The sequence below is a fragment of the Falco cherrug genome, chromosome 2 (genome assembly GCF_023634085.1).
Source record: "Falco cherrug isolate bFalChe1 chromosome 2, bFalChe1.pri, whole genome shotgun sequence".
NCBI classification, from domain to species: Eukaryota; Metazoa; Chordata; class Aves; order Falconiformes; family Falconidae; genus Falco; species Falco cherrug.
The window spans coordinates 31324126-31395190 of NC_073698.1; the positions used below are offsets into that span (position 1 = coordinate 31324126).

Consider the following 71065-nt stretch of genomic DNA (forward strand, 5'->3'; position numbering starts at 1 on the left):
TTATAGAGAACTGTATTTCCTCTTTAATTCATGTTAATTCCAATATGCCTGCCCTGTCTCAATCATCCTAGTTAACCTTGGCTACCCCTGTTCTAGTTCACATTGTTTTTTCTTAAACATGTGCAATCAGAATCATACACAATATTGCAAAATGCAGTTAATGCTTTTTACTGTGGGATTAGTATTTTCTTCCCTAAATGCCCCTCTCAACACATCTTAGCACACAGCCACAGCTCGCTAGTCTCTTTCGTCTTCTCATTTATAAGGATGTTCTTTTCTTGGAATGAAATACAAATGGAGATAATTAATTAAGAGTCATGGAAAGTGTAATGTACAGTCTAGCCAAAACTCTTGCATGGCTGTATCATGTGATACACTAACTGAAATATAGTGGAGGTGAGTGATGGTTTCCAGACATAAGTAACAGTGAACAGAAGCAATGACCAGTTCTTTTTCTGGATTGTTTGTTAGTCTATTAATGGGACCAATGCATTACATAAGATGTTGTCTCTGCCTGCTGTTCTCTTAGCAGAAAATCAGATGCTAGGTGCAAGATGCACCCTAATCAGTTTCTTTGTATCAGTGCTCCAAACTATATGCTGTTCAGGAGTATTTTTCTCAATGCTGGATAACTATAATGCCATTTTAAATGAATTCTATTAAAAGCAGTTTAACAAATGACAAATTTTTAATTGCGTGTTCTGTTAGTGGCTTAGATCTGTTAAATAGGAAAATCTATTATATACACAAGTACTAAAATCAAAGTAAATGTAACATTGAGTTGAAAGGACTGTCTTAGCAGCCAAGAACTACAGAGAATCAAATTTTTGGGTGGGGAGAGGAAGTATAAATGCATGACACATACAGAACAAGTTATTTAATTTAGGGATTGCTGACAGCTGATTGCAGTAATGCACTGTAATCATCAAGAGTCCACTCAGAAAGCACACAGAAACCCTGACATATGGAGATACTGTTTGTGTCCTCATTTCAGTAACTACTTGTGTATTTACAACAGACAGAACAACTAAAACCATTAATGGAAACCAAGAATTTAGTGCACGACAAACCATTTTACAGTGACCCATGTTTTCCCATCATGAGCTAGATGCTTTCTAAAATCTAAAATTGCATTAAAATATTTTAATGGTTTTTTTCGTTACTATTTGGAACAGACGGGCAGGACATTTGTCAACTCTTCCTACAGCCTCTTTGTTGACAGCTGAATGGAATAACTTTCTGTACATAAAGTTGCTTTCAGGAAGAAAATCTCCACTTTTGAATAGAAAAAATAAGCTTTTTACAAAGATACAGTAGTAAAAGAATTTTCAGTGATGGTTCCCATTTCAAAGCTGCTTTATAGCGTTATCATCTTTCTTCGCTTCAGAGAAAGAGTATCTGTCCTAAGGGAAATTGTGTGTAGTTAATACTTCAAATTCTAAACAGGAGGCTTGCTATCATCAGTACCATCCTTCTAACTCGCTTCACTCTGCTTCTCAGCAAATAAAAGCCATCTCCATTTAAGAAAATGTATGTGCCAAGTAAAGAAGAGCTTTAAATTCTTCAAGCTCATTTCTTTGAAGAACTGACAATTCAATTCATAATTTCAGACAATTTTAATCTTTCAATATTGTGCTTATGTTTTATTCAAAAGAAATTTAAGTTCTCTCAGAATATTTTGTTCAATGGGTATATCTAGATGAAACAGGCAAAACCTGTGTTTTAGAAGAACTCTGAAGAGGGGAAAAAAAGAGCCAATTGGTGGTTTTTTAAAAGCCACATCGTAAAATTAATTGATGTCCTAATGACTACATCTGGATAAGAATCAAATTTGGTTACAGATTCTAGAAAAATTGAAACCCCCCCCAACTCATTGGTTTTGTATGTATCTTTGTGTGTACCATGATTTCATTCGCTACCAATTCAATCATTTAGTCACCTGACAATGCTATCCAATCCCAGTAGCCATACAGAATTACACCCGTCTGTGCTGTTTTAATACTGGCAGCCCTCTTCAGCCAAAAAGTACACCTGTGCCATAGAGCTACACCTATACATGAGGTTAGTTTGTACAATGCTATTTGTGTCAGCCTAGTAGAACACTATAGGCACCTTTCCATTAAACTATTACAAGTTCAGTAACACGATCAGGCATTCAGATCAACTGCAGAGATCTGAAACACTTCTGTAGATAAATCTGAATGTAACTGTGGCAGCAGAGAGAACTTTGCTATGAAAGGGGGTGGCAGGAATGGTTCAGGATTTTTCATTCCTTGCAACAAGCCACCACAAGCTTTTCATGTTTACCATGCCCTGATTTTCAAGTATATACTACTGTCTGCAGGAGAATGAGGTGTTTGTAAAATGTGACTTTTGTTCATGACAGTGCCTTAACTGAAGCTATGAGTCAAGGCTAAGTTTAAAACTTGGCCCAGGATTTATAATTACAGAAAAGCAGCATGGTATACAAAGTAGTTTTACACAGAAAGCAAGACAGTAGTTTAAGGAAATCAAGTTTCTCTTGGGCTTGGTGCTGGAACTGTTTCCAAGTGAGTAAGCTTCTCTGAGTAGTTCTGACATCCGAAGGGCTATTCATCCATGTAAAGGTTAACCAGATAAAACACTATGAGTTTTCTATAAAAGAAAACATCAACTGTTAACCACTAGAGCTAGAAATAGCTGTGGAATGAGAGACAACTGTCATGTGAAACACAGTAAGAGCACTGAAACATTTTGGCTTTGGGAAGGGTAACATTTTCACATGGGCAAAGTGAGCACAGTACATGCTTTCCTCATTCACTCAAAAAAGCAGGTCTGTCCTTGGGTTTGTTACGTCAGTTGGTGACTTCCAGTGTACCCCTTCAGATGATCGAGCTCTTCCGAAAAGGGATTGTAACCTTGCTCCCTCAGACAGCGCAGGGCCCAGAAGAGCTGATCCGCTGGAGGAAATTCATCCCATTTAACCCATTCCCAACCTGTAAGGTAAAAAAACCCAACCAAACAAAAGATAAAGCCCGAGCATAAGATTAATCACGTCACAATCCTGCCTCTGCAAGTCTGGGTGGATCGTGCATAAGCTACCAACGCGAATTCACATTCTCTGGGGCACACGCAGTTGTTTTCTAATGTTTCTTTCCTCCCCTTAGTCCCGACCCTGCGGGACACGCGCGTTCCCTCAGACCCGCGGCCACCCCTCACCTCGTTACCTCAAAGCCCGCGCAGGCAGAGGCCGATATAAAATAAATTAAGCTATAGACGTGCTCAAGCCACCGTTCAGACGCGCCCCCTCACCCTCGTTCTTCTCGGGCTCGCGGTTGCGCGGCTCCGCCCCCGGCTCCGCCTCGCCCTTCATGAGGACAGTGACGTAGTGGTAGCGCGCGGCGGCGCACACCGAGTTGACGGCGGAGGCGAAGCGCACGTTGCGCAGCCGCAGCGCCGCCTCCTCCAGCGTCTCCCGCGCGGCGCACTCGGCCAGGCTCTCCCTGCGGGCGGGGCAAGGCGGGGCCGCCTCAGGGGAGGGGGCGGGCAGACGGCTCTCCGCGGCGCCGGCCTGCGCGGCCCCGGGGCCCGCGGCCAGGGGGAGGGTCGGGGGTCCTACCCGAACTCCAGGTGGCCTCCGGGGAGCTGGTAGGTGCCGGCCCCCACCGCGCCCTTCCTCTTGCCCAGGAGGACGCAGTTGGGGTGCGCGGGGCTGGTGACCACGACCCCTACGCCGATCCCGGGCCGCGGGGGCTGCGCCGTCTCACCCATGACAGCCGCGGGCGCTACGGAAGGCTCCTCCCGGCTCGGCTCGGCCCGGCCCGGCCCGGCCCGGCCCGGCAGGGCGGCAGCGGGCGGGGGCGGCTGGGCTAGCGGGGCCGCGGCCTGGGTTCGGGAGGCCGCTGCCCGGGGGGCGGGGAGGGTGCTAGGGCGCGCGAGGTACGCACGCGCGCCGCCGGCGGGTGGGGCGGGGCGCGGGGGCGGGCGGCGGCGGGGGCGCTGTTCGGGCCTGGCCGGGGCACTCGGCGCTGAAAAGGCGTTTGTGCGAGCGCGGCGCGCCTGACGCGGAGCCGGTGGGGCGCAGTCCCTTGGCCGCGGTGCCCGCCTGTCTCTGCCTGCAGGTTTGTTTGGCACTTAGGAGCGGCCCGTAGGTGAGCCCGCGGTGCCAGCGGGGGCGGCCCGGCTCTGGAGAGGCACTTGGGAATTATTAAAAAGAAACTACAAACTTGGCGAAGCAGAGCCCCACTGGCAGAATGGCAGCTCCTGACTGATAAAGGAACACATCAACATTCCTGCTAGTAAACATTCATTTTCATTTTCACTTTTTTTAATTACAGATATACGATTATATAGAACATAAGGTACAAAAATTCATGTTCCTTTTAAACAACTGTAAAGTTTGTTAGATTTTTCCCTTCCCTAGCCTATTAATCACAACACAGATACAAACTATTATTCCTTTGCAAGATTTTGAAACCTTACAAAATATTTGGCTACAGATGTTTTTATTTACTTGTGAAGGTCATAGGGCCAAATTGTGTGAAGATTAATCACTGCTTTTTATGTGATAGTTTTCTGAGGTTTAATTGCCTGAACTTGTGCAGTGTCAGATGAGTCCCAGTGGCATGAAGGCAACATCAGGAGTGTGTGGCTGGGCGTGCTGGAAGCAATGCTGCCCTTTGCTGGTAGTTGGCTGTGCTGTGTAGCTGTAATGTCAGCCCACACCCTGAATTACTGACATTAGTAAACAAAAAAATAGAGTCTTGGACATACTGCCCAGCTACCTGACTTCCTGTAAACCAAGCTTATTCATGTGTATCTGCCCTCCAGTACAGCTGGAGTAACCTAATCTCCACATTAAACAGCAGTCAGTTATGTCACTTCTGTATTTACAATTTAATATGACAGTGATCTTACAGAAGTCTTATCAAAGACTCGTCCTCACCCACTAAGCTCATTCTGGTACAATATATTAAAACACCACAAGGCTGTTTATCTGAACAATGAAAAATTCTGCTTTCTGTGTACACCATTTTCCTGTACCTTATACCAAACAGCATTTACAAACAAGTCTGAGGGTGAGGGTGGCCCACTTTATTTTAATATTTATACAGTTGTTATGTTGTTAGAATGGTAGCAGGATACAATTTCTTACATTATATGAAGTTAATTACGTAGCATATAATTTTTTCTCGTATTTTTCATAATCATCTGTAATACTTGTCAGTAGGCTAAGATTTACCCTTTTTCGCTACCATCCTATTTCATACAAGGATGCAAAGTATTATTCCTTTTCAGGAATTTAAAATAATTTTTGTTGTATCTTTTGATATCTGCTTGTTTTGAAATCTGCTTTTATTCTGATGTATTGGTTCAATTTTTTCATCTTACATTTGCAGTCATTAACAAAGAATACTGTGTGAAAATAAACCATACTTTGTTGGCTGAATCTGTTCTCATCAGTTTTGCTTTAGGATTTATTTAGGACATGGGTGTGCAGTTGGATTTTGCACAGGTTATGAAGTAAATGTAGGCCACTATTTCTGAGTTTGATAGTGAACAGACATCCGCTGAAGATGAGAGTAAGCCAAGAATGAGAAGGTAAAAATGCATCTTCTACTATGGTAGTATGTTGAAAAGCTTGCAAGGTTATGCTTTATGTGCTCTTATAAACTTGTTTATTAATACTTCATCTGACAAAGTATTTTTGTGAAATAAGCGGCTAAAACAGTGTGTTTGAACCAGCATGCATCCAGGCTGCTATTGAAAGAGAGGCAAGCACTTTTCAGGCCCAAGCACTTGTTCATTTTGCTGGCACTGTTATTCAAGTGGCTGTGCAGTGAACTGGATGAGCAAACGGCTCTGCCGCAAAAAAAATTATTTTTAATGAGATCTTTTCCTAGTGTGCTGTGGGCAGCACAGGGAGAGGATGGGACAGATTTAGATCAGATTAGACATAGCATGAAGCCAAACCTAACTGCAAACTGGGAGGAAAGATGATTTTTTCAGCAGGATTGGTTTCCCTGCTACGATTTACAGCTCAGGTACACAAGCTATTGAATTGGCACAAGGGAGGCAGCAAGTATGAGCAGCTGGGATCAAGAATGATGGGACTAACCGTGTTAGTGACAGGCCAGATTTATGTCAGATTGAAATGACTACACAGCCATTCCACAGCCTACACAGAGAGAAGGCAGGTCAGAAAAGCACACAGTGTACAGAAGCTGCTTGAAAAGCAGCTACACAGCCAGAAAACATCTTTCTGAGAATCTCATGCATGCAGTTCCCTGGCTGTGGAATTTACTACATATTCACATTTGCTTAGCAGAAGTATGAGCTGGAAGATGTAAGGATTATGTTAAATCTTTCACATATCAAAGCTGGCATTCAGAAGCTGAGTAGAATGTGACAGCAGTGCATGGCTTCAAAGTCCTGCCAGCAGGCTGAGTGAAATGTGAGCTTGGAAGATATATGGTTTTTCCCTTGCTTACATTCAAGCAGCTGGTAGTTATCCTGAACCCTAATACTGAAAAAATAAAATTCAACATTGTTAACTGTTTCCTCACATGAATTTTAGCAGAAATATTTCTGTGACACCTCATGCTTCCATTAAATCAATTTTTATTGCACTTTAACGGGAGGGAGAGGATGCAACTTGGACGGTAATTGCTCTCCTGGGCTATGTTTTTGATTCATACTCCAGCTGCTGGGTCATAAGAAGCGGTTGGAATTGCAGAACAGGTCGAGGGATTCCCAAGGGAGATGTCAGCTCTACCTTTCCATCAGATGAGGGACTGAACGGGGCACTTGAGGGAGCTATTCACCTTCCTGTAAAAGCAGTGAGGAGAAAAAAATCTCCACCAGCCTCTAGGAAAAGGAACTGAACGAAAAGAATAAACTTGGGCAGAAGTGACAGTCATTTGTTTTAAGGAAGACCAATGCTATTATGACTCTGCAAATAGAAGCATTTGAAAAGCTCAACATGACCCGGCCATGTGCCCTTGCAGCCCAGAAAGCCAACCGAACCCTGGGCTGCGTCAAAAGAAGCGTGGCCAGCGGGCCGAGGGAGGTGATTCTCCCCCTCTGCTCCACTCTGGTGAGACCCCACCTGGAGAACTGTGTCCAGCTCTGGGGTCCTCAACATAAGAAGAACATGGACCTGTTGGAGCGAGCCCAGAGGAGGGCCATAAAGATGATCAGAGGGTTGGAGCACCTCTCCGGTGAAGACAGAGGCAGGGTGAAAATCCTGCCTTTTTACTACAGTAGGATGCTGTATGGCAGGAGCTCTTGTCCCCTTTCTCTGCTGGGCTGTTTTAATGATACTCGGCTTTAGTTTAGTCATGTCTCAGAGCCTTTTGCATGAGGATGGCCACCCTGCTTTATGCAGCTGTGGTTCTGCACTGACTAGGTAAATATAGCGAAGCACCACTCCAGCTAGCTATGCCACTTCTAACATTAGGAAAGGTGGTAATTAGGAGAGGCTGGTAATCTACTGCTTCCTCCTATGGGACAGTATGATTGATATTTTTCCTTTTTTTCTCTTCAGGCTTGCTATCTTAGAAACATATGAAGTGGCACTAGAGAGACACATAATAATAAGGATATAAAGCTTTACACTTGAAAGTGCTAATGCAAATCTTACCTACACATTTAATTTGTTGGTTTTTTTCTATATGGTGTCTGAATGTGTAGAGTAGCTGCTTTAGACAAAACAGGAGAGAAACCAAATGCAATTTTTTGGGGCTGTCTTTTCCATTTAGATTCCATCACTAAATTGTCCTGATTCAGCAGGAATAAATGCTGCCACATTTATAAGCGGAGTCTTGCATGAAGTTGGTAGATCTATCTTCTACTAGGGTATTGTGCAATAAGTGCTTTCGAGATTTTAGATAAAACAGGATTCTCCAGTAGAGTCTGGTTCTACAACAGTAAAATGGACTTTGCTCTTTGCTCTCACATAACTTAAGATAACTCAGATTTTTGCAAGATATGTCTGAATATTTTATATATTCCTTGTGTAAAACATCACAGAGTAGCCGACAGGAGTTATTTTCTATTCAGTAGCTTGTCATGCAATTTCTTAAGCCAAGATACACTACCCCATGTAAAAATGTGTTGTCTTTTGATCCCTAAATCCATGCTTTTTTGCCCTCTTCTATATGTGGCAAACAACTCTTGTGATCTCTAGATTTTTGACAATACATCTATTCTGCTTTAGTTTGCCTTCTTATATTTGAGATCTTTTCACTTAATTTCCTTGATATTAGTTTTTTGCAATTGCAAATATGCTTTCATACTCATAATTTAGATTAATTGCTTGTCAAATAATTTTTGTTTTCCCTTCAGTTTATAAAAGATTTGAAATCTTGTAAGTCTCCATCTGGAATTTCCTGAAATCCACAAAATTCATTTTAATAGTAATAAAGAAAAATGAAAGAAGATGGGGGAGAAAACAGGTTTTGCTCAACTCTTTTCAAAAAAGACCCCGAAACCATAAGAAGTAATACCTTTTGGTTTTAGAACTTGTGCAGGTCTTCTGTAGTAATGTCTTGCACTGATTCTTACCTACAAATAGACAGTTTACTTTAGCGTGAACAGTAAGCTGTTGAATGTTGACCCTGAGCTATGTACCTCAGATCTGAGTTTTCAGAACTTAGATGGGATTCAGACCTAAAGACGTAGTCAGTGCATTATGATGCTAAAGACCAGCTTCATGGTTCAGTGCTGCAATGCTTATCCAAGTTTCACTGCAGGAGGAGAAATTAATTTGATCTGCCTGCCTGAACTTATTGGGAAGTGGAGGAAAAGAAAGATGGGTTGATGTGGTGAGGTCACTGGTTAGGTCCCATGTGGCCTGACTTCCTTTCCAGGCTTTGCCTCTAAACTTGGTCTTGTTTTTCCCACAGCTGTCAAATAGTATACTGCTGGAAAGCATCTTCATTAGGAAATCTGTGGATAAAATGTAGGCAAGGGTTCACATTACTCCCAGTGTGCCACTGGCCTGTCTGTCAAGGTAATTAGTGGTTTGATGGAGTGACCAACAACAAAGCTATGGAGAATACTTATATGGAGAATATGAGTAAGGAAAAGAAATAAAGACTGCTCACCCACAGCTGAAATACTGGAATTTCCACAAATGATCCTTCTACTTAAGAAAAGAGTTTTCAAATAACAGAAAGGAAATTTTGAAGAAGTTAGCCTACTTTACCTTTGCATATGCCCTGACCCTACCTTGATTATAAATTTATGGTCTGCATCATTCTCCACCATCCTGGCTTCACATTGAACTCCAAACAATTTTTTTTCACTACCTTTTCATATCAGAATTTGAGACCTGTGAGTTTTTCTACATTATGTAGTTTCTTACCATAGAACAGAAAACCCTTGCTTTTAATATCATACTTCAGAAAAGGCCTGGCTGAGGAAAAAAAACCAAAACGTTGATTCCTGTAACTTTCACTGACTATCATAAACTCCTGTAGTTTTTTAATACCCGAATATTCTTTTGTATTTCAGTGATGGAATTATCATTCATATCTGGTTCCATTAAGAGTACTGTTTGTCATCAGGATGTGCTGTCAGCCCAAAAGTGGTCACTGTCTTCACAACACTTCATAGAGAATAATGGTGAGCATATGCAAGAGCAGTAGGACAAATTTGAGCTGTACTGTGTTGAGAGTTCTACTGTCTTCATTGCTTGTTAATTATTTCTTTGCTCTGCTGTGTACAGACAAGACTGAGTCATCAGAATGAGTGTAGGTGGTGAGACATTTCTGTTTTATTTGTAGCTCTGCCATTAATATTTTATGTGACCTTGGGCAATTCATAGGCTGCCAAAGATGTATTATGCTCCAGCTTCTATGAAACTTCTGGGTGTGTTCAATCCCAGCACAGACCGAGACAGAAGAATATAAAAGTATCCATTAGCTCAGGACAAAAATCAGTACTTGGTGATCCAGAGTGGATGTCTGGAATATAATCAGCAAGAAATCATGGCAGGGCTTTCAACTACTCTTCTACAGCCATCTGTGGCTCAGTGACTTCTCAAGGCAGAGGTGGCTTCTGTGTATTTACTAACCCTCTTCTCATTTCTCTTCTTTTTTAAACCTACCAAGACTCCTCTTGAGCCCATGTAAACTTCCACCATTTGCAGCATCTATGGCAAGGTGCTCCACAGCTTAGCTATGTGAAAAATGACTTTTGCAAACAAAATCCTTTTGTGTACGTTGGACCTTTCACCTGCCAGCCTTCCCTCGTGTTTCCCACTTCTTGTATTAAAAGAGATGGTGAGCTGGTGCTTAATGTTCGTACTGTCCCCTGCAGAAAACTGCAGCCATCCAGACCTGGCAGCGTGTACATTAAATGCCTGTTGCAAGGACAGGTGAAGATGTCAGAGTCCTTGAAGGAGGGACACTGGAGCACCTTCAGGCAAGGACCCTGGATTGCCTTTTCTGTATGACAGTCATCAGGACAGATGGAATAACCTGCTCATATTGAAAATGGGTGCAGTGAATAGTTTCATGTTATTAGGTGCTCCGGAGTGTTTGCTTAGCAGCCTGCAGTTTGTCCAGAGTTAATCACAATGGTACTTCTGCAGACAAGCAATGCAGAGAGAATTCACTGGCTGCAAGACATGCTATGTAAAGCAATGTAGACACCACTGAAGGATTATTCTTACTTTGCTTCAAGTCAGATTCTTTGCTCTGACCTTGGCTGGTCCAGCAGTTGAACCGGTTTACTCACCTACCATACTGAAACAGTGAGCTCCTCCCTCCTGTCTTCAACTAAAAGTGTTCTAGAAAGCTCAGTGAAGTTTTCCTCACAGGTACTGGGATGCTTTTTAAGCACCTGCTAAATCTCTTCTTTTTTTCTTGAATTTTTTCTGCCCTCTAAACTCATGACCTTGGCAGAGGCTTTGGCTTTCTCTGCTCAGATGTCCTTCTTGGCAAGACTCTCTGTCCTAATGTTTTTCGACTTAAACAGCAACCAGTGGAGCTTACAAGGGCTGGGAAACAAATTGGGTTGTACCATTGTCACTAGGTAGATGTGGTAACTATGTAATAAAGCAAATTCATATCTATTTTACAATGCTTGAGCCTTCTGGGATGCTTTATTTGGCCTCAAACAGCTATCTGTCTGTTAAAACATCTTTGCTCCTTCTACCTCATTTGCAATGTACCTTTTTCCTCCTTCTTTATAGCTTTAAGTACAGCTTCAGAGAGGGCCTTGATCCTTGTTAAAAAGCTTACTCTGACTTCAGCAAGAAATCTCACTGTTTTAAACTTCGAATAGGAAGGAACCTGTATCTAGAATTTTCTGGAGATTAAGCAAAATATCTGGATATCTATCAGAATGCTACGGCGCATTCCCCTTTCCTTGCAGTCTCCCCTAGTGTAGGTCAGGGATTGAGCTAGGCTGAGAGTATGCAAACCTGAGTTAGTTTAACCGGGCCCACTAGGAATTTGCCTGGGTTTAGCTGAGATTGTTGTCTTTTCCTTTTTCTCTAAGAAAGCAAAAACAGGTGAATGTGTCATTTCCAAGAACTGATGTTTTTTCAGGTTTGTGTTGCATTAACTGCCGACTGTACTGACAGTCTGAGCCAGATGGTGGCACTGGTGATCAGACAGACAGAAATCCGTGCGTTTTTACAGCGCATCACAGCTGGATGAATTCTCACAGCCGAGAAGGAAATGGGAGAACGCAACATCCAAACAATTAAAGCTCTCCGTATAGCTGTGTATCAGACTAGAGACAATGGCAGCAGCTGCCAATATTGCAAGGCCATTTGTAATATGTCTTGTATATGTAACATTTCTTCTTTTGATGTATAAGGTAAAAACCTGCATCTTCAAACGGGAAGGAGAAGTCATGTGTAGTGAGAAGAAAATACAATAGTAGTTGTACTCTGAATGTCTTACAGCTCTTTGCCACGGCAAGGATGAATTATAAGCTCAGAGAGATTTGTCCATCTTTCTTGCAGTAGTGAGCAACTGAGTCAGGATGTAAGTTCCTTCCTGACTCGCAGCCAGTACTTGTTTCTGAATAGTAGCTTAGGGCTTTTAAGCTTAAGGTTCTAAGTTCTGCCAAGCTTCCTTACATCGTCTTTGTAAACTTTGTTGCATGCCCTTTTTTGCCCCTTTCCAGGGGGGAGGTCATTTTGGAGAGTCTCTCAAGAGTTACAGTAGCATTTCCTGAAGTTTGTGTAAGTGTGTACAAGTACTGTCCTGGGACAGAGCTGCAGGCAGGGTGAGTAGCGCAGAGCCAGTGTGCATGCGTAGGAGAGGAAGAGCACAAAGTGTAAGTGCCTTTTTTTGTTTTCTTTCCCATTGGCAGAAGGAAGCCTTTCTGTCACCTGTGGTGGAAAAATTTGGATGGACTATCAAAATTTTGCAGCTGCTTACAGGTTCGGTGACATGTACTCCTGCATTGCATGTCTGGATGTAAGAGGTGCAGAGGGAAGTGCACTGCTGAGCTCGCTGCAGTGCTCACAGGTGACAATAACACTAGGACAGCAGAGGACCAGAAGCAAAATAACTGAACCATGGCTAGTTACTCTCTCTTTTGCAATATTCACCCAAGGAGAAGCTATGCAGTATCATAGCTGTAAGTGCACTTTCCGTTTCAGAACACAAAAAATGCAGCTTATCTGGTTATTAATTATGCAGTAATTTGTTACAAAACTCAGGAGGGTAACAGCTCTAGCATGGCTTTCCTTCAAATCAGATCTAGCTGTGATGTTCATGGTATGTGGAAATAACTGCATTTTTCCTCATTATGGGTAGAGGACATTTCCCGTTCTGTTTTCCCAGGCCACTAATCTTTTCCTAATTACTGTCTCCTTTGAAAGGAAAAAGCTTCACCTGCTTGTGAGTCACAAGGCCCGTTCACTGGTTTCTGCAGAGATGTCTGTCCCCTGGTTCGTTAGTGACGTGATGCAAGGCCACCACGGTAAATGCACAGGTACTAAAGCACAAAGGCGGAGGCGCAGTTCTGGGCTGTGAGGCCCAAGGGCTCTCCTGTCATGGCGGGGGGAGCCTGCTTGGGGGCGGTGAAGGGGGGCTGCAAAACGGGTGCCTAGAAATACAGGGTCTTCAGTTTGATAACGGACATGTTTGAGTTGTTGCACGGAGACACCCCGAAATACGAAAAAAAAAAAAAATTCCTCACAGTAAAGATATTCGCAATTTTTCCATTTTGAAGCAGCACTGGGCTGAGGGGGGCGGCGGGAGGGAGCTGGGGCCTGCTCCTCGTGCCTGACGCACACGGCGCCAGCCGAGGCCGGCCTGTGTGGGACGGCAGCGAGTGGGTTACGGCCATTTTTAGGGTCCCTGCAGAAAACAAACGTTGTTTTATTTAGAACAAAATAGTTGAAAACCGAGAGGCTGGGAAGGCGGTCAGCTCCAGCGCCGCCGATGGGCGCGTTGGGCGGGGCCCTGGGAGACCATAGAGCCGCCCCTCCCCCCGTCCCGCGGGCGCCAGTCGCTGAGGGAGAGGAGTCGCGCGAGCGCTTCCTGCCCCGCCCCGTCCCCTCTGCCCCGCCCGCCCCGGCTCGGTGGCGGCGCCTGCGCGCTGGGAGGGGCGGCGGAGGGCGAAGGGGCTCAGCCATGGCGGCCTCCATGATCTGCAGCCGAGCGTCGGCCGGGCTGAGGGGCAACGGCATCCGCGCCGCGCTGGGCACCGCCACGGCGAAGGTAGCGGCAGCTCGGGAGCGGAGCGGGGCGGGCCGGAGCGGGCAGGGCCGTGCCGTGCCGGCTGGCGTCGGGGTCGCTCCTTGCGAAGCGGCGGCGGAGGAGCGGCTGTCCCCTGCCGGCCCGCCGCCGTCCTGCCCTGCCCTGTCGCGGCGGCGGGGCGGGCAGCCGGGTGCTCGCCTGTGGTGTACAGTTTCCGCCCCCCGCCCCCCCCCCCCCGCCCCGCTGCTGCTCTTGCTTGTCTTCCCGGCGTGGTCCTCTTTTCCTTCCTTTTCACACCCCCCTCCCCTGACTTGCTTGGAAATCCCAGCGCTCCCATCTCCGCCGTCACCTCACTCGTACGGGGGGTCGGGCCGTGCCGGTCAGCTCATCTCCCAGCCTCCGCTCCTGTTTTCCCTGAACGCCTTTTCGGCGTGCGGGCTTGTTTTCGGTTGCAGACCCCCCGGAAAGCGGTACAGGCAGCAGAGCCGGGGAGCCTGGAGGTGCAGGCCCTCCGTGCGCCTTGCCTCTCCTTCCACGCCCGGGGGAAGGTCGCGGTCGCCGCCGTCCCCCTCTCGTGTTACCCTGCCGGGCCCGGCCGTCAGGGTGCCAGGAGCCGCAGCCGTCAGCGCGGCTCGCTGGGGTTTCATGCCAAGGAGGGGGGCCTCCTGCTTGCAGAAGGAATCCCTTGGAGGTTAAATAGGTTCTCTCAGTTAGCTTGAAGTGCCCTGGTAAAGCTCTTGTGTCATCTGCGTTCTGACTTGATTTTAAATGAAACAAAACCTTAAAAATCCTGTCTGTGTGAAACTTCCAGATGCAGACTGATTTTTGTGGTACTTGTGCCCATGGTACATGCTGAAAAAGTAAAAATAAATGCAGAGTTTTGCCTGTATCTAAGTTTGGTTTGTAGTCTTTTTGCTTTGAATTTCTCAGTGCTAGTTTATGTTCATGGATTGGCTGAATTCAGTAGGTTTGCTGTTCCGTATGTGTATAAAATTAAGGTCTTGTTCCTATATCATGAAATGTGAAAACTGCAGCAAATATTTTTTACGTATGTTAATAGTTTTCTTGTTATGAAATACAGTTACTTTACAAGGTACCCTTTGGAAGTCTGTCTTGTCTTAAAGTCCATGAGTATATGTTCTTTTTAAAAAGTCATTACTCCTGTAGTAGTACTACTGGTGTTTTATAATCAAAATCAGTTTTTCTCTTTATACAAAATACATATCAGAAATTTGTGGAGTTCTGTATGTCAGTTCGGCAGGTGAAATTAAGACTCATTCCACACTGGAACTTCTTGTATCGGATATTAGGCATGTTATATTTTACTTGGCATTTGAAATGTTATTTTGCACATTTGGCAACCCTCTGATTCAGTGTAGATGTTTGAAACAAGTCATAGCTAGTTTTCTTCTGTTTCATGATAGTCATATGAAGACTAAGTAGTCTGTTCTGTAGCAAATTAAATTCACCAGGTACAGCCAGTGAAGGTGGTCTAACTCTGCTACCCCTCCTCCCCAGGTCTTAGTTTTTTAGTTTGATAGACAGAGGCAATCTACCAAAACTTTTGAAGAAACCTATTCTGTGAGCTTTTCTCTGTCTCTTGTGCTTCCAAATGTCCTCAAGGTTCTTTTCCCTACAGATACATTCCTTAAAGTACTTAAATGCTAACCAAATACTCAAGGGTGTTTTAACCCTGCCAGCCCTTGTCAGTGCTAGCAGCTTCACCAGCAATTTCCTGCTGCCCCAATAAAACCTCACAAAACCCCATTCTAGACCTGACACGAGTAACTAATGTGGAAAGGTAATGCACAAGTGTAGGATTATGTGTTCAGTGTTTGGATTGGTACACTAAACTGTATTTGTTTAATAGGTAGGCTTTTTTTTTTTTTAACCTAAACAGAGAAGGTATTTTTTCACATCACAGTCACGTTCTTTGTTCTTTTTATTTTCTGTTCTTTTCCTTCAGGTACTTGGTGGAAGTCCAGGAATACTCAATAATCATGGATTCCAGGTGCAAAAACAGCAGCAGAGGAGGCTGTCACTACATGAATACATGAGTATGGGACTGTTGCAGGAGGCTGGCATTTCTGTTCCACACGGACTGGTTGCCAGGACACCAGACGAAGCTTACAAAATAGCAAAAGAAATAGGTATAATATTAAAGAAAACATATACAATATAAGCATGGGATTGATACAAGGTGTAACTACTTGTTCTGTCTTTCCTGGTAAGACATTTATTGGTGTTCTGAACATACCTGCTCTTTAAGAGAGCCTTTCCTGTGATGCAACTTTCTTGCAGATTTGAGTGTTTACTTTTTCTCAATGTGAAGTTTTCTAATGCTTAAGGTTACCCAGTGCACAAGCACGCGGTGAAATCAGTGAAGTGACCTAATTTTAAAGACACTCTTGGTTGTGTGTTGAGACTTGTTTGTGAAACTAAACTGTGTCCTTGAAATTCCTTTAACATAGGATCAAGCCCTTCCCCACTGGATGTGAAGGTATATTTCAAGCATCGTCATCCCTGTATCCCAGATATTGCAGATACTTTTCCTGTAACTTGTGAGTCTGGGTTAGAAGGAAAGGGACAGGTATAAATTGTATTAGCCCAGACTAATACAACTACCTGAACTTCTTTGAGATGAGTAATAGACTCTACTCTGCGCATATTCTGGATTTCTTTTTGCTCGAAAGCAAGGTTAGAGGAAATCTTGTATGAACAGCTTCAGTGTTGGTGGCAGGTAAAGCTTCTGTAGTCAAAGATTTCATATAGAACAGAAGATACAAATGCAGGAGGGGGGAACTTTGCCTTGTAGTTATATGCTAAATTCCTGGCTTGTTGATGAAAAAGCAACCAATCTCCTTTGCCTGGTGCTTAAACACTTTGCTCAGAGGGGAGTCCTATAGCAAAGTAGGTATGTCTGCTGGTTTATAGCAGTTTATATAGCTGTCATACGTATGCCTTTTATTTGGACCATGTAACCCTGTGCAATTTCTCGGGGGTCAGAAAAATGAAGTTGTGAAATGTGTGAGTCAGCAACCTTTAGTAAGCTAGAATAAAAGAATTTGGGGCTTCTGGCTGTCAGACATGTACTCTGTTGAAGCTGGTGTGCATCTGATGCTGTGGCTTTCTTTGGTACTTCAGAAGTCTTCCCTTTCTCATCTCAAAAGGAGAATGCACTAAAGGAGCTTGAGTTCTTGAGACATTGCTCGAACGTTGTTCAGAACTCATTCTGAATGGTGGCATATTATCCTTTGCTCCAGTGTTTTGGATTTTTTTGTTATTGTAGCAGTTTCTCCTCTATAGTTTTCATTTAGTATGTACTTCAATCCAAACCAAACAAGCCAAATCTCTAGCAGAATGAAAAAGGTCTCACTTTTTTTGTCCACCTGTTCATTGTTTATTTTTGTTGTGTAAGAGCTGCTGCCAGTAGATACCAGTTTATCCTTTGCTTCCTTTTATGTGTTAAACTGGTTTTTCAAATGTTTGTCTAAACCGCTACAGAGATAGTTGGAAATACTGCTTGCTCTGTCTCCCTAGTGCTGATTCACATACTCCTGATAACCTTTAGTCAGAAACCTGCTCTCTGTAAACTTGAGTTTGGCATTGGAATTCTTTCCTTTTGCAAATACCTAATTTCATTTAGGAATGGGTAACTTTTTATCTCAATGTATAACAAATACAACCTTCTCATTAACAGAGATTATCATAATTTAGCTGTGGCTGTAGCTAAATCAGTGTAACCCTGTTATATGAACAAAGCCAAAGCTTAACCATACTGAGGATTGTTATCACTGCTAGGTAACTAGTGTGTGGTAAAATCAAGGTGAGGCATATGAATGTTGCAGTTTGTCATGGAGCCTGTTTAGAACAGTGCACTAAATATTCTTTAAATAACAAAATAATGAAATTTGTTAGAATTTCGTTTGTAGTTATGCTTATCTTGAGGTCTAAAGTTAGATGAGGTCTGGAAGCTAGAAAGGTTGCTTCCCCTTCCCCCAGTCTTTCTTGTACTAAGTACTTTTTCTTTTAAAGGCTGAAGTGTTACAAAAAGCGCATATTGTTTACCCCATGTGAAGTACAGTATTTGAGCTTGCATTGTTTTCTTCCCTATTACATTTATCTGGACTCTTAAGGAAAAAAAAAACTGAATTTTTTTTTTTAAATGTGATTTCTGCTGCAGCTATCAGATTTCTTAAAGTGCTGTTTTCAACTCAGATTTCTGTTCAGGCTGGATTCTGCAAGTGATTATTGTTTTGCTTCTGCTTTTTAAAGTCTCTTCTGTTGTGCCATGGGAAGTTGGCTGTTGTAATTATTACAACATCGGTTTGCCTATAGCTTTTTCTTTTCATGTTTGTCTGCCTGTTAAGTAATAAATCCCCATGACTATTCTCATCACAAGCAACTTTTCCCTATAAAGAACCCTCCATCTCATTTCAAGTAAATTGTTACTACATACTGGTTCATGAAACTATTATGCTTTTAACATAACTCCTACAGTGATTTAGTCCCTGGGAGTATGTTTAGACCTCATGTAAGTGTCACTGCTTGCTTGCTTTTCCTCCAGTAGTTCACTGCCTCCATTCAAGACCTCTAGTTCTCACTTTTGCTACTCGGAGCTGAGAAGACTTGCATCTGATGAAGTCTTTAAAGACTTCACTGATTTAAAAAAAAAAAAGTCTTTTCAGATATTTGTGGGCTTTGCAATCTGTGGCTTTTCATATTTTACGTGAGCATTTCACTTAAACTTTGAACAAGTGAGCTGAGTAATTCTGTTTCACAGCATTGGTAAGAGGCAGCAGGATCTCTTGGTTGCCTCTAAGTTTATGGTTTACTCTTAGCCTATGTGTACATTCCAGTTAGCACTGTGACTGGTGCTGATTGAGAGGTTGATATTTGTTATCAAGAACATGACTAATGAACCTAAAGACTGTTTCTTGAAGAACAGATGCTTCATCAATATGATAGCAGATAGCTTAGCAGAATACACTCTTTGAAATGTATAGTATTGCTGTTTGTTGAGACAGCACCTATGAAAGTGTATGTATTGCTGTAACTGCAGTTTCGAAGCTTCCTGACACTTCCTTCTGTTAGTTGTGTGGAAGGGAGTGACATACTGTGTGTCTGTAGAAAAGTCTGCTTTTCTTTCATAGCATATATTTCCATTCATGATTATTTGAGAGGTAAGACTTCTGAAATGTTTAATATCTTGAAGCAGCTCTTCTGCTCCCGTAGTTCTGTAGGATTTTAATACAGTGCATCCCACAGCTTTACGCTCGTGGCAGACAGTCAAATTTTGGTAAAATAAAAAGCTGTACGGAATAGGAACTATTGAGAATCTGAGGGTGTAACATTTTACCTTTTTACACCAGAGTTCTTGCAAGAAGACTGAAAGCAATGGAGTCTGTGGTTTAAGAAGTTTAAAAGATTTAGTCTATTTCCTTATCATTGTGGTTTATAAGGAATGATCTTTTTTGATATGCTTTCTATGGTATGACTCAAGTAATTGGATTGGCTGTATTCCTGCAGACAGTTTCGTGATTAATAGATGTATCTCTTCAGACCTTTTAAGTTCTTTTCAATGTTACTGTTTCATTTTTCTGCCTACTGCTCAAACATACAACCTGTATCTGTTAAGAAAAGTAAAATATATAAACCTGGATAGATTTATAAATAGATTGATAGATCTTATGCTTGATTTAGTCAGAAACCAAAGTTTAGTACAATGTGTGCAGTGATTTTCTTAGGTAAAGTACTAGCTTTTTCTTCAGTAGCTCTTCAAAAGAATAGGTGTTTCAGGCAGAAAAGTTTGGGGTGGTTTTCTCCTTAGTGTATGCCACGCCTTCCTCGGTAGTCTGATTAAGTCTTTTTTTCCTTTGTTCTGTGTCACACTGAAAGCTCCCATCTAGCTTTTTTGTTCCTAATACTTTGTGGCTGTTTTGCCATTATCAGTTTTCTCTGTAAATTACCTGCTTGACTATGTTGAGTGATGTCTTTTAGGTTATCTGTAGAGTCTGAAGCTCCAGTGTTTGCTCAGATGCTGTAGGTAGGACATGGATGATGATCTAAGGTGGCAACCTTGTGCAGAAATCTCCCAGGTGTTTAAAAAAAACAAACACAACTGCTGTAGTGGTCAGTGTTAAGTAGTTCTTTTTCTGATTATGTTCCTGCTTACCTGGTCAAAATCTCTAGATAACCAGCAGTAGTAGTCTAGAAACCAAATGCTGACTTGAATTCTGGTGAACGCTTCTTTTTTGGCATCTGAAGCTTACATTTTTCTTCAACCTTTGCTTTCTTCTCTAGGACTTCACTCCTCTGAAGTTCTAATATCAAAGCATACTGTTGATGATAATTCACTAATTAAATAATTCGTCTAACCAGCACATTCACATTCTGACCACTGTATTTTAATCGCTTAACTTAAGCTATTGCCAAAACGAAATCTCTGTTGTGAGTTGATGAAAAACTTGATGCAGCTGATCAATGTCAGGAAGTATTTGTAGTAGTGAAACATCTTGTTTGCTATTTTCTTATCAGCATCCTGACTGTCATGGTCTTTTCAGTGAAAGTATGCAGATTCCTGGCACGTGATTATTTCAGTAGTCATACTTCTGATTTGCACGCAGTGATTCTTCTAACAGTTTCAAATGCCGAAAAAAATGTAATTTTGAAGTTAAATTCTAAATAACTATACTTATTAACAAAAAGCAGATGGTATACTCTCAAGTATTGGCAGAGTCGGCATACTCTTTATGTTGAGACTTCTGTTGATAATATGCTGTTAGTTACAAGCCCATCTTTTCCCTCCCTAATTCCAGTAAAGACAACTATTTTGTTTAAACTTAAGAGTTTTTATTATATCTGTGCAACAAGAAAAAAAAATGGTTTCCCTTATAAATGGTGAGATGTTCTTCCTGGTATTAAAATCTTGTAAATACAGAGTAACTGAGGCAAAAGTTATGCATCTCTGTCTCTCTCCCAGGGTAAGTTTGCAGTTAAGTAGTTAAGGTAGTTAAGAACTTGATTGGCACTTGTGTAACTAACCTATCACTGCTTTTTATTGTTGTCTGTTTTGTCAGAACACATTAGGCTTGCATAGTTACCGAGAAGGTGTTTTTAGTATGTGGAAAGCAGTAGTGCTACTACAGTCAATACTGAGTAGAGAATTGGCAATTGAAATGATTTGACAAAAGTTGGAATGGAAACTTGTAAAACAGAACATTTTAATAAAGTTTGTCTGCCCCTAGTCATCAGACTACCTACTTGTACAGAAAACTTCCAAGATAGAACAGAACAAAAAGCCTTCTTGCCTTTTAATAAGCTTATCATAAGGTTGTATTTGATGTAGACCAATGCGTGCATGCAAGCAGAAAGAGACCTTTCTCCCAGTTTGAAAGCTTAAGTTATGGAATCAAAAATTGTTTGTTCCAATGAATAAGTATCAGTTTTTCTAGAAATAAAGATTGGGCTGTTTCCTGACTGAATGACTCTTCTGCTGTCTAGTTAATAAACCATTGTTGAAGGTGTTAGTATTGTATAATTTTTCTTGTCCTGAACAGATAGATACTAACTCAGTGTTCTGCTGATTTCAGGCACCTGTTTTCATTGGTATCTGCTCTTAATTTTCTACATGTGTTCTGATTGTTTTCAGGCTGTTTTGCTTTTAGTGCTAACTGCCATTAATATGGAAGTGCAGGCCTTAACAAATACTTGTTCTGAGTTTTGTGCATTGGTCTGTGGCTTGCTTGCCTGAGACATGAGAGCTGTCCTAAATGTTTGTTATTTTGTTCCAGTGCCCTGTTAGGGCTTTATGGCTGCTGAAAGATTTCCTGCTTTCTGTCCTGCTCACTTCAGTATCCCTGTGTGTGTGCTTGTCACACGGTGCACGGGCTTGCAAAAGGTTTTTGCCTTCAGTGGAGTCACTTTTCTGATATGCTTCAAGGCATGATTGTACAAATGTTTATGCTGGCACAAGAAAGAAGACTGGAGTGAAAAACAGGGAACAGGAGGCAGGACAGGACTGTTGCTGTGGTGTAGTGTTGACTGGTATAAGCTGTCTAACTTTGTACGTGGATACCTGCTCATTGAAACAAAAACCTAGCAGTATTTCAAAGCAGTGTGAGTACACCAGAAGGGCACAACTGTTGACACCCAGTAGAAAACTATGTTATCTGCTGGTTTCCAAATTTTTTCTTGGGTTACTGTCTCTGCTGTGTCAGGTTGTGTGATAGTGCTGCAGCTGTAACACTGCAGGTGAGGTGTGTGACCAAACATTTCTATCCTCTGATTTTAGGGTCACTTTAAATGAGAGCTGTAGGAAAAAGGGTTTATTGAACAATAAATTTTCTGCATGAGTTAAGGTTTTCTCAGGACATGTTTGTTTCAGGTACATCTGTGCAGCTTAATTGCTTGTAAACATAGCTGGTCAAATAACCCTTGAAGTGTTTTGTGTTTATGCAGTCAAGCAGCTAGTTAGCTTGCAGTGCTGTAGGAAAATAAATTGCAAATCGTTTGTCCTGCTCTTTTAATGCCATGATTGTTGCACTCTGTTGCATAAGGGATAGTCCATGACAACTTTGTTATAGCCAAAACTGACTGCAGGAAGTTTAAAGTTGTTTCTCACACACTTTTCTTCCGGGTGTTTTTATATGTTGCCAAAGTGTGATCATGCAATTACATTCTTGAGAAATATCCTATGTGATCAGGGCAGTGTTTCATCTAGCCCAATATTCTGTCTCTCATGGTCATCACAAAATAGCATGCTATTCAGGGAGATTGTTAGCTTGGCTGTTTTCTGCAGTTCATATCCCTCATTTCTCCCCAGCATCCTTTCTAAAATTGACTTCCCTTGATAGGTGGCTTTTGGTTTTGGCTGGTGTAGAGCAGGAAACTGAATATACGATGCACGTGTAGTTGTGTGTTCTTGCTATGTCCCTCACCAGGTATGGTGGCTAAAGACCATAATCATGTTCTTGCATCATTCTCCTTTGATAGATTTAAAGTAGTACCAAGCTCTTGTAAGAGAAGCTCTTCATTTCAGTGATCATCATAAGTAACCAGTCTTTCCCATTGAAAATTACATTTATCATCACGTCCAAAGCTAAATGTAATGTTCCAGCTGAGATTGTACTAGAGCTTTAGTCGGCATCAGATTCTGACTTGTTCAGATTCTGGTCTTTAGTGCTAGGAGGAGCACTACAAAGAAGGTGCCAGTGGGTGAACTTTATGGCTTTCCTGAAAGCTTCTCTACAGAAGCAGCTTTTGCCTTCTGGACTTAGTGTAGGAAAGAAATAGGACCCTCTTTTCTGAACTTCCTAGTGGACTGCAAGTTAAATCTTTTAGTCTTTATTACTAAGTATATCAGTTCTGAATCTGTCAAATATAAAACTTATGTGGAAAGCTCAAAATAGTAAAATAATGCTGTTGTATTTTAAATCTTAAATATTTGAGTCCAGATCCTTGTAAAGGAGCCCGGGTGGGATCCTCTGTGAGCAAGGGAGTGTGTGTGGTGTTTTGTTTACGTGGGTTTCTTTTTTGGTTTGGTTGTTTGGTTTTTTTTTAATCTCTTCACAGAAAAGAAAGTATTTTCCTATCTTTTATGCTAATACCAAGAAGTCACGCTCCTCCAAATTTTGTGGTTGTATGTATGTACAAAGTAAATTGTATTCAAATTGATGGAATTTTATTTTTAAGCTTGCATGTTTGAGTATGTGGCTTCATTTCTCCATGAAGCTACTATTTATAATCTTAATCATACCTGAGGCTTAGTGTTATCTAAAGCAAGCTTTGTACTTAAAGTAATTGCATAAAACTTAAGTCTTGTTTTGTGTGGCTTCTATAAAGCATGTTAACTTACTTGTTCGCTAGCACTTAATAGCTATAAAAAAGTTATCTTCAGGAACTGAATTAGATAATAGACTATAGTAAATCAAAATATATTGAATTTTATAACCTTCATGCTTCTTGTGCCAAAGAATTTCATATCAGTTGTGATTTCAGAGATCTGTTGTTAGTAGACAGTCAAGAAGTAAAATCTACAAGCAGCTAGTTGGGAGTAGTAACTTGAGCATTCCCTTTGCTTATAGCCACCCTAGCTTGTGATGTTATGCAAGTTAATTTTATCTGACCAGGCAGGATACAGGTCAAAAAAGGAATCAACACAACTTTTTTGTTTCTTCCATAATCTTTTTCAGTATGCATAGCAGCTAGTTTTTCTTGAGTACTGTAATTTTTCTTAGGCTTTTCCATGGTTGCCTTTTCACATCTAAGAGAACAGCAACTTCTTTCTTTGCTCAGAAAGACCAGAGTAGCTCAGCTAATGGTAGCATGAGAAAAGATGGGATGTGCCACACAAATGTGAATGGGGCAGCTCTTAACATCTTGCAGTCCATTTGTTCTCTGCAGTGTGTTCAGTGTAATTGAACTTGAATAACAACTCAGGGCTTTGTTTTTCTTCCTTTATCACCTTAAATGACTTTAACTTTTCTCTTTGCTTTTTCTCTTTTAATGACACTTCAGAATATTGCAGTTGATTTTGATTATATTTTCGTACTTTACTTTTTAAACCCAAATGCACATTCTCCCCTACCTGGAAGAATATTTTGTAAAAGATTTTTAAACAGTTAAAGCCAACTAAAGGGCTTACTCTGCGTACTGTGGGAAAAATAGTGGATTTGCTTAGGTCTCTGACTTCTGCAAAGCACTCAAGCATATGCTCAGTGCTCTGTTGAATGGAAACTGTAGCGGACCTGCAAGTTGGCTTGGGTAAGTGCCTTAGTTACATATCATTGCTGAGAAGATAGTGGTTACACATATGGGGTATTTGTACTTGATTGAGGAAAATATTTAATTATAGTATGTCACATATTCAGTTTCATCTTGTTAATAGTCTTTGAGATACCATTTCTTACTGGGTGCTTAATCATTTGTGATTCAAACACATGCTAAAAATCAAAACACTCAAAGTGTCAACACTTTCGGATGCTAACTCACCAAGGTTTGTTCACAGAACAGCCTAAGCTGTGCTTTGTGGATGGTTTGTGACTCTTGGAATAAGCTCTGTGAGTTACATTACAGTTTTGTATTCACATATTTGTGTTTTGAATTGGGGGGTGGGTGTTGGGTGGGTGGGGGCAGAGGAGGAGGGATAAAATGAAACCAGCCTTTATTATTCTGCCTGGAGCAATTCATTTTAGTAGTCGCAGATGACAAATTTTGGGTTTTCTTTCATTCTAGGTTCAAAGGATCTTGTGGTTAAAGCACAGGTTTTAGCTGGTGGTAGAGGAAAAGGAACATTTGAAGGTGGCCTCAAAGGAGGAGTGAAAATAGTTTTTTCGTAAGTTATTTCTAAGTATCTGAGTGGAAAAACATTCTGATTTTAACTTATTGCTTAGTTTAAAATCAGTGTTTTAATTATTAACCTTAAAATAACAAAAATGAGATAAGATTTTATTTTATGCTACTTCTGTTTTTCCAGCAGTTTCTTTGTTACATTCTGAGCTTCTTTTATTCTAGTCCAGAAGAAGCAAAAGATATCTCCTCCAAAATGATTGGAAAGAAGTTGTTTACCAAGCAGACAGGAGAAAAGGGCAGGATATGCAATCAAGTATTTATCTGTGAGCGCAGATATCCCAGGAGAGAATACTATTTTGCAATAACAATGGAAAGGTCTTTTCAAGTGAGTAATATCAGAAATAGAAGTAAACTAATTAACTTGTTATAGCTGAATTAAAAAAAAAAAAAAAACCAACCAAAACAACAGAACTGTTTACTGTACTGGTAACTTTGAAAATCAGAAACATGCATGAGCTAAATTTTGTTTCCTAGTATCTCTGACTATGAGTGCCTTAGTGTTTAAATGCTTTAAAGATGTAGTGCTACAGCTTAAGGAATAACAAATGAGTATTGATAGCCCCAACTGAAGTTCAGGGTCATATGGCGGAAGGGGAGATGGGTGGAATGAGGGAGTTGTTTTCATTTTGGTTTTAGTTTGCACTTATCTACCAGATGCTCATACTAGAATTTAGTTTAAAAATACAGCTATGTGTGTGCATGTACATGTACACACCATTTAAGAGTGTCAGGAACAAGATAAGTGAAAGTCTTTCGGAAGAGCCAGTGGTCTTGGATAAATAAAACATTCCTTTTCTCCAATGTGTGACAGTTCCTAGAGGTGCACAGGTGTGTCCCTTAGTTTTGAGAGTGCTGGTAGCTTTCTTATGCCAATACTATGCAGGAACTGGTAAGAAAGTTTAGGCCTAGAGATCTGTCTTGAGAGCTTTTGGGAGGCTGAAAGCCAAAGTGTCTCCAGTTTGTACATTCTGTATGTGTGGATATATAGATTTTAGGCTACGTTTCAAACCCAGTTACTTAAATGTGTCAGTGTGTTTTCTGACAGAGTAGTATTCTATTATGGAGCACAGACTGTGAATTGCTAAATAATTTCAACAGAAACAGAGTAAAGCAGATCTTGGAACTTTTTTCCTGAAGCTCAACAAAACCTGAGTTTGGTCTGTCCAGATGCTTAAGAGTTTGCAGAGGCACTGTTCTTGGTAATTAGAGGAGTATCTCTGGCATGAGTATGAAATAATTTTATGTGGAGGAATGAGTAAGCTAGTCTTACACTTCTATTTTTCCCTTGCAAAATTAGGAGTGAAATACTGTATTTTTTCCTTACTCTTCCCTCTGTAGCATTCTTTTTGATGTGAAGGTATCAGTTGTTTTGGGTTTTAGTACAATTATGTGACTGGGGCATCTACATTCTGTTGTACTGTATTATAGAGCAGGGAAGATCCAAGTGTTACAGTATGCACCCCAGGTTTACCACAAGGTGGCATTAAAATACTGTAAATGGCTAGATTTTATATGCTTAAAATTGTGGTATCAATAAGAAAGCATCCTTATGGAATTTACTGTAGCTGCTTTAAGCAAATTAGATAAAGAAGGGAAACATATTTTCCTGACTTGCTCTTGCTCTTGTGTAAAAAAATAAAAATAAAATAAATCTTATTAGTGTATATGGAGCATAACTGTGTGGATTATTGTCTTTTGATAGGGATGTGCTTTGCTTTTACTGCTGACTTTAAGTCATGTTTTTAGATGTGCTTGTAATTGCTTTAACTTGTCTAGGATGCTTATGGTGAGGAAATGCCGCATCGGTGTGAAGGCTGAACAGCATACAGTGTGCGTTTCTGATGTTGTTGCAAACCTCTTCCTTTAAGGGGGGGAAGTGTGCAAAATAATTGAAAGTGGAACTTGCTGTCTTGGATGTTACTCACCAATGGGGGCAAGACCACTTAAATTTTAAGCAAAATGGTTCACTTATTTTTCTAATGTGTTTTTAGCTTTCTGACTGTTCAGGATATGAATATCCAGAAACGTTCATTGTGTTGAACCTTGCTATTAGATATAGGATAATTTGCCATCTATGTTTCCATTTGGAAGGATGGTGGTGGGAAGGAAGTGCTGTGGTTAAGCGTGTTCTTTGAACCGGTGTCATGCTTTCTGTAATTAGTCGTCAACAGTTATAAGGCTGTTTAATGTTTAAGACCTGTGTTGATATGAAAGGCTACCTTAGTACACCAGCTATCATGATCCATGCACCAGGTGGTGATAAGGGAAGGTAGGTTGAGACGATACAAGTGAGTATGTCTTTACTGTAAACTGGAAGACTGTTCCTATGGAGAGAGATTTTTAGGTTCCGTGGTAGCGAGTCCTTGGAGACAGATTTGTAGGTTCCATGGTAGTGAGTCCCTGGTGCTTTTGTTGAGATAGCTGCTTTTTTTTTTTTTTTTAATCTCTGCAGCAAATGTTACCAATTCTGGTTTCTTAATTTCTTTTATTGAATAAATGGGTGATGTTTTGTCAGGACTCTGTGACTTGCTTTCCCTGATGGCTGTAGTTGTTGTGATTCTACTGAACAGGAGTATGCAGTAATTTGTCACTAGGTTCTGCAGATCTAGGTTTGTCCTTGGAGTTGAAGCATGGCAGAATGAATAAACGAGTGTCTGGCATTCGATGTGTGTTTGTGTAAGGGTGAGCGGAGAAGAAAGGGAGATAAGGCTGTTCTTTTTCTGGTGACAACCTAGAAAATAAAATGCATGTGGCTGCTAAGTTAAATCTTTCTATCAAATTTTAATAATATGTCTGTGTTAATTGATCTGTTGCTACAGTGTATTCAAAGGAAAATTTTACTTGTTAAAAGAAATTGGACCTAAGGTACACCTTAAAATTTGGAAAGTATTACTATAAGGTTTTATATAGATTTATTGAATAAATAGTAACGTTCTCCTCGGAGCATACAAGTAAAATGCCCAAATAAAAAAAATTCCAACTAACAATAAGATTTTACTTCTGTGAGGTATATTATGGGAAAAACTAAGTTTCAATTGTGTGGTATTAAAATTACTTATGCTTTTTTTTTTTCTTTTTGTTCTAGGGTCCTGTGCTGATAGGCAGTTCTCAGGGTGGTGTTAATATTGAAGATGTTGCTGCAGAGAATCCTGATGCGATAATTAAGGAACCCATTGATATAGTAGAAGGCATAAAAAAGGAGCAAGCTGTTAGGGTAATTGTTAATGTGGAAAAGTACACATTACTGAGGATGGGAGGGTTGTTTCTAAATTTTGTTAAGTGTGCATGTATTCAACCCGCTGAGTTGTCTTAAACCCTTTTGACATTTTGAAATAGTTTTGAACTAGATATTTAAGTATTTGCAGGTGATAGTCAATGTAATTCCAACTGTGCATGGCAGTGCTTTATCTAGCTTTTATACAGCTTTGTGAAGGCATGGGGTAATGACTTTTTACTAGCTCATTTTTAGGATAAATGCGGTGTTTTATATTGAAAACAATCGTTTGAAATGGAAGAGTTACATTTTTCCTAGGAGGACAGGGGAGGTGCTGCGTTTATAAATTCAGTTGATGCTGAAATAATTGCTGAGCTGTGAAATTCCTAATTTGTAAATAAATCAAACCCTGAACATCAGTTAACAGATAAACAATTTTTTACTTTCAGCTTGCCCAAAAAATGGGATTTCCTCCTAATTTGGTGGATGAAGCAGCTGAAAATATGGTCAAATTATATAATCTCTTCCTGAAATATGATGCTACTATGATAGAAATAAATCCTATGGTTGAAGATGCATCAGGAGTTGGTAATGTTTCTTCTTCATATTCTTCATGTAACAACCTGATTTTTTTGTAAATCTTAGTTGCTTCACACTGCTAAAACTTCAGCTGTATACAGTAAGAATTCTTAGCGTTAATGTGGTATGTTGAAAACAGAGTTTAATAAAGCATATAAATTTGAGAATCTAGGCATAGTAGATACCTGCTCTTAATTGCTAAGTAGGATCTTAACTTTAAATAGCTTCCTTTTTAAACTTTTCGATTTATTTAGTAAGAACACATCTTCTACTCTTGAGTGTTTGGCTACCCAGGATAAGGTATTTCTGGAAACTGGGTCTTTGCAGAATCCATGAGTTGAAACTTGACCCATCTTGTGTATTCAGAGTTGGTACTGAAAAGATAACCAGAGGAGCAGCATCTTCTAGAATTCTGCCTTTGCTACTCAGGCATCAGAATGACTGATTGAGTTTGATGTTTGATGTATTGAAAGACTATAGGTGCTTTAAGTAATATCTTGATGGTTATCAGGTTTTTAGCATATCCAGTTGCAGAATAGTGAGTTAATATTCAATCACAGCCAGTTGCCCTCTCACCAAAGAATACATCTGTGGAGAATATTTGTACTTGATTTCAAGTACAACAGTGTTAAACTTAAGCGTGAATGTAGCTCCTTTGTCAAAGCTTACCGTTACTCTACTGTTACTGTTCTTTTATTAATATTATTTTTGAATGATACTGCTTAAATGAACAGTATGGAGCAATCTCTCACATCTGTTTCCCGTACCTTGTCATTTTTATATCATCTGTAGCGAGGGGTAGAAATGAAGCCTTACCTTTGTACAGACAGCAACTTAGTTCTGAGGTAAAGAATACTCTAGGGTTTGGATGTCAGCAGTGATATCTAAGTGAAACTTTTGTGTGTATTCTTCTGACACCTTTTCTTCCAACTCGAACATTTTTTCAGTGTGTTTCTGTGCTTAAATGCATGCACGCACACACTATATATATATAATCTAAAAGCAGAAAACTAAGAGGGATTAAAAAAACCCAAACCAGAGCCCTTCTGTAGAGATTAATTTTATGCTAATTACTGAAGCAAAATTTGCCCAGACTTATCAAACAGCTCGTTGTAAGCTGCTTTGTTCTTAGAGTGTCTCAAGAAATACAATTATCTTCCCTTTTAGTGCAGTTAAAGGGACTTAACATTGTGTGGGTAAACTGGAGAGAATCTTGTATTTACATGCAGTGCTAGGTGTGTCTTTTCAGCAAAACTTTGGACTGCCTGAGATAGCTGCCAAGTTTGACTTAACGTACTTCTCACATATTCATGTAGCAGTTGAGCTATTATTCTAATATGAAATGATTTTTTTTTCTTTCAGTGATGTGTATGGATGCTAAAATAAACTTTGACAGTAATTCAGCCTATCGTCAGAAGAAGATCTTTGATATGCAGGATTGGACACAAGAAGATCAAAGAGACAGGGATGCTGCAAAAGCAGATCTCAACTATATAGGATTGGATGGAAACATAGGCTGCTTAGGTATGTTTAATTTAATGAATTTTAAATGGCCTAGTGGATCTATAAACTGAATTCCTAAATGTTATCTTTATTCTTACATAGTCAATGGTGCTGGCTTAGCTATGGCCACAATGGATATAATTAAACTTCACGGCGGAACTCCAGCAAACTTCCTTGATGTTGGTGGTGGTGCTACAGTGCAGCAAGTGACAGAAGCCTTTAAGCTTATTACCTCTGATAAAAAGGTGAGGGAAGAGTTGGCATACCAAGGTCCTACACAGTGGTAAAATGTGCTGCGATTTGAAAGACAGTGCTTCGTGCATGTTCTTCAGAAAATGTGTTTTTATGAGCATAGAATTAAAAAGAGAAGAAAATGGAGATATTAGCTTAATCCTGGTGCAAATGAAGGTAGCCTGAAAACCTGTTTCATTTTTTTCCCTCCTTATTTAAAAATAGGTTCTTTGGCTGTGTACTGAGTAGGCAGTTTTGCATCCTCCAGTTAGTTACAGCTTTGAATTTGTTTGTTTTCATCTTTCCAGAAATCTTTGAGTCAGAAATCACTGTTCAGATGGGTTTTGTGTTTGGTGGTTTTTTTTGGTTTTTTTTTTGACTGGGTGTTTTGTGCATAGAGTTGTAGAAATGAATATTCACTGTGCTGTGCACAACCAAGTTTCTAAGGTACTCATTATATGTAATGTAAGGTAAAAGAACCTTGGGCTTGGAAAGGATTTATGTTTCATGCTAGCCAAAGTTTATCAGAAGTGTTTGAATATTATTAAAATAACAAATTGGTTGAAACTAGAGGAGGAGCTTTACCATGCTAGAATGACAACGTAAGGACCGGATTGATGGTCTATGTAGAGGTGTTTGTTTACCCTAGTGGGAGCTTGATGGGGAGTTTTGGACTTTTTAAAGAACAAAAAATATGAAGAAGATGTAACTGCAAAAGGTGGGAGTGACTTGCAGGATCTGGTAATGGTATGCCGCTTTTGCACCAGAATTTCATGCACCACTTGCTCATCTTTGGAGAGGGCCAGAAACAAATGATGAGTGATGTTACAGAGGAGTTCAGAAAAATCTTGGAGACATTTTTGTTAACAAATGCAGAGTCTACCACAGTCCAAGAATGTGTTATAATCATAGAATCATATAGGTTGGAAAAGACCTTTAAGATCAAGTCCAACTGTTAACCTAAGACTGCCAAGTCCACCACTTGTCCGTAAGGACCACATCTACATGTCTTTTAAAAAATTTCCGGGGATGAAGATTCCACCACTTCCCTGGACCACCTGTTCCAATGCTTGACGATTCTTTCAGTAAAGATATTTTTCCTAATCTCCAGTCTAAACCTCCCCTGGCACACCTTGAGACCATTTCTTGTTGTCCTGTCACTTGTTACTTGGGAAAAGACCGACCCCACCTGCCTACACCCTCCTGTCAGGCAGCTGTAGAGAGGGATAAGGTCTCCCTGAGCCTCCTTTTCTCCAGGCTAAACAGCCCCAGTTCCCTCAGCTGCTCCTCATAAGACTTTCTGTCTTCCCTTGCTTTGCCGAAAGAATGTGAAAAGTGAGGGACACAGGCACAGAGCGCCTGAATTACAGAGAGAAGAGAAGACGAATCAAGGAAGAATCTAGGGGTTGTTGATCTGGGACAGGCTTTTCCAATGCCAATTTTCTGCTGATGGTAGGTGTCAAACAGACTTATTAATATATTCTTTCCTTTTTTGCCTTCCTTCAGCTGCACATGCTTTTATCAAAAAACAGTGACTGTAGCTGGGATTCCTGGTGCTGAAATTCAAACAGTGGTACAGCTCACTGGTGTCATGGACTGCACTCTGACTGGCATGATGGGCTCAGTTTGGGGGTTGTTTGGAACAGCCTGCTGGGGTGCCAGCCTAAGTTGCTGCTACCCATTAGTAGCAGGAGCAAGAACGATGCCACACAGATGAGCTAGTCTAATTGCAAGATAATGAAAACTGAGCTACTGTTAATTAACCAGTTGCACATTAATGTTTTGTCTTTTTAAGTTTATTCTGCCCTCCAAGGCTGTCTACCTATTTTTGCTCCTACTTTATTTCATGTTTCACTATTGACTGTGATCTTTTTACCCCTCCTGCCACCACTTGAGTAGGAAAAGACTTCCCCTTAACCTCAGGCGTAGTGCTCCTGATTAAAATATATTTCAGATAGCTTACCTCTAAGCATGCTAGCTTTTAAGTAAACTGTATAAACAGTGTCTTGTGTATGAGTTTTGTAAAATTTTGTGTTCTTTAGCATGACTTCTTCAGTATGTGGACGTACTAGTGTGGGAGGTACCTTTGCCGGAGCAATGTTGTAAAAGGAAAGATAAACAGTTGACAAATTAAGTGATTAAATTACTGAAGTTTCGTCTGTTTGATTTGCTTGAAGAAACTCAAACAGCTCTCTATTCATCGTGTTCAGAATATTCTGAAATAAGATACATTGTTGGCTTTGTACAGAAGATGGGTGTGTGTCTTTCCAAGTAGCTACACAGAATACACACTGAGTAGGAGAAATGGCAATTGTCTGCAACTTGTGCTGAATTGAAGGACAGTGTGCAAGTTTCCTGGGACAGGCATTTTTGCAGTACTGTTTTCCTGAAGTAACTGTTTTGTTGTATGTGACTTTATAGAACTGTACCTCTGTGACTGGTGTTCTCTAGAACTGTATTTCACAGAGTCCCTTATTACATTTATGGAGCTTGATTTTTTTCTTACGCTGAAAGGCTGAGTGGTGCTTTTGTTTGATGTGCTTCTGGCTGTTTTTAACAAGAATATTGTTGATTCTGTAGGTACTGGCTATTCTGGTAAATATATTTGGTGGCATTATGCGATGTGATGTGATAGCACAAGGTATCGTTATGGCAGTAAAGGATTTGGACCTAAAAATACCAATTGTGGTTCGGTTGCAAGGTGAGTGTGCTTCAGTACATGTTAAATATATTTCTGTCCATACTGACAAATGTTCTTGAGCTTGTGTTGCATAGCAAGTTGCCTGTAGGATGAAGGCCGTGGGGAAAAGTAAGGCAAACCTTGAATTTAGTTGGTGAGGATTGGCAAGTTAATAAAAAGAGATCTCTTGCTTTTATAACTACTAAAGTTGTTGTCTTTAAATTTATTTGCTAATTTACTTTTGGAACAGGCTTCCTAGAAAATATGAGAATTACTCTGGTAGTAGGTCAATAAGAGCGGCATTTTCTCTGTTTCTTAAGGTACACGAGTTGATGATGCCAAGGCTTTAATAACAGCTAGTGGCCTCAAAATCCTTGCGTGTGATGACTTGGATGAAGCTGCAAAAATGGTAAGATAGCTGGCTCTGAATATTCTTTTCAGAACGTAGCACCTGTTGCAGAATATTGAAGAGTTGAAACTCTGTTCATTCAACTAAAGGTAGCTTAGGATAAATCACAGTGCCAGTTACTATCAGGGCCTGAAGCAAATGTTTTATAAATGAGTAAGTGCATATTTTATAAGGAGAACTATGTAGTCAGAAGCTATTATACTCCAGAAATTTCTGTGTTTGGGACTTCTTTTTTTGTTTGTCTACCCCCATGCCCCACCAAAAGGCAGGTTAAAAAACACCAAAAAATCCAGGCAAAGGACAGAATCAGTCACTCTGCTTGGTAGGGGCATGACTAAGAGCTTAGCTTTATTAACTGGAAGAAAATACACTGCATTTTTGAACTACCTCAATTTAACACTTCCTTTGATAGACCACTGTATTTCAGTGTGCATGATTAAAACCAAGCATAGTTGATTATCCTGTTGCCTCATGAAGTAATTAGATGTTCAGACAGGTGGTTTGTGTTTGGGTGGTGTTTTTTTCTTTTGCTTTGTTTCCTGGGGTTGAAGCTGTAGAAGCAGCTGTGGCTTGCCTAGAGGAGGAACTTGCTTAGCTTGACTTTATGGCCCTCTGTTCTCAGGAATAGTATTAACTCCTGCTAGGCTGATCAAGCATTGGTTAGGTCAATGGAAATCTTCCCTAGCAGTATGTGTGGGTCTTTAAGCTGTCTTGCATCTACGTAACGCATCTTTTAAAGCTGCTGCTGAATCTGAAGTTCTCAGCTGAATCATGGAGCCATGCGAATGGAGTTAAAATTAGTTTTATAATCTTAAATTGTCTGTATCTGTAGAAGCACTCTTTGAATGGGTTATAGTTGTTTTTGTATGTTGTCCTTAGGTAGATTAGGTTGTCCTTGAACAGATTTATGTAAGATGATACTATGAATGAGATAAACAAATGGATGAGGATAGATCAGAGTAATGAACTGAGCATTTATAAACTTGTTATGTTAAAGTATTTTTTTCTACCTAAATATTCAAGAGATGTCTGTAAATAGTTCTAGATAACTAGTATTTTACTGAAGATGAAAATTTAGTGTAGATAACAGTGAAGATGAAAAACTTTCATCTGCAAAAAATTAGAGGGCATCTGGTGGATTTTGTGTCATAGGGGAAGTTACGGTTCTGAATCTTTTTTTCCGAAAGTCAGTTACAACATTTGATTCAAAGCAGGAAATAATTCGTAGCAGTTCTGAGTTGTTATGCAAGAGAAGCTGAGGCTCCATAAGGTATCAAAATAAGATCCAGAGGTGCTTGCAACAAAAATTCAGAGGAGAAATAGCTTCTGGAGATATAGAACCTCTTGTGAGTGGGTACCCCAGCACCTCCCAAGAAAAAAAGTGTCATGAAGTTTAAAACTACTAACATTTTATCAAGATATTTAGTTGTAAATGAGAACCAGACATTGTGTAACTGTGTGAGAAGTTTTCTAAAAGACTTGACTGATCTTTCATTTAAAAACAATTAAGATGCACTTGGACTAAGTAACAATTCCCCCCCACCCCTTGCCCTTTTAAGATCTTGCTAATGATTTTCTGATTCTACTTTGTTTAAAAAGATTGGTCCAGCTCACTCAGGTTAGGATTGTTTTGAAATTAAGTTTTTATTTTTTGGTTTTTTTTTTTTTTCAGGTGGTGAAACTCTCTGAAATAGTAACCTTAGCAAAACAAGCACAGGTGGATGTTAAATTTCAGTTGCCCATTTGATCTGAGAAGTGTCATGCCAATGTATAACATGTTCTCTGAAATACTGTGTTCTGTGGGATATTTTTCATCTTTTTATGTGCAGAGGTTATGATTGTTTGACAGGCGCACAAACTGAAATACCTGGTCTTTAATGTTAACATTCAGAATGGTCAGAGTTCTTGTAAAAGTCTGTATTGCTGATATTTAGTCCTTAGTTGTTCTCAAGCCTCCAGCTTCTGCTGCAGAATGTCACTTGCAATATACTTCTGCCTTGTCCAAAGTAAAGCTTCTGGTTGAAAAATAATTTTTCTGAATAAGTTCTGAAGTTACTTTATTGTAAATTTGTATTAGCCTTGGTTAAAAGTAAATATGACTAGATTATCTAGTTGTCCATATGGAGAAATGTATTGAAACGGTATTTTATATTGGAGACAGTTGTACTTAGCAGTGTAATGGACATGAGCAAACCAATCGTTATTTATGAACAGGTGCATTTGAACTTGATCAGAAACATTTTTAGAAGTTCCTCACTGAAGTGGCTGGTAACTCTTCTGGACAACATGTTTAATCACTACAAAATATACTGTAGCACTTAGATTTTCACAATTTCTGGTCCTTACAAAAAAGGCATTGTGTAGTTTTATATATGAACAAGCATTTACCAAACTTCAAGGAGACAGAATACATAGAGAATTAAAATGTCTATTGTACATTGCTAATAAAAGAATACATTAATAAAATGTCTCCCAAAGCTTCTACTGTCTTTTTCTTTATATGTCACCATTTTGATAAATTGCATATACTCGTGGATTAAACCATGATTTGAGATAGCAAGCTAAAAGCTTTTTAGGAGTAAATTTACAATAGCACATATATTAATTTTTTCCTCTTTGAGTTGCATTGCATGATTAAAATCTTGTGAGCTCACTCTGCATAGAAAAGCTTGGGCAGATAGCATGCATATGGCATACTACTAAAGTGGCCAGAACTGATCTCTGCACAAACAAATACACAGGAAAATGTTGCTTTTTGAGGAAATGCTGCTTCTCTTTACAAACCTAGTATCAACCATTAATTTTTGTCACCTTACAATGCCATTGATTTTGGCATTACATAGAACTTGGATTATGATCCATTTACCACTTAGTTTCTAAACAATGTTGCTGCTACTCTTTTTTTGATTGTGTTTTGTAGGGTGTTTTTTTTTTGTTTAAAATGCTGTTTTCTTGGCTAATGATAGCATAGTTTTATCAGGAAGTGATGAAGACTTTTCTACAGTGGAATTTCAAAATGGGAAATAATGAACTAAGGACTTAAAAGGATTATGTAGAAGTGTGGGGAAACTTAGTTAATCATGTGCAGTTTTGAGGTAGTTAGTGATAAATGAGGAAAGTTTAAATCATGTTGTTAAATAGTTTTTTGGTGTTACTAAAGAAAATCAGCATATATTAAACTCACTCAATTTGAACGGGATTGTTTTCGATCCTGGTTGGTCTCTCACAGCTGACTACTGCATGCTGTTGATCCAGCATGCTAAATTGGGCTTGTGGGTATGCTTGGAATTGCTTTTATTCAACGACCTTGAATGGATTTGCAGAGATAACTAGTTTGAATATATCTGTTAAGCATTGAATAATTTAGAGAATGTAATTAATTTCTAGTATGTGGGTTTGCTTCTAGCCTTATTTTTTTTGTTTTTAAAAGCTGTGTGGAATGCTAATGTTCCAGGTTCATAAGGAGGTAATTTTTTTAAACGTGCCTAAATGTACTGACCTAATACTTTCTAAATCAGAGGGAGAAACAGTAAGTCTAAAGTGACTTAAAAATGACAAATGTAGATTTTTATTTTTTTTTTTTAGTACAAATATTGGACTAGAGTTGAGACAAAGCTAGATCCTGGTGCTAGTTCAGAATTTCCTTATCCCCTGCCTTGAACTGTTAAATGTAGTTGAGTAGGGGAGAGGGAGCCAAGGCAACGTCATTTCTGTCTTTGAGAGGAATGGAAAATATGAACATTCTCAGCAACATATTCACAAGTAATAAGACTTGACAGAAAGCAGTGTTTTGCCGTTAGGGTAATCCTAAAGCCTTTAGTATTCCTTTAACAAAGGATGGAGAATAGGCGTGGGATAGGAAGGTGGCTGTGTACAATTTCCTGACCAGAGTGTTCAGAATGTACGAAATCACTCAATGCTAAAATAACAGTCTGTAGAGTGGAAGATAGTTGCTTTAAGTTACTTCAACAAAGCTTACCATTTTGTAATCCAAATACTTCCTTATTAGAAAAACTTGAATTTCCTTTTGGAAACAGCAGTGTGTAAGGGACTGAATATGGTGTCGCAGATAGGGTGGGAGGCCTGGGAGGAGTGTGAACAGTAATATGAAGGACTGTGACCAGGATGGCATATAAAGGTGGCAGACATCCCCCTTTCCAAAGACTAGGGGTCTGGAAACATTATTTCTTTTTATTTCACTTGATGAAGAAACAGAATTAGTGATTGACTGATTTGTGTTAAGGATCTTGGAACTAAGTAGGCATGTGGAGATTGCTTTAATTATCAAGGTACCGGAGTGCTATTACCTAGTCCCTGTTACTAGGGACCTTTTAATTATGTGTATCTTTTAATTGTTCTGCAGACTGTTTCACCTAAATCAAAGTATGTTGCCACCAAAACACGTTAATTCATTGTATGTGTAGTTCATAATTTAAAGGCCCAAAGCTGATACAGGAACTATCTGAATCTACTTAAAGCCTTACAAACAATCTCGTTATCGATACTGTATTGCAATATTAATAGTCAAAGATGTGTAAGAATGGAAACTTAAGAAAATTAGTCTATACAGCCAAAGGTAAACAAAGTAAACAGAACATGAAAAAATGTATAAACAACTCCTTACGAAGAAGAGCTTCAAAGGAGCAGGAATTTTAATGTCAGTAAAAGGAGCTTGTATTAGATAACAACTGCATAAAAGGCAACAAGTTACCAATGCAGACTACTGTAACTGTTTCGAGATGCCTTAAAAGCAAATGCCTCTGTGTAAGAAGAGCGTAACCACTGGAAACCTTGACATTCAGAAATCAGTTGTTCCCAAGTTCCACAGCTACCTCAAGTGTTAGGCTTGTGACGCGTTGCAGCCAGCGTGCTTGAAGACAGCTCTGGACGTGAAGGGTGAATCTTATTCCGTAAGTATTAGAAAAAGGTTAAGTCTTATTTTATTTTTCTTAAGGTTATCTACTGAACCAGTTTCTATTTAATGTATCAAACCACTTTCTACTGTGATACTTCAGTGAAATAATTGACCTACAAGATTCTAAACAGTATTAGTATAGGTACTATTGGTGGACATACTCAGATATGGTTAAAACAGTTCTTATGCTAGAATTGTAATGTTGAACAGTTTGAAAGAAAAGTAAAAAAGGAAGCTCTCAAAGAGCTGGGAAAAAAGCTGTATTTCAGATTATTAATAGGTCTAATGCGTTAAGTGTAGGGAAGGCCTTTAGAATGACCCACTGAAGAACACCCTGCAGCAAGGAGAGAAACTCCAGTTTCATGAAACTGCTAATCTTCAAGTAGCTAGCTAGCTTCTTACCTTGTGCAGGTGAAAGAGTAACCCTGGATTTAATGGAGGCTTAATTGCAATCTAATAGTACTATTTTAAAACAAATATTTGAGCTCAAATGTCAAGCTGATACGAACAAATGAGAAGGTCGATGTAGGATGTGCATGAAGCAACAGCTCACCTTTGAGCTGTGTAGGGACTGTAGGCAGAGGGTAGTGAATTGCTGCTACTCTGAGGTGGGGAACCTGTGTCTTGGTGTACCAAGGTTTGCTTCTAAGTCGTGATGCCAGTCTGCCCGATTGACCTCTTTGCCTGACAGACTGTCGCAGCAGATGGTATCTTTAATAACTGCTGTATCCCAATCATGGGAAGCTGCAATGTAAGAAAACTTCTGTACTGCCAGTGTTCCATGAAGAATGTGCCATAAGGTTTTCATCTTTTGAGAGGAGGTAGGAAAGAGAGAAAGCCCGGCTCGACCCCCCTGGGAACAGAGACTGGACCCAAGGGAAGGGAGGAGACACCAGCTACCTGTTCTTGCCAGCAAGTTACGTGGCAGTCAGCTGAAGTACCAAGCACCTGAGAAAGAAAGAGAAGGGTTTGATACTATTACAGTTTGAAGCATTGCTGTTCCAGCCAGCCTGGATAGACATCGGCAGCCTTGGCGTGTACTTGCTGGCACAACTTTTTAGTATGAACTGTAAATACCACTGATACTCAGTTACTGCTGTTCTGCATGATGTGGACCAACTGCATGGGTCAGGTAAAATGTTCACCTTGTAGGGCATGCCTGGGAAAGGCATTAGATCTGGATATGTAATAATGACATCTCACAAATATATTCTCCCAGTCAGCAGCGATTTGGGGTTTGGAGTATTGTTAGTCAGAGGTAGACACAACTGAGGCAGAACCACTCAGAGCTGGCGGTGGCGGTGCCCTGGAGTTCCTGTTCTGCAGGTGAGCTTTAGCGCATCTCAGGTGCATTTATTTATATTGGAGGTGAATAGCTGAAATACCCTGCAAACTAAACTACTTTTTTTTTTTTTAGTTAATTGAAATAGTTTTGTAAGATGGTATGTCATAATTAAGCAGTCCTTAAAATGTAATGAAAGGTTTTCTTCAAGTGTGTATTAAAGTGTAAGGAACCTAATGAAGGGCTTATACACACAGGTGTTCAACTGCTTGGTTTGTAGCTTTCTTCCTCTCCCGTTTACAACTATGGGCAACATGCTCCTGTAAGCAGGGAACGATGAGGCAGTCAGGTGTGTTTTCCCATGAAGAACAGAGGAGTAAAGTCACTGGGGCGTGGTGAGCGATAGGAGGCCAGTAAACATTTTTTGCTCACAAAAATAAAATCTAAAAGACAGACCTTACTGAGAATGGACTTCTTGACAAGTGTTTGTGTGGTTTTTTTCCTGATTCCAAATTTCATGTGTTAAAATACCAGAAACTCTACAGATGTCTATAGTGACAGAGGGAATGGTGTGTGAGCAGTAGATACACAATGATGGGGATAGTTTATTCCTAATACAGAGCTGTGGTCTTTCTGTGTCTGCAGGGCATACAGTTTCTGGAATGCTCTTTGGTTTCACAGGCTGTAATTAGCTCCTTGGCTGTAGGAAAGCAGAAAGTCAAAGTGCAGGAAGAGAGCCTGAGGTGCTGTGTATTAGACTCTCCACCTTTTCTAGTAATTCAGTTTCCTTAAGGGGAATTAAGTAAATTTGGTTTGGTTTTGATTCCCCTGTCCCCTCTCACTTTCTTCTGAGCTTGTGTCATGCTCCAGACTAAAATGATCTTGTTTTGTCTCCATGTGCATTGAAGTTCAAACCCACTGTGAGCAGCCTTGTCTGTGTCCCTGTTTCCCACAGTTTCTGTCTCCTGCTGTAGCTTCTGCTGCTGCTTCAAATCTTCCCCTGTCCTGTCCTTCATAATGGTGGCTGATTTCTGCAGATGGTGAGGGGCAACGTGGAGGGAAATGAGAAAGATCTGAGTGGGCACAACCTGAATAAAAGACTTGACTGTATATACCATGATACTACCATTTGTATTCTTTTTGTAATTCATCCAGATGCTGAGAGAGCATGCCAGTAGTTTTATATGTGTGTGTATATGGTATAAATGGTAAGTGTTCTCATTATTCATGGCCCATTTAAACAGAAAAGGTGTATTGGTTGGGGGAAAGAACCAGTATTGCCTCTTGTTTTGAGCACCGTTTTGAGCACCACCTAAGAGGAAGAGGTGATGTACTGTGGCTGTGCTGTGCATCTCTCTGCTACTGCTAACTTTTATTTCCTGTTTTAAGTGCTGCTCGCAGAAGGTCTGGGTCAGCAGCGCTGTTGGTAGCTTTGGGAGCAAGCCATGCACTCGGCGCTTAAGTTCAGGCTGTAGAGAGAATGGAGTTGTGTTCATTGAAAAATAATACCATAACCTGAGGGACAGAACCAGAACCTGGGGGTCCTCAGTGCTATGAGCCTAGCAGTAAGAAGGCTCTTTCCTCTTCTTTTTCCACCCTTCTGACCTTTCCTATGCTAGGCAATGCCAAGTCCTTTCACCTAAAGGAGCCACACCAGGTGTGGAATGTGAGCTGATGTTGTGGCTCGCTGTGGCAGAGCAGGTAGACAACATTCATGGTCCTTGCAAAGCTGGCTGATGATGGAGGGACCAAAGCTGCTTCCTAGCTGGCAGTCTTCAGCAGCAAATTTCAGACTTCGCTAGCTGCTTTCCTGTTTTCTCTGAGCTAACCATCTAACTTTTTCAGGGGAATAGCAAGTATGCTTCCTGTGTTTTCCTTATATTCTCTTTTAATTTACCATGTTCCCAAAGGTAAGCAAGATGCAGCATTCCTGTTTACGATCCTAAAAAGCTTGTGGTGCTGTCCTCACATTAGAAGGGACAAAAAAAAAAGAAAAGAACATACATCAGGTAAAACCTGCAGCTGTGGGATACTGGATGGCGCCCTCATTGCTGTAACGAGGCTAATGTACCCTTTACCTTCCAGGCATGTCCTTGACCTGTCATTGCCATGGCACATCTGTCGCAGTTCAGAGCAGCGCCATGACCAGTGTCTGCAGTGATCAGACATGATTACCTCTGATACCTGCCATTTCCTTTCCTTCAAGAGCAATTGTGGCCATGACTTGTTATCAGACGGGGTCCTTGAAACACCAAATCACTTGGAGCAAACGCATTTCAAAGAAAATGGATTGAAAGCAGCTCCTGTCCTTGGTGTTCTTGGAAGGAAACTAATGCCAGTACAGCGCAGCTGTCTGTCAGAGACTTCCTGACAGCTTGATATTACCCTTCTTTAAAAAAGGAAAACAAGAAAAACCTTTCTGTCCCCTGACTTTTTAACCATGTATTATGATTTTCTGGCATTAGTTCCTTGCATCTGGAGCAGCTTAGCTGCATTTTCTGTGTTTAAAGCTGACTGCTCTCCTTTACTCCTTTTCCTTTGACTTCTCCACCGCTTCTTGGCAGCTTGCCTATACACATCTACCGTGTTGCTTTGCTAATTGATTGTTTCCCCCCCCAGCTGTCTGTCAAGCAGTGCTTTCATACATGAAGTCTAGTACAAGTAATGACATAATCCCACTTTCTGAACCATAGCATCATTTGCTGGTTAAGGAATCCTTGTATATATGTCCTTAGGTAGTACCTAATTTATTGTTTTCTGCAAAGGAGTTTTTAATCTAATGTTCCTGTTATTAACACATAGCGGGCTGGGCTGGAGTTAACTTTCTTCAGAGCTGTCCATATAGTGCTGTGCTTTGGATTTGTGATTAGAAGAGCGTTGATAACACATCAATGTTCTGACAGTTGCTGGGCAGTGCTTGCACAGTGTCAAGGCTCTCTGTTTCCCACTCAGCATCCCCCAGTGAGCAGCTGGGGATAAGCAAGAGGTTGGGAGGGGACACAGCTGGGACAGCTGACCCCAACTGACCAAAAGGATATCCCATGCCTTATGATATCATGCTTGGCCATAACACTGAAGATTTTGTCTTCCAAGCTGACTGTTGCTCCAAGACTGGGCATTGGTCTGCTTGCGAGGGCTCTGGCACTGTCCAACGCAATGTTTTACTGTGCAAGGCAGAGAGCTTGGTTTGCTGAAACCATTAGCAGCCAGGCAGGCCCACAGTCAGGGAACAGCGGTTTGCTGCAGTGTGGGAGGACCCTGGGTGTGAGGTCATGCTGTGGTCTGTCCTGGATCTGACTCTTAGCTGGTGTTTTCCTTAATGGCATTTGTGATGGGAGAATGTGCTCCTTAAATGTGTGGATGGCATAAAGCTAGGAGAGGCAATGTGTGCACTGGAAGACAAGAACAAAATTAATTTACAGGATGAAATGTGAGAGACAAAATGTGAGTCTGAACTGTGGTAACAAACATCAGGGAACCAGTGGCCAGACAGCAGTTGCCGAAAAGATGAAAAGGAAGATAGCTAAGGTGTCCCTGCCCATGGCGGGGTGGTTGGAACTAGATGGTCTTTAAGGTCCCTTCCAACCGGAACCATTCTGTGATTCTGTGACTATTGTGAAAAAGTAATACATTTTAAAGGGGTGAATAAAGAGGAAAATTGCTCAACTTGGTATCTTTAATGGAGTAAGACAGGCAGTTTTCAGCATACATGGAAACATGTAGTTTGGTTGAAGAGAGTAAGGAGGAGGCCACCGTGAGTGATCTGAGGTCTGGAAGGCCTGACCTTGGAGGAGAGAGAGAAACACTGAAGCCGTGTTAGAGAAGAGGTGGCTGAGGGCTGACAAACGTTACAAAAGGTTACAAAAGGAAAAGGTTTAAGGAATAACCTGTTCTCCGTGTTTGAGGCAAATAGGATGAGGAACTCCAGGCTTGAACAGTAACCTCTCTGGTTGTGGTTAGACACTAGGGAGAGTGTCCTTCCAGTGCTTTGCAGTCCTTGCCCTGAGGCACTGCTGAGTCTTCCCTGTAGAGGCCTGTAGGAACAGGGTAGAGGGGGAGGCAGGTTAGACCTCACCAGATTCCCTTCAGCCCTGTTTTTCCGTGTTTAATTGCAGTGAGAAACCATTTTCTTGCTGCTGGTGGTGATGCAATCCCCCACTGTTCCTTAGCTCCCTTCTTTATGGGATGTGGGGAATGTTCTTAGCTGTGGGGGTGGATGTGTGTCTATCCTCCAGACGAAGCCTGTAGCACAGGTGGGTCTTCATGGTCTGGGGTTGAGAAGCTCCTGAAAAGCCTCCTGATGAAGCTGTGTTTAGTGTTTTCTGGACTAGCTTTGTTTTCCAAGAACTGGCATCACTGAAGACAGCTTGGCCTCCATGGTTATGTCTGTGCTCATAATTAAAAGTCAGGGATATGGTCACATTAACCCTTCTTTGGGCTGTTTTTCTCCAGGGCAGATATGTCATGGGGAAAGCTGGTTAGAGCAGTCCAAAACAGAAAGGCAGTGATCTAAAAAGTAATCAGGGTGGGCAGTCAGGGGTCCTCAGCTTGATCTGGTTTGCTAGAACAGACGTACATTAGATCTCACTTCTTCCCTGAAACACATCCCTCCTTGTTCAAAAACGCTTCCTTGGTTCCTACCTGGCAGGGAAGCCCATTGCCTCCCTCAAATTTTTAGTCTCTTTGACAGCAGAAATCAAATTTCTTCAAGTCCCCTGAGACTGCTGCTCTCAAAACCCCAGTCTGCACTCCCTAATTAAAGAGGATTTAACAGGAGAGAGAACCATTGTGATGTAAAAACAGAATAATACTGAAAAAATGGAGAGAGGGGACTGCAGCTGCAGCTGGATGACCCTTGGGCTTAGCTGCATCATATTTGAGTTGCATTATCAAAAGTTTTATGGAAGTCTTTCCCACTTTCCCGGCTCGTGTTGCTCTGCTGTCCTTCACTGTGGGAAGCTGTGACCTTGTCTGAGGGCTTCTGGCTCTGCCCTGGCACTCTGCCTCCGCTGCCACCTCTCCGTGGCCACATACCCCTCCGGACAGCATGGCTGCTGGGCTCAGTTTTCCCGTGTTCAAGCAGCGTGCCTGGCAGCAGAGCGTGGGCTTGTTGCATGCAGGCAAAAGAGCAGGGAGAACATGACATTATTTTCTATCAGCTAACAGTCCAAAAGCTGAGAGGAGCAATTGATACATGAGATGGTTGTGGTACCATCCAGAGGGGTCTCTACAGGCTGGAGAAAGGGGCTGACAGGAACCTCATGAAGTTCAGCGATGTGAAATGTGAAGTCCTGCACCTGGGGAGGAACAGCCCCGTTCTCCAGTACACACTGGGAGGAAGACTGACTGGAAAGCAGCTCTGCAGAAAAGGCTCTGGGGCTTCTGTTGGACAGCAAACCTGGCCATGAGCTAGCAATGTGCCCTTGCAGCAAAGACCAGCGTCTTCCTGGTGTTTTAGCTGCATTAGGCAGAGGATCAACAGCAGGTCGAGGGATCTTTCCCCTCTGTTCAGCACTGGTGAGGCAGATCTGGAGTGCCACATCCAGTGCTGGACTCTCCTCAGTACAAGGCAGATGTAGGCTTACTGTAGTGAGTCCAGTGCAAGGCCATGAAAACGATGGACCGGAGTATCTGTCATTGAAAGAGACAGATAGCTGGGACTCTTCATGCTGGAGAAGAGAAGACTCAAGGGTCTAATCCGTGTGGATGAATGCCTGATAGGAAGAGTGAAGAAGAAGGAGCCAGGCTCATCTCATGGTGCCTAGGCAGGACAGGACAAGAGGCAATGGGCACAAACTGAAACACAGCAAATTCTCTTCAAGCATAAGACTTTTCTTTACAAAGGAGGGTAGTCAAACTCTGGCACAGGTTGCCCAGAGAGGCTGTAGAATCTCCAGCCTTGGAGGTATTCAAAACTTGCCAGGTCATAGCCCTGAGCAACCTCTAGGGTTGTTTGGTGAAAGGGGTGTCTGTGAAAAAGAGTTATTGACATGCTGGTAAATTCAGCTTGAAATGAAGAATACTTTTCCAATGAGAAAATGGCTTGCTTTTTTTAGCAGTATTTATTTGCCATATCTATTTTGCCAGTTTCCTACTGGACCAAAAAAGGTTAGTATGAAGTACGGGATTCTCACACCACTGATGTCTGTAATGTCACTTTTCACAGAATAAAAACTTCCAAAATGAGGCATAGAAAAAGTAATTGAAATTAAATAATAATTTAAAGCATATTCTTTGGGGATTTTTGCCTATTTAGAGACCTACTCTTCTTCTTTAAACTTCCAGATTTTTGGATGAATATTTTCCTCATTTTTATTGCACTTAAACAGGAGGGAGGGAGAGGGTGCAGCTTGGACAGTAATTGCTCTCCTGGGCTATGTTTTTGATTCATACTCCAGCTGCTGGGTCATAAGAAGCGGTTGGAATTGCAGAACAGATCGAGGGATTCCCAAGGGAGATGTCAGCTCTACCTTTCCATCAGATGAGGGACTGAACGGGGCACTTGAGGGAGCTATTCACCTTCCTGTAAAAGCAGTGAGGAGAAAAAAATCTCCACCAGCCTCTAGGAAAAGGAACTGAACGAAAAGAATAAACTTGGGCAGAAGTGACAGTCATTTGTTTTAAGGAAGACCAATGCTATTATGACTCTGCAAATAGAAGCATTTGAAAAGCTCAACATGACCCGGCCATGTGCCCTTGCAGCCCAGAAAGCCAACCGAACCCTGGGCTGCGTCAAAAGAAGCGTGGCCAGCGGGCCGAGGGAGGTGATTCTCCCCCTCTGCTCCACTCTGGTGAGACCCCACCTGGAGAACTGTGTCCAGCTCTGGGGTCCTCAACATAAGAAGAACATGGACCTGTTGGAGCGAGCCCAGAGGAGGGCCATAAAGATGATCAGAGGGTTGGAGCACCTCTCCGGTGAAGACAGGTGGAGAGGGTTGGGGTTGTTCAGGCTGGAGAAGGCTCCGGGGAGACCTTATATCAGCCTGCCAGTGCCTGAAGGGGGACTACAAGGAAGCTGGAGAGGGACTTTTTACAATGGCACCTTGCCATCTAGTGATAGGACAAGGGGGAATGGTTTTAAACCAGGAGAGGGTAGTTTAGATTAGATTAAGCATTAGGAAGAAATTCTTTCCTGTGAGGGTGGTGAGACACTGGCACAGGTTGCCCAGAGAAGCTGTGGATGCCCCATCCCTGACCGTGTTCTAGGCCAGGCTGGATGGGGCTTTGAACAACCTGGTGTGGTGGAAGGTGGTTGGAACTAGATGATTTTTCAGGTCCCTTCTAACCCAAACCATTCTATGATTCTGTGAAATACATAAAGCAAAGATGTGCCTCAATGTTCTCTTGCTTATGCTGGAGTTAATACTGTAGTAAGCCTAAATGTTAATGAGTTAGAATATATTCGTTACAGGTTTTTCAAATCTGCTTTCAAGATGTTATGGCTTTTTGCACAGAACTGTAGTTTGTACAGCTGTCTATACCTGCAGGTAGACGTCATACTGAGAGAAGGAATGGATGAAAAGCTAATTTCAGTGGCAGTAGGCCAGTTTCTGGTTCTCTTGATAATCAGAGGGGAAAGCTGGGCTTGATCAAGGGGAGCAGCAGCCTCCCTCCATGTTTTCTAAAGGGGCCCGAGATTTCCCAGGTCAGGCCCCTGTCCTAAGTTTGCGCTTAGGAGGCGCCTGTCTCTACTGATGAGAGGAGATACTGTCGGCATTAGGCTTAATGACTCTTGGATTTCAGAAGCTACTACTGCCTGGCAGCATATTTGGGTAGGCAACTACCTTTCACAGGTAGACCCTTTGCGCCTTCTTGGTTTCACTGTGAACAACACGCAATTGCTGAAGAAATGTCTGGTCCTTACTGGGCGTAGGGAACACCAAATACCAGAAGCAGAGGTAATCCCTGTGGATCATCCACCTAGGTGGAGACATAATGTGGTGCCCTTGGATGCTTGGGAGAGACCTCAGGGGCTTTACACGATCACTCTCAAAAGGCCATTCTCTCTGCTGGTGGAAATGGAATTAAATCCCCCAGAAGCCAAACCAGGTTTTAGTTAAAGCAAATAAAAGGAGCTAGTTAATGACCTAAACCAGGGAAGTCTGTCATACAGGTTTATAACAATATGTTAGGAAAACAAAAGAAAACTTCATTTTGCTGATCTATTCTAAGATTGTGTCTCCTTGGCCATGATTGCTTGCCCAGTTCACTCTTCACTCTCAAACTGATTAAATATGCTAATATTTAAACCCTTCTTCAAGGTCTTCATGGAAGCCCCTTTGGATTTAAATCTTTCCCAGGTTCCCCTTTCACCCCCACTTCTGATGGATCTTTAACCCATGGCAAAAGTCATGCCTTCTCCATGTGGGAAACACTTATGTTCCTGTGGCAGATCAGGTGTCCTCTTAGGTTCTCAATAAGGTTATGAACAATCATTAATCCACTAAGAGCTGAAAGGTTCTTCTGTCCCTGAGAAGGCAAGGTGGAAATAGCAAAGTGAAACTTCTCTAAGCTCTCAACCTTATGTTTTCTATTACTGCACAAGCTGTCAGGCATACCTGATAGAAGGAAATGTGACTGGTTTATCACTAGTTTCTGGCTCAGACCAGGCATCATGGTACCCTCTAGCCCAGGGGTCCTCAAACTACAGCCCGCGGGCCAGATACAGCCCCCCAGGGTCCTCAGTCCGGCCCCCGGTATTTACAGACCCCCCCGCCGGGGGTTGGGGGGGAAACCAAGCAGCCGCAGATGGCTGCCTGCCACTGCATCCGCGCGCCGGCCCCCTGGTTAAAAAGTGTGAGGACCCCTGCCTAGCCTCATGGAAGTAGCGTCCATCTAGGGCTAAGTGACTTCTTGCCAGGCCTTCTCTGTCTCAGAGAGGTATATACCATGATGGAGGGGAACAGGGAGAGGATTGGGGTGGCTTTTTCTCCTTCACAGTGCAGCCCCAGTCTTGGGAGGGCCTGGGAGACAGTGGTGCACCATCTGTCAGGTGGGGACCAAGGATCTGTGCTGTGATGCTGCAAGAATGAAGGCTGGGAATCAAAACCCACTGAGGCAGATGTGTGTAAGGATGCTGGAACTGTGCTCCACTGGCGTGGAAAACAGGGGCAAAAGGTTAGTTCGTCAAAGAGCCAAATGTACTGTTTTCTAGACAAAAGTAATTTCTCGGCTGTCAGTGACAGCTCCTGTTTAGGAGGATCCTGTTTTGTAGATGCAAATGAAAAGAGCTGCTTGGCAGCTGGCCAGCAGCACAGCTACTTAATTTACCAATGAAAACTTTGATGAAATGGAGAAAGTTTGCTAGAAAGCAGGTCTGTGATACAGCAAACTGTTTCTCCTTCATGCAACAGAAAATCCAAGAAAAATTTGAAGATGCATAGAAATGTATTTTGTGTACCCAGATTTACTGAACCATACAAGATCTAGCTGCTAGAATAACTAGTGTGCAGAATAACTCTGCATTTACCTTGGTCCCTCCTCTCCTGAGGTGCCTTTTTGTCTGTGACTGACAGCCCTTGGGCCACCTTGGACCTCCCTGGCTTCAAGGCAGTCGGGCTCTTGCCCTTTGTGTAAGAGTCGACTAGTTCTAGCCTGCTATACCCGGGGCACTGCCAAATAAATACATACATAAAAGGTAATTTCCTAAATGTCTCCTGCTGGGATGCATCCCATTGCCTGGAGAGTGAGTGAAAAAGCTTCTCTGCAGCAGATCTTCAGTGACTGGCTGTAAATACACAAAGACACCGGGGCCAGCTGCAGAATGATGATTGCAGTCCTGTGGGCAAATTGTCTAGGAGATAAAACCTGTCAGATCATGACATTGCGGAGAGCTTGGAGGCCACGTCAGCGGGGCACTGATATCCAAGCAACTGGGAAGGGACCATTTTATTAATGATAATCCTTGCTGCTAGAGCATGCTTTCTTTTGGAGATTCTCCTCATAAAAATTGCCCTTCATGCTGCCTGCTGACACCTGTCAGCTTCATGGACTTTGAGATGAGTCAGCCACCGAACTGGGCTCGGAAATGTAAATTTTCATTGAAACAGTAATCATTATGTGACTCCAATGACAGACGTGTCAGCTGGCAACCCTCCTTAAGCACAGCTCACGGGGCACTCCATATCCTCCCAGTATACCTCAGCTTACCCCAGCTGGTGGAAGAAAGAAATGATGTGGGTTTTTGCCCCCCTACCATTAGCCTTGCATGTTGTTTAATTACTGGTGATTTTGGAAGATCCACGTACCAAAGTTTTCACTCCACCCTCCCACAGTTGCCCGTGCCTTGCATCCCCAGCAACTCCAGCTGTCCCCTCTTCACCACCCACACCAATACCCAGTGGTTTCTCTAAAACTTCTGTAAAGTTCTTTGGTGTTTCTAGCCCGAGATTCTGCAGCAGAAGGAAAATTAAAATTTAGGGCAGCATTAAGTTAATTAAACTTACCATCAAGTTAATAACACAAGGAATACTGTTCAGACTACATTATTCATTTTCATGTTTTATTCAGTAATAGCTACATTTTTAATGTGCTTAGTGTTACTGGAGGATTTCTACCCTACTTTGCTAGAGTTTCATGGCATACTGGGTTTCTGGGGTCCTGTATATAAAGTCAATGTAATTTTCACTCACGTGGTGAAAGATTCACAATTCATAAAATAAATAAGAAATACCTATTTTCTGGGAAAGAAAAAAGTAGTCAAACATGGGAGATCAAATTCCTATACAGTTAAATTAATTAATTCTAGTTCATCAGCTTTCCTGTTAATCTGATTTCCTAGAACTCCCACTATCTCCCCACCATCAGTTTTGTCCATCAGCAAAGTGCCAATTCACCTCTTAAAGGTTTTTCTAAGGTTCTTGGTGCTGAAGCCTCGCTACGTCATTGTGGCACATCCCAGGTTATCTGTACAGCTCTGCTCCTGACCGCGCTGCAGGAGGTCGTTATTTATGAATAATGCAATGAAACACTACATGGCATGAGGTTAGGACTCCAAGTCTGTGTGCTCCCTCGGGTTAGTTTTTTCTTTAAGTGCAGCCAAGCCAAGCAATAGCTAGATAAGATGGTTCAAAGAGCTACAGCTCTTCCATTCCAAGGGGACCGTGCATTATGGTCCGAAAGAACTAGCACAGAATGAAATTATGGGCACAATAACCCAAAGCATGCTTTGGAAAGAGGCAGTGAGAAGGTAACTTCCCATGGAGAAAGAAAGGAAATTAATGAAAACTGAAACTGGCCCACAGACAGCATTATTAAGAAGGAAGGCATAAGGAAGGAATTATTTGGAAACTTCCAGCTATTGCTGCAACACAGCACAAGGGAGAAAGTGAGATCAAATGAGCATATTAGGTGCTTCCTTGCTTAACTGCTACATTTATTAAACAATATTATTGTTGATACAGGAATGGGTAGACCTTGAGGAAAAGCTGCTGCTGCTGACAATGTTTAACTCTACCTTGTTGCTCAAACTTAGTGCCTTGCCTGGTGCAAGGTGCAGAGATGCAGTCAAACTAGCAAAGCCACCTTCTTTCTAAATCCCTCTGCTTAGGGGAAGAAGGGACCGGGTAGCTCAGTCTCTGTAGAAAAGCACCACCCAAACTCATTCAGATTGCTGTATCTCCCTATGAACCCTGATATTTTCTTGTATGTGAACCTTCATTCATTCCTCTGAGTTTTTCCAGATACCATCTAGGTTTGACAGCAGGAGAGAAGAAGAAAATCACTCCCTTAATAGTGCATGAAATAATCTGATGCCTTACTATTAAAATATAAGTGTTTTGAAAGACAAGCATGCTGAGTCTCTGGGTCAGTGCTGAACCTGCTGGGGAAGAGATGGCTGGGGGGAAAGATCCCCGGCACTTGTGGTGGGTGAAACTGGAAAAGGAGAAATACTGTTGTTGGGATCGGCTTTCCCCCACCCAGCTGCCTGTGCATTTGGGAAGCTGCTGCTCTTATCAGTGCAGCCAAGGAACTATGATGGCACCCAAAGAGCCCTGGGCACAGTGGAGACCCTTCCCTACACCCTATCCAGGCTGCAAGGTGAAGAGAGGCTTTTTCAATACTGTTCTGCTTTCAATCTGCTCTCTCCACTGGGGCTAGATTATGGGCCATTTGTGTCTGTGGAGAAGTACAAAGGTGCTGTGGAGACTCCAGCAGGTTTGGATGGTTTTAGGGGTGAGACTGCATCAGATGCTGGATTTGCCAGAGCTGGACAAAGGCTCTTTGTATTTGCTGCAATACACGTCCACGTGAGTGCTTACGCACAGAGCCTTCTGCGTATGGACAAGAAGACATCATGTTCACCTCTACTTTTCAACTTTTTCTCCCTTTCTTCCTTCCTCTATCTCCTTCTGCCACCTGCCCCATTCATGTCCAGAATGGTCTTTGCATTTACAATATTATTTTCCTGACAGCTGGAAATAATGTCTAATCTGCATTTTAAATCTGCATTTAAAAAAAAATGCAGCAAGAACCCACTCACCCAGGAGAACTAAGGGTATTCTTCTAAATCAGCTTCTTTATTTCCTTTTAAAGCAGAGTCTTGTCTTGTTCTCAGCCACTTCATGAATTTTTATCTTCTGTACTGGCATCCCTGTAGCATGAAATTTGGTAGACCTTGCCAGCATACTTCAAGTCAGAAGCATCTTTAGCATCAAAAATAAAAATCCATGGCTGTTTGAAGAAAGGTGTGAAAAGCGGACTCTCAGTGTGATATCAAAGTGCTGCAGTACCCAGAAGAGAGCTGCTGTCTCCAAGAGGGGAATTCACAAGGCTGAGTGACACATAACTAGTGAAGAAGGGAGACCTGGGTGCCTCAAAGCAGGATTAGCATCCTTCATCAGTCTGAGTGGGGAAATGAAAAAGAACTGGAGGTATTCCTGTCTACCTGCTCTTTGATATGCGTAAGTTGGGGTCTTCTCCTCTTCTCTTTAGAAGAGTGGGTGTAAGAAAAGATTGGATACTTCTTATTAATTTTTTTGAGTCCTTGCTCAGGAAATAAGAGACCTCTTTAACCTGAAAACCTCTAAGTCCTCTTTAACCTGAAAAGGCTGGAACCTATGTTGTCCCTTTCTCATTTTCGCTAAAAACTTGCAGTCAACAATAACTAAAAAAAAAAATCCACACAACGCTAGCCGTTTACCCCATGGAAAAGGCTGGCTCTGAAGGCTGCATTATGATGATGTTGCAACTGAAATATCCTGATATATAAGGATATTTCAGGAGATGGAGACCTGTGATAACAGGAGACAGAAGGTGCCTTCAGGCAATCTCCTCTGTCCTGTGTTCTCAGCCAAGTACAGACCTTCCTCAACCTGTACATCCAACAGGATGTTTAACCTAAAACCTCAGGGCTGTCTGTCCAAAGGAATAGGACAGGATAACTAAGCCATGGAACATAGTACAGGGTACAATGCTGGAATGGGGGTTTGGCTCAGGAGCTGCCATGGGTCTGAGCAGGAGCTGTTGCCTTGCATGACTGCAAGCTGGACCCTTGCACAGAAGGAAGATACTGCTGACAGCTGCTTGGAGGCACTGACCCTGATGCAGGAACCTGCTGGGGTCAGGAAGGAGGAGGAGCTGGGAGGTTCTCGTGCATTTGCAGCTGCTGTGCCCTTTGCTGGTTGTTCAGGCTTGCAAGGCTCCCATGTAAAGGGCAGCTCTTGTCTTCTCCAAGTACTGAGCTCCCTCTGAGTAGAGAGCACTAGCCACATCCCCTGTCAAGAATATTTGCCTGAAAAGCAACAACCTGACTGTGGGTAATACAAGGAAGTGGTGGTGCAGCATACACCGTATGCTGGCTTGCTTTGAGCACTTACACAGGCCGAAAATTTGCTATTGAAAGGTAAGATGAATGTAGCTAATAACACTGATGTAGTGTCCAGGGCTTCTCAGCATCTTGTGCTTGAAATCATTTGCATGAGCATGCCTTCAAAACAGAGACATATTACGCAACAACAACTCAAAAGGATTATAAAACCATGTTTAGTTTCCAGTGTGCTGTGCGGGCTCACTGACTTGTAACTCAGAGTGATACTTCTCATTCCCATGGTGCAGGTGCCTCATTGAAGAACATGAGTACTCTTGGCTTCTGTGTGTTAGTTCATTCCTCAGCACGGCTTTGTTAGGGGGCTGAGGGAGATCTGCACCTTCTGCATCCAGCCCGAGATGAGGCTTTTGCAACAGCAACAGCTTTGCCTTTTGCATTGTTGTCTGAGAAAATTCCAAATGGAGACAGCTCATGGTCATGAATTATACAACTCCCTGTTTTCACATTAGGACTTTACAGCAGCCATGGAAATCCAAGGCTGACAGTTCGAGGTAACTCTCCTGTGTCTCTTTTGTTGCAAACATGGGAAGAGAGGCAATGTTATGTACTCAAGTGGGCTGTTGGACTGAATAAATAGATGCTTTTAGATGCAAAGTTCATACAATGGCATTTGAGGATGTTATTTAGTAATTAATTCGGTGAATAATAAGGCATCTCTGAAAGCATTCGAAAGTCTACATAGTAACTCGAGATGAGGGTGTTGAAAGAGACTTGCAGCAATAATCACAAATGTCAGTACTGGTCTGGGGAGGCAGGCAGTGGAGGAATGCCAATTGATAAGCTCTGGTTTTGTTTTTCCAATGCTTACCTTGTTTGTTTGGGTTGCCAGGCTGAGATTCAAGAATCAACCAGCAAGCTATAATGGACGTATTTTCATTATGGCACAATGAACCTCAAGTGTCTTTCACTCATGTATTATTCACACAAATGGATGAAGAAATAAGTGATCTACTAAAGCATGCAAATCCCAGGATATCTGCACAGCTTAAAACTACACTGAGGTCCAGGCAAAGCCTCCACTGTCCTGCAGTTGCCAAGGCAAGACTAAAATTTTGGGTTACTGTAGAAGTGTAACCACTTGCCACGTTCCTTGTAAGTAAAGCACTGAGAAACTACTGGACACAGAGATGCCAAATGTGTGTGTGCTGAGAGGCCTTTGAAGTGTCTCCAGGATAGACATTAAGATCCTTTCCATCTCTAAACAGTTCAGGGGACATGGTCTCAGTGCAAGAACTGAGCAGTCACCACTGAAAAACAGAGGATGCTTATATTTGTCTGCCAAAGAAAAGAAATACGGGTGCTATGCTCAAACTACCTGTTTGTGTAACAGTGGCTGAGGCTAATGCTATGTGAGGAACCCAGGTAGAATTATTCCCAATTATTCCCATGTTTTCCAAATATTAGAAGTGTTTCCCCATTTTTATCTGTGCAATAAATGTTTATCGTACCAGGGAACTCTATATTCGCATTCACTGAATGTCAGCTGGGAATGGTTTATACGTATTTTCCAGGATTTCACATATAAAACTTGAAGACGAAATCTCTGCAATGCTTCCTGAAAAGCTCATAAAGACACATCTATAAACTGCATTTTACAGGAGACGTTGGCTGATGTGCAATGGCCAAAGCAGGGAGCACACAGCAGCAACCTCAGTACTTCCTTGGAGAGCTGCCTCCTGACCCTGCTGCTGCCGTAGATGCAACACGTGAATGTTTTTCAGAAGAGCATCTTCCTGCTCACATGCTCCTTATTTTCTGGATAGCTGAACTGTGACCCAGAGCCTGCATGCGAAGAGCTGAAACTGGTCAGTGGGAGATGGTTTTTTGGACTGTGCATGTAAAGTGTTATTTAGTGCCAGCCACTCAAAGATCCAACTCTGGGTCTCCCAGCCTGAGGACATGGAATTTGCGATGTCCCCCAGTGTCTTGTCTTGTGGCTTCTCCTCCCACCTGTGAAATGAGAAAATGCTTTCTTGACACAAAGGGGCTTTAAAGAGATCAACGTGGCAATGATGGGTCCATACAAACATCTTGGTGGTCAGAGCAGGGCTTAAATATTGCGCTGTGTGTCAAGGGGTGAGCTCTGAGCAACAAGAAGAGAACAATACATTGACTCGCTGTTCATAGGCTGCAGGCCTTCCAGGGTATGTATGCAGTGAGTGAGGTGAGTGTCCTAAGGCAGAAAAACCCCAACGATAAAATTTTGTGATTAAATACTAGCAGGTGAACAGGATGGGTAAAATGCAGCCTGCACAGGGCTTCCTTTGCTGTGTCATTTGTCACAACTTCCCCAGGACACTGCTGTATGTCCCCTGGCTGTTCTCCCTTGGGGCAGCAATGAGGCTTGAAGAAATGAAGTGTATCCTGAAACCAGTTTCCGGGTTTATTTACTTCGTGTTGACTTTGTCTGTGTTCTTACAGCCACGAACAGACTGACAAGTTACCCCATATGTCTTTGGTTTTTTTGGACCCACCCACATCTGTAAGATTTTTTCCCTTAGAACTGTTCAGAGGTTTTAGTTTCCTTTATGAACACACTGTGTATTTCTTGACCTTGGTGACTTTTGTTGCTCTTTCCTTTTCCCAGTCGCCATGATGGCACAAGGCTAAATCCTACTGAATTACTGTTTTCTTTGTGTTTTACAGCAAGTCTTGACTCTCCAACTAAGGAAATGAAAAGGGGAAAAAGCTCATGGTTTCCATCTGTTGTAAAACTCCTCACTAAAATTGCTGCTCTATAAAGCTGCACCAGGTGACAATTTGCTTTGAAACACTGCTTAAGAGGGGAGGAAGAAACGGACTGCTTCCTGTCATTAAGGAAAAGAAAAAAAAAAAAAAGACAGATATTATTGCAGCCAGGTGTAAAGGTTTGACCCTGATTAAGGGTGGGGTGGAAGAGTCCACAAGGTCCTATGCCCCGGCCTTTACAAACTGCTGTAATTTTGAAATGTTGCTCTGCAGTACACACCAAGATAGTCTAATTACTTTAGAACTTACAAGTTTTATTTCTATTTTTAATGCTTTTTTTTTTTTAAGGTTACAAGAGTAACAGGGTGGGATGAGAACGGGACCTGCCCCTTGATGTCACCAGCAAACTGGGACATGTCACTACCACTGCCTGACCAGTCAGACCTACACTGGGATGTCAGGTACCATTCTGGAATCAACATCTTTTTAAAAAGGTGCTGGAAAAAGGTATCAGAAAAGAGTCTCCTCATTGGGTGTCCACTTCACTAGCAACCAGTGACCTCTGATTGCTCTCAGACCAGTTCATGGGCAGATTGGACTGTCTAGGCACCCCACACTTTAAAAGGGACTTTCCTAACATAATAATCCAGAAGAACAGTGAGCAAGGCAGCTAAGAAAACACAAGATCTAAGACCTTTTTCAACTTTGTCTGTTGCCTGTGGTGACAAATCATACTGGTTGATGCATGAATTGCTACTTCTAAGTATGCATCCAAATGAGTTTGATAGTCTAAACTAGTATTCCTCAAACTTTTTGCAAGTCTAACACCTTTTCCACCACAGCTTTCTTCTTGAGATGACCCTGCAACACCCTCTACATTTCTAGTTGCTGGCAGTAGCTCCATTCCTCAAGATGGGATAGGAGAGACAACTGTAGAGGTGCACACTTGTTTCCCTGCTCTGGAGCAATACAGCTGCTACTGGCAACCACTCAACACAGTTTGGCTTCCTTGGTTTTCTTCTCAATGTTTTAATGACATGAAGAAAAATAATACTTTAGTAACTGGCATGCATACATTTTATGACATCTCAGAAGTTTTTCTTAAGATTTTTCTAATCTGTGATTCATTTTGAACATATTTTTTTTGTGGAGGCCCTCAGGATTGCAGATCAGTGCTTCACTTTGCACGTGCAGGGCACCTGCACTTCTTGGTGGGTCCCAGCCTCAGACAGTTTCCATCCTTCCTGAAACCTGCTCATTCAGGTTTCAGGCAGTCCTTTCTGCATTCCCTGACATAGCAGAGACATGATGCATCCATCTTTTATAGCTCAGACACAAAGACAGATTTACTAAAATAAGAGAAATTATTCAAAGTTTGATTTTTTAAAACTAGTCTGGCTGGTCCAAGATATCTCTATAGAAGTATTTCCAAGAGAAGACTACAACAGTTTTCCTCAGGCCACCTATGGCGTATGAGCGCCAGACCAGATAGATTGTTTTCCGTTATTTAATTTTGAAAGGTTTCTCACCAGCAGTATTCACGGAAGGGTTCATCCTTCTCAGATTGCCTGAAACCAAATCAGAAGCTACTTTGTTGTTTAAGAATATTACTTTAATTTCCATCTCACATAAAATACATATTTACTCTCCAGTGGATCAAACTTAAACAAGTATAATGGAGTTTGAAGTAGAAGAGCAGCATGAAGCTCATAGTAAAGCCATACCAATTCTGTGGAATCATCTTTTTTGTTCAGGGAGATGGCTTGTGTCCAAATAAAAGTAGCTTTATTATTTTATCTTTTAAAAGCTGGTTGTTACTAAAATGCAATTCACTCTTCTCTTCAGGAAGCTCAGTACTGCAGGTCACTAAGCAGTGCCGTATTAAGACAAAGCACTTGTGCTCCTCAAGGAAACCTAAAGGTTAAAAGTGTCAGAGTTTGAAGCACTGTCTAGGGCAGTCTTCCTTCCCTCCCATGCCTCTCTTCTCTCCCATATCTACCTTGACCCTTTTGTCAGTCAGGGCATTCATGCTGCAAGTTGACCCAACCCTTGGAGATATGTCCTGTGTGCCGAGAGCTCTAGATCCTTTCTGAGCCTGGCTTAATTGGCCTCATCCATTTCCCCTCCAGTTCTCCATTTGCACAGAAGTGCACTGGCAAGCCCTGTGCCTAGCGAGAGTTGCTGCTCTGAGCTGATTTGAGGTGAATGTCCTTATCCTGTGCCTTGTAGCCATGTGAGCTGGGCAGACGTATCACCAGGAATGGTGCACAGGATCATAGATGATGCAGGCTGGAACAGACTTCAGGAGGTCTTTAGTTCAGCCTCCTTTTCAATGCGTGGTCAACATCGATTTCATATTAGACATGGTTTAGCTTATTCTTAATCTTTTCCTTCACTGGTCATTCTTCAAAACCAATTCTTTGCTACTGTTGAGATTGGTCATCTCCTCTGCATGTGTGGTCAAGCATGCACAACAGCAAAAATTAACAACTGCCATTCAGCAGCTATTTCCACTTCACGGGTTAGGTTTCCTGCCTGTGACCTGCTTTTAAAGCAAAATGTTCACATCATAGCTGTAAGAAATGTCTCAAATTGGACACAAAGAATTGAGACATCTGTGATAACTACTTGCTTTTGAAAATTTTGCACATCTCTACCGTAAAACTCCTATCCTCCGAGTTACTAGAGATAAAATGCTGCAGGTTATGTCAGGTCTTTTGTTTGGTTGACTCCCACACAGAGTGTTCAGAGGTGGATTGCAAATGGAGATTCAACTGTGTCTTACCAGTACAGGTATAGATAGTAACTGTGTTGAAAACAGGTAGCTGATTTGATTCTGGATCCCTTACACTTTACAAATTGTACATCTGAACTGCAGGATTCTTACAAACCTGGTGGGAAGAAGCAGCTTTGATTGTATGTAGTCACGAACAGTGCCCAGTAGAAAAAGGAGTTTTGATGTATTATGTTGTTTCTAGCAGGCAATCTATCTCTTATCATAATCCTAAGACATCTACGTAATGAGGTCATGTTCAAGTATATGACCCTGTCACTTCTGCAAATAACTGACAAAATCCTACGCATGCTTCTGCCATCTCTCATTCAGTGGGGGGCATTCCTGGTTTGATTAACCTAAGAGGTGAGCACTATTATCTCGGGGGCTATTGTGCTATTCTGTATGAGGAATTTTTCATTATAGGTAGTAGATAATTTTAAAGACAGACATTCTAATCAAAAGAGAAAAGTAATATTCTTTCCTCTTCCCTGTAACTTTTTCAGAAGGCACAATTACATCCTTAACTATACAATTCCTTGCATTGAATCATGGCCAAGACACATGTTTCCAAAGGATGTTGCTTCTAGAACAAAAAAGAATGCAAGAGACTCCACGTAAGACAATGCTGCACTTTTTTTATCTCTCAGATTTGAAACCCAAAACCTTCCAAGATGCAATTCACCCTTTTCTCACCACATCTGCCAAGGTTCAATAATAAAAGTGATTCAAATGAAGTTGCTTTCTCTTTTTTGATTCAGAGCCAGCTCCATTTCAAGAGCCCACATACTCTTTTTTACTGTACCTTGTTGGGGTTTCACTGACTTGATCACCTACTAGCATAAAAACAGGAACAAAGTACAGATGTGGAAAAAGATTAATTAACATTTATGTATACATTGTGGAGTGTTGCTTTCCAAAATCTCTTGGTAGCATACAAGCATGCAGATGCAATACTTCACTAGAGTTACAAGAGATAATGTGCCTACCTGGGATGACAGTGGGAATTCATGCCTACGTGGCTTTGCCCAAAACACCTTGGCTGTGATTTTCAGTGTACACCAGAGGACAAATACAATGATTTTGTAAGTAGGTGGGCGAATCCTCTCTTTCCTGAAGCAGAAAGGACCTGGCCAGCATGACAGGACATCAGTTGAATGCAAACCCAGAAAGGCTGTTCTGCACAGCAAGGTGAACTCACAGGGTGATACTCAGCACCAAACACTGCAATCAGCTTCAGAGAGGAGTTACCCACCTACTTAGAAAATCATTTTATTTGTCCTCTGGCATACACTGGAAATGGCAGCCGAGGTGTTATGGACAAAGCCATGTAGGTTTGAGTTCCTACTGTGATCCCAGGAACTCTGTAGGTTTTTTTATTAGTTTCTAACCTTTTCTGCTTTGGAATATCCCTGGTGCCTCTGCCAACCTGTGCATCCTCCCTAGTTTGCTGCCTGAAGGACAGGTCACAAGCCCTCCTCTCCCAGGTGCCCCCAAGAAAGTCCCCATGCTCCTCTCAAGGACCCTCTAGCAGGATCCAAACCTCTCCTGAGAAAACTCCACCTTGTCCCTACCTGGGCAGAGCTCAAAAACATGTCCTACACGTGCATTACTCTCAGTTGTTCTCCTTCATTTAACTGAAGATATATGCAATGCTGTTGAGGTGTCATTGAATTGTTCTTGATTACTGAAGCTTTGTGGTATGTAGTTGAGAGAATAAGGGTGAAGAATAGCAGAAGGGTCTTGCTGGAAGACCAGTTAGTCGTGGAGTCAGAGAGATGAGAGCAGTGCTGAGGAATGAGACTGATTTCTTGCTTACTGACCTGGGAAGCCAGAGGGTCAGAGAAAGCGGAGAAAGCTGAAAGCGATAAAAAAATAGGTTAGCCCTGATTTACTTGCTAGCTAGGTGCAGGCTGGGCTCCTATGCTCTATCCCAGCGGAGCCAGACATAATTAACAGTGGAGGTGTGACCTTGTACCATTACATGCATCAAACACACCTATAATGTCTTTATACAATAAATTCATGAGAGAAATGGCATTGCTAGCTTTTCTCTTTGTACAATAGCGTATGGTTAGCACTGTTGAAAACATTCTTATATATCTGAAATTCCTCAGGAGGAAACTTCCTGCACAAATTCACAACATTGCAATGACTGGTGAAAGAGATGGAGTGTTTCAGAGCTCATCTGCATTGCTAACAAATGACCTTCTTTGTTAGCTAGTTTAATAAGACTGACAAAAAACAAGATTTTGTGCAGCTTCCCTACTGATAAATGCATGGGAAAAATGTCAGTGGTTGATGTGTTGTGGCGAAATGAATTAATCTTCGTCATAAGCCTTGAGCTGCCAGTCTTTTTCACGCACAGCTTGCAAGAACAGATTTGATTACGTGATCCAAAAGGTTCAAGTTACTACCTTAGTTTCTTTTCTCATGAGTTTACTGAAGTCCCCTTGCTCACGAGTAAACACAAATAATGAAACTGCCTTTTGAAAGGCATGAATGGCTAGGGCCAAATGAGTGATGTCAGAACACAAGAACAAAAGCAAAGTATGAAAAGATGCATTTAATCACACATTGTAACCAGCCTCCTTGGACAGGCCCTTTTCAGCTTTCATTGAAGAACTTTATTCTAACCAGTGACTGTCATTTTTTATATTTATGCCTGTTCTTTCTTTCCCCCCTCCCTGCCACGAGAACAGAACACCTAGAAAGCACGTTTATTTTCTCTTTAAAGTTTTTGCATGTTCCTGCCAGCGGGAAGCTGTTAAAAGTGAAGAGTTGTGCAAGTTCAGGTTTAGGACTTCATCACTTACCTCATGTGGATGTCCCTGTAGGATTCCTGGCTCCATTACACAAGGTGCTATGTGAAACCGAAGAAGAACAAAGTAGTCTTTCTAGTTTACAAAATAAAAACCTATGATCAGCTCGTGAAGCAGTCTGGCTTTTGAGTACCTTGTGCACATATTGCCTTAGTTGTAATTATGTTCCTCTGAACAGACACCTTCCTCTCTGCTCCCCACAGGTAACTTCTGGATGTTTAGCAGTATCTCAAGGTAGGTAGAGCAACGGAGGCAGGAACAGCCTTTTCAGGCAGGCCACTTGTGCAGAGACACTGTTCTCTGTACGCCAAACAGAGATTGTACCAAAGTACTCTTGCGAAGAGATTCAAAAAGCCCCAAAGGTCAAGTAATATTTTAATCTGAGGATCTCCAGAGGGATATTACCTCTGCCTGCCGTCAGTGCCGATTAAGGCAGGTGTGGACAGGCAGACTCCTCTTCCTCTGAAGACCTTTGAGGACACCTACCTCATTCTCTGTGCTCTAGGTGGGGAGCTCTGGCACTTACTTTAGGGGGCTAGTTCAAGCACCTAATGATCTGGATGTGAAAGGGATCCTTCCACAGCTTCTGTATTTATAGCCAAGGTCAATAGGAACAATCCAGCTGAGTCATATCCCAGCAATATGAACTCTGCTTCTACCTGGCAGTCTGTCTTGTTGCTATTTTGAAGCAGGTCAGATCCTCCTGGAAGCATTTCTATGGCACCAATCACTACGCAATTCTGCAAGTGAAGGCTCGCAGAAAGCACTGTGGTATTTCAAGTACTGTGGGGGATTTCATTTCATGTCCAATATAACATACAGAGCATTTAAACAAGCTGGTAGTTTGTCAATCTAACATGTGACTAATTTTTGTAAACTGTGTATTATACAAGTCTGTGCTTTGATTTAATTTCTGTGCCTCATTAAGGATTTCAGACTTCAGTCCTAATAAGAACTGTTTGTTATTCTTTGAGATGATGTAAGAAAATACTCAGCTCTTGCTGAGGAATTAGGAAAGAAAATAAACCATTTTCCTGTTTTCCTAGTTTGAATAGATATTTAATTAAAGTGACATGCCCTGGGCAAAACCTAATTAATTCATCATCTCTTTATAACAAGAACTAATGGAAGGCTTATGACTGCTGAGCTGCAGAAGGGACTGAAAATTACTTTCTTGTCTTCTTACTCATTTTTCATCTGACCACACGTCATTCATTATTTTCACATTGGAAGAAGGCAGCTTTTTTTCCAGTTATTCAATTTTAATGAGCACTGATGGATAATTCCCTGCTAGCTCCACCGCTCCACCAACTTTTCCATTCTGATAATTTCCATTATGACTTGTAGCCTGAGCAAATGGTATGGTAAGGCTTCGCAGTGGAGGCAGTAGAGGCCCAGTTCAGCCAGTGCTTCCTCAGACAAAGAGTTTTCATTGTGGACGGTTCACCTGTGGGTGTGCTGACCAGCGTGTGGGACGTGCTGCCTCCTGCCCTCTTCCAAGATAGGATACCTGCTGGTGTGGCTCCTTGGGTTCCTGAGTTTCCTGAGGAGTGCAGGGCATAAAGCTGCTGGGAACTGCAGGATCTCTTGGTGAGTTCATGGGCATCGATGGGAGAGGTGTTAGGCCCTCTCCTTTGGATGGGCTTGTAATAAGCTGAGAGCAGGGAGAAGTGTATGTCCTTCTAGCAAACACAGTGGCCATCTCATAATGAGGCAAATGAACATGAGCATCTTTACCCCTCCCATTACAAGGGTTTTCTCTTCCTGCTGGGGCACTGGAACCAGTAGCACCTGGTTAGTAATTAAGATGACAGAAGGTGTCACACCCTCATCACTTTGTGTGAGGTAATGCAGTAACTATTAATACAGTCACACAGGACACATTGAGATTGTGGATGAAATCCTTTCCTCGTGGGAAAAACCTCATCTAGACTTTCCCTTCCTTGCACGACATTTTTGAAAGCAACAGTTTTGAAAGCTTCACCACCAACATGCTTGCCTGTCTTTTTTTCATCCTCTTCCTGTTCTTCCTAACTCTTGTCCACTGTTACCATTGTTATGACCAGCCTTTCCACCATTCTTCCCTTGTTTCTGCATGGAGTGAGCTCATCTCCTTTACAACAGTGAGACCATTTTCTTGTTTCAGCTTCTTTGGTGTGATACACTGCTGTCAGGATGACTGTATCAAACCCCACTTATTTATTGAAGTGACATGTGTTGTCTTCTGCAGCGTTGCTGCTCTGTCCCTCAGGTGCTTTGTTTCACCTTCTGCTCCTTGAAGTGGTCTGTAAACTCCTCAGACCGATGATTTTTTCCATCTGATTTAATGTTCATGGGCATAGAGAAACAGGAGCTGATGGTATTGACATAAGTTCAAGACCTGCCAGGATGAAACTATCCCCACAGAGTGGCCAGGTGTCGATGGTAGGCAGTTGAGCTAGATTCATTGTGTGCTGGTGCTCTGCAAGGATTCTGCATAGAGGCATGCCTACAGTGGCACGGCAGGAAGCCTGTGCGTGAGAGGGACTGGGTAGGAAGATGGGAAAAGTGGGACATTAATGAAAGAAAAATGGAGAAGCTAACTTGCGTTGCAATATGAAGGGGTCATATCTGAGGGTGAATGACAGTGAGTGGGGATGACACCGGCTCCTGTTTCTGTGCTTGAGGAGAGCTGTTGATTTCAGCAGGGTGGCAGGAAAGTGGGGGGAAATCATGAGTCTTTTCCCCTGCCTTGCAGCTCATGGGATGACAGAAAAAGCTGAATTTCTTCAAACTTCTTATTCTCCTCAGGGAGCCGCCTTATTCTTGTTGTTCTGGGATTGATCAGTTCTGGGATTTCTGGGCATATAGTGGCAATGGCTGTGGAGAAACTTTCCTTACTTCTCTGCAGCATTGCATCCTGCACCTCTGCCTGTAACTCCTGTTTCTTCTCCATGTGAGCTTCATGAAAGGAGGAAGTGTATTCCCTAGTGCACACGCCCATAAATTGCTCCAAAGATCCTTGTTCACAAGGAAGAGGGACATTCAGTCAGAGACCTCAGCTTTCACAGCAAAAGGAAGGAGGACGGGAGCAGAGAGGCAAGTATGGGAACAGAGGAAATTGGAGATATCTGGCAAGAGAAGTAAATGGGTGTGAGAAAGGAAGGGAGGGAAAGGGGGAGAGAAAGAAGGGACAAGGGCTCACAATCAAACACAAAATCAGAAACAGAAAATAGGGATGTAAGAAATACTAAACATATATGCTGAGGGCTATTGTAGCTTTTCTTATTATCACATTTCTATCTCATGCTGACAGCAATACTTTGTAGTGAATTTGTTGGATCATTTCCAGACAATAGCTTCTAATCTGCCACCGGAGATTTTATGAAAGCTTGTGCTATTTCTGCCCCTCTAGAGACTGAAATTCTCTTCAGTGAAGGTCTGGATTGTCCTCTAAAGAGCCTCATGCCTTTCCATTAGCTTCCTAATTAAGGAGACTTAAGCTAGCTGGAATGAATTTGCACCTGAGTGATGCTTCTTATTGAAGAAGGAAAATAAGGTTGAAGTTAGTAAATCCTGTGATTTAGGATTTTTTAAAATGAAGTAAAGCATCACTGATGGGTAGCTCTGCAAGCATCAGGTTGGGTGTTTCCCACAGTTTTATCCACTGGATGCTGTAAACCATCATTACATTCTCCTCCTGGAAGCAATGTAATTTGCAGCTAAATCTAGCTTTTCTGCCTCATAGGGGAATTGGGGTACCTTGTGCAATGTGGGACTTTGGAAAGTTTAGTATTAGTTTCACATTTTCTTCCTGGTTCCCATGGCAGTCAAAGCAGGGCACTCTTGTGCTCCGACTTCTGTGGCACACCAACTTTTTTTGGGTAAAATTTTATATATGTGTAACATTTCTCAGTTCCTGGATCCCAGAATGGGTGTGAAACATTCAGCATATGGAGAAGCAGAATTATTAGCACAGCGAAAGTGAGAGAAAGGATTGTTACTCGTCAAAGCTTGCAGGATTAAGCAATGGGTGAAGTGAATACTGATCAACTCCAGGGCTGGGTTTCTGCAGTCCAGAAGGCTATAGACATATGGATGGAGTCATGGGCATCTCTGATGCCACTCTCATCCTTCTTCCAGGATCATAGATGTGCTATCCTAACCCACCGCAGAGTGGCGTGAGGTACTTCACACCCATGGTACTACATAGATCTAGCTTCAGAAAGTGCTAATGAAAAGCCTATTTCTTCCTACAGGTGTGACCAGGCAGGAAACTAGAAATGGCCTGAGAAAAGCCAGCAGCAGTGAGAGAGAGAAGAGGTGGTGAGCACAGTGTGAAAAATCTGAGTGGAGCATGCGGAGACCCAGAGAAGGGAGAGGAGAAAAATGGTGTCTTCAGCATCCCAGGGAGGAGGGATTGCCCTAGCCCCGCAAGCTGCAGGCAGACAGGCAAGAGGGAATTTGGCATTCCACAGACAGAGCTGTGTTGCACATACCTTGTGGGTATGGCTTTGTGGATCTGCCTTCAACACAACCCTTGCGTTTATTTAGCAGCATTTGGAAGGAGCCGTGGGTTAGGATACTGAAAAAGACCTTTTTCCCAAAGATAATTTTCAAGTTGCATTTATCAATGTTCATTACTGTATTTCCACTACAGCATCAAACCTTCCCTCTCCCTGACCCACCACATGGCATGAATACGTATTTCTCAGTTCGCAGTAGTTCGAGCTGTGTCCCTCACTATACAGCTAACAACATATAGCATGCCAGGAAGAGGGAAATATGCAACTACTTTAAAACCAAGATGCAACCATTCACAGCAGATTCTGGCCAGGATGCTGTGTTATGCGTTGCAGCATATATTATTGCTGGAGCAGTGCTGCTTTTATGGGTAAAGGTAGTACTGAAAATACACGTACGGCTGGCACACGGCTCCATAGTCCCTTACTGACCAGCGCACCCAAGTCAAGAGGCACAAGCTAACTTTACCAAAGCTCTGTGTGCTTTCCAGTCTGCTGGGGATGGGGTACAAGGTGCTCTCCAGCATTGCAGCTGCAGATAAACCTTCGTGTAGTCATGCATTGTCATGACCATGGCTATAGTCAGACTAAGGTACCATGACTTCTGCAAGCTCTGGAGTTTTCTGACATGCAGGAAAGAGCTAATGACCAATAAAGACAGAGGCTGTCTCGCCCAGCCAACTCTTCACCTAAGAATCAGGCATTTGCATTACACCAGTTCTCTCTGTTTCCTCCATAATCTGTGGCAGAGGTAAGCAGTTGAGAAGTCATCCCTCCTGCCTTGGGATATGAGGAGTACTCCCTACGTGGATGTAGATGATTGGTGTAGACTGAACACCTACTTTCTAGATGGAGAAAGATATGGGGAAATGATCTCAATCTGATTTTATTTTTTTGTTTGCAGATTTTCTGTAGCTGGACTGACCTTTATAAATGCCTTGTTAGGTGTTCAGATTTTTTTCCAATTTCCCTGTAAAGATTCTAAACTGTAGAATCTTTAGCAAAAAAATTAGCAAAATTTTTCTTTTTTTGGAGAAGTCTTTTGAGGCTTTATACTTATAACACGTTTTGGCTTGCTGTATCAGTTATTAATACCTAAACAAATTGAGCAGATGTAATAACAAGCATTGCTTCAGATACATTGGCTGAAATGAACCCCGTTTAATGACTGGAAAATTTGTGCCAGTCAGTGTGACTTTCTTATCCAAAACAAATGCAACTCTGCACAGCTTTATGACCTGTGACTGTCCCACACATGAGTGCATCCCTCAGGGCAACTCGGCCTGGGTGTGAGGGCTGTTAATACCGAATGACTGCAGCCGAAACTGCAGCTAGAAGGAACAACGCTGTGGTGCTGTGGTGCTGTGGCTCTGTCTCTAGGGGATTCAGTCATCGCTGTATCCGAATGGCTCTTTCTTAACAGGCAGGAGGAAACCTGAGCCCCTGGCACATTTTCTCCTCTGAATCCTGCTAGCTGCAGTTAGCGTGGTGGAAACCTTTCCAGTGTCTTAGTCATTCAAAGTGCTGCTTCATCCCAAGGGGCTGTGGCAGGTGATTTCTTAGATTCAAATGCATAAACATGAACTCTGCAGTGAAATTAAACAAATAAAGGTGAGCTTGGCTGAATTTTGGTGATCTTGTTCCCCACTTCCCAGCCTTGTCTGTGATGCAGAGACAGTCATGGTGCTAGCACTGAGTTCTGTGAGATCAGCTGGTTTCCAGTCCCCGATACCCAGGCACTGGGAATGTATTTCCGCAAGCAATCAAAATAAAAAGAGTTTCCAAAAGGGGCTCTCTGTGGGGCTCTGACACTCCAGCACACATCCTTACTCAGGACTTCCAATAGGAAAGGATTTCTCAGTTTTTCATGGCAATTGCAGAGGGAAGGACTCCTTTTTTGCCTAGCTACTCTATACAGTAGGAGGAAACAAGCTATTTGGATTTATAAACAGAGGGATTTGACTTTATTTCTAATATTGAGTCAATAAAAAAACTTTGTATTTCATGATCACAGCATAGGATGAATGCAAAGTGCAGCAGGCTTCAGCCGTATCAGCTTTGAGCATTACGTGGCTGAAGGCACCAGCAGTTCAGGAGTCTGACATTCATGCACAGGGTGAAGTCATCTGACAGACTTCACACAGGAGAGAACCTTTTCTATCCCTGTTTGCTCAGTGCTTGCAGGATTTTTCTGATCATCAAGCTGTGCCCTTCAGTATTATCAGAGAAATGAGCACTTGGATAACAGCAGAGGGTTTGCTACACATCCACACAAAAAGGAAGCTTTCAAGATCCTTTTGGCATATGAATCATCCAGTGCCTTTTCTGCTCAGATTGTCACCAGTCACAGTTTAGCAGGCGTACCACAGGCTGTGCTGTGAGGAGGAATGGGCGCCAGTGCTTCCTTGTGCTTACAGATGTACAAAGATGTCCCCTTCCTCGCCCTCCCTGACTTCCAGCTTCTCTGGAAAATCAGTGATATGAGAGGACAAAAGATCAATTATGAAGGCGTGAGGCAAACACAACTGAGGGCACTCCGAGTGTTTTTTAAGGCATTTGTTTTATATTCCACCCCTGTGTGTTAGTAACCAGTGCTGGAGTATTGGCTCAGCCAGCACTCTGATGGGAAAAGAGATTTCTGGCACCAATGCCCTGAAACACTAGGAAAAAAAATCTAACTATCCCTAACAGACAGTGCCAGAGGCAGAGGTTTGTAACAGAGAAGGGATTCTGTTTACGATGCCGTATTATTTCATAGACAACCTAATCTCATTTGTTTATGGCAGTGGTACCACCCATCAGCCAGGCTTCAGCTTTTTCCTAACCCTGGGTCTCAGCTACTTGTAGAAATCGCTACTGGATGGTAGATAACTGGATATTTTGGCAGCATCTCTGCTACCCCATACTAGATTAATATTCTGGAACATATCCTCTGCAAACTGCTATTTAGCAGAATTATTATGTTCTGTACCAATGCACAGCAACCCCTCCACTTCTGTTATGAGAAACACCGTGTCCAAGGCTGAGCCACACAGAGTGGGCTGTGTTTCCACGGGCTGAAATGTCTGGAAGAGGCTCTTATTCTGCTTTGTACTGTTGAGAAGAAGGAGGAAAGTGATACAAAGCCTTCTTCCTTTCAGACACAGACCTGGTACTTGATGCTGCACAAATGCTTACTCCCAGGTTTGCTCAGGGAAAGCACCGAATGATTTCACCTCCGGGGTGCTGGTTTCATACTTTTCCAGAGAAGCCTGCTCCCTGGTGAAGTGTGGCTGACATAACACCTGGCTGGAAGTTACACACCTGAGCACCTGGCGTTTGTCTCTGTTTTCATTTGGACCCAAAGCAGGGTCTGATCCTGATAGCTGCATTTCCCAGCCACGGAGCTGCGTACAGCTGGGAGCAGCAACATGGCTGTACACAGCCACCGAGCACAGGGTACGTGCCCATGTGCCTCTCTCCATGGCTGTTTGCAGAGAGGTGCTGGCTTTCATTGCTCTGAGTTTACTTTTTCCATTAAAAACACCTTCTGCTTTTGACCCCTCATTTTTGAAACTGTGTCTGTGTTCCTGCAGAACTCCTAATAGAGAAATAGTTTCCTGGCTAAGTGTACTAAATGTAAGTAATTACTTTCTTTTCAGTTTAGCACAGTTCTTAGGATTAAGATTAATAAAACACTGACTCTCAGCAAAGAAGCTTAAATGAAGGATGGGTACTTCAAGCTCAGCCTGCTATATTGATTAGATAGCTCCATTTATTTCCCCCTGTTCACCAAAATAGTTTGAGGCTGTTGCATAGCATAGGCAACCTCTGTCAGCTGTGCTTGAGATGAAGGGTTTTTGACTCAAACGCCATTGCGATTAAATTTAAAGGGTTGTTATCTAGGCATCACAGGAGGGAATAAAATCCAAAGTGTAAGCCCTAAAGTAATACAGACAGAGAGCTGCCAGACACGGAGCAAAGAAGGAGAGCTGGCTCTCTGATAGAGCACATCTGACTTGTGCTCAGCCTAGCCCCATGCCGCCATAGGCTGGAGCAAGGTGATTTGAAAGCAGGAGGAAAATGCAGGTGACAGGATTGCTAAAACCACCAGAAGTGAGAAAGAAATACTCATGCCAAGGTGGACACGGAAGAGTCTCTGACTGGATGAGAGAAATGGGTTCTGCAAAGCAGTTAGGAGCTCATAAAGGGCAAATGAGGAGGACAGGATGGTGAAGAAGATCACCCAATGATACACCGTGTTGGAAATAGCACAAGGATACGGCCTACCATGAGGTAACACTTTTTTATTGGCACAGACTGATACTCTTCCTGGTTGTTTCTTCTGCTGTATAATTTTCAGCAGTAACTGAAAATGCATTTTCACCACTTTAGCAATTTCTATCTCAGGGATTAGGGAGCAGCTAGCAGCTGAAGTCGTTCCTCTGCTTCTCTGACCTTTTCTGACTTTCACACTTTTATTTAAAGAGGTTGTCTGTTTTCCAAATCTCAGTAGCAGCCACATTCAGAGGACATCAAGTGCACACCATGCACATCATTATCTTATGTCAAAACCTCACAAGTTAAAATGGCTTAAGCGAAAGCATGCAGATACAAAGCATGACTATACTCAGAATAACTGTTAAAATGTCCCGTGCT

General features: G+C 42.0%; 2 protein-coding genes across 3 annotated transcripts; one reads left to right on the top strand and one right to left on the bottom strand.

Moving 5' to 3' along the window:
• Window positions 1-669: 669 nt before the first annotated feature.
• NUDT15 (nudix hydrolase 15) lies at window positions 670-3910 on the bottom strand. Its single transcript, XM_055701233.1, has 3 exons — window positions 3599-3910; window positions 3292-3482; window positions 670-2975 (listed from the first exon to the last, which is right to left on the bottom strand). Exons 1-3 carry the CDS (start codon window positions 3748-3750, stop codon window positions 2830-2832), a joined length of 489 nt encoding a protein of 162 aa, XP_055557208.1. The 5' UTR covers window positions 3751-3910; the 3' UTR covers window positions 670-2829.
• A 5597-nt stretch (window positions 3911-9507) lies between these two features.
• Window positions 9508-36094, top strand: SUCLA2 (succinate-CoA ligase ADP-forming subunit beta). 2 transcript variants are annotated; one of them, XM_055701231.1, is made up of 12 exons: window positions 9508-9606; window positions 12827-12939; window positions 15616-15799; window positions 24885-24984; window positions 25164-25326; window positions 28087-28215; window positions 28665-28803; window positions 30157-30318; window positions 30400-30542; window positions 33109-33229; window positions 33529-33617; window positions 35290-36094. In XM_055701231.1, the coding sequence occupies exons 3-12, from the start codon at window positions 15703-15705 to the stop codon at window positions 35362-35364; spliced, it is 1218 nt and encodes a 405-aa protein (XP_055557206.1). In that variant the 5' UTR covers window positions 9508-9606; window positions 12827-12939; window positions 15616-15702; the 3' UTR covers window positions 35365-36094. The 2 variants fall into 2 exon arrangements, with proteins under 2 accessions (XP_055557206.1, XP_055557205.1); XM_055701230.1 differs by lacking the exons at window positions 9508-9606; window positions 12827-12939 and adding an exon at window positions 13515-13670.
• Window positions 36095-71065: the final 34971 nt, after the last annotated feature.

Excerpts from the sequence above, each read along its gene's own strand:
- SUCLA2 (XM_055701230.1), top strand. The coding sequence starts at position 13,584 with ATGGCGGCCTCCATGATCTGCAGCCGAGCGTCGGCCGGGCTGAGGGGC. Across the intron at positions 24,985-25,163 it reads GGAGTGAAAATAGTTTTTTC|TCCAGAAGAAGCAAAAGATA; the intron begins GTAAGTTATTTC and ends CTTTTATTCTAG. Across the intron at positions 33,618-35,289 it reads TGGATGAAGCTGCAAAAATG|GTGGTGAAACTCTCTGAAAT; the intron begins GTAAGATAGCTG and ends TTTTTTTTTCAG.
- NUDT15 (XM_055701233.1), bottom strand. The coding sequence starts at position 3,750 with ATGGGTGAGACGGCGCAGCCCCCGCGGCCCGGGATCGGCGTAGGGGTC. Across the intron at positions 3,483-3,598 it reads GGAGGCCACCTGGAGTTCGG|GGAGAGCCTGGCCGAGTGCG; the intron begins GTAGGACCCCCG and ends CCCCGCCCGCAG. Across the intron at positions 2,976-3,291 it reads CGAGCCCGAGAAGAACGAGG|GTTGGGAATGGGTTAAATGG; the intron begins GTGAGGGGGCGC and ends TTTACCTTACAG.